The sequence below is a fragment of the Hyaena hyaena genome, unplaced genomic scaffold, assembly GCF_003009895.1.
Source record: "Hyaena hyaena isolate Hyena2069 unplaced genomic scaffold, ASM300989v1 scaffold_986, whole genome shotgun sequence".
Classification (NCBI taxonomy): Eukaryota; Metazoa; Chordata; class Mammalia; order Carnivora; family Hyaenidae; genus Hyaena; species Hyaena hyaena.
This window is the reverse complement of record NW_024081620.1, coordinates 128217-200305: the sequence shown is the minus strand read 5'-3', so window position 1 is coordinate 200305 and position 72089 is coordinate 128217. Positions and strand designations below refer to the sequence as shown.

The following is a 72089-nucleotide window of genomic DNA, read 5'->3' as shown; positions in this document are numbered from 1 at the left end:
CAAGAAGATGTGGTTTATCTATACCATGGAATACTACATGGCAATGAGAAACAATGAAATCTGGCCATGTGTAGCAACATGGATGGACCTTGAGGGTGTTATGCTGAGCGAACTAAGTCAGGCAGAGAAGGACAAATACCATATGTTTGTACGTATAGGAGGATTAGGAGGAACTTGACGGAGGAACAAGGGGGAGAAGAAGGGGGGAAATGGTGGGGGAAAGGGAGAGAGGCAAACCATGAGAGACTCTTGAATGCTGATAAAAACTGAGGATTGATGGATGTGGGGGGGAGGGGGGATGGGCACGGAGGAGGACACTTGTGGGGATGAGCACTGGGTGTTATGTGGAAACTAATTTGACAATAAACTATTTGTAAAAAAACAAAACAAAACAAAACATTAAAAAATGAGTTAAATAGTTGCCACGGGGCAACCATTATGCCTCTTTTCCAAATTATGGGATAAAATGATCAGTTAAGAGACCTCTCATTATACTTTTCATGGTTCTGTTGGGATGGTAATAGCCTGGTAAAATTCTGGTGGGCTGACAGATGTTTGGTATTTGCTGGCAGGGTGCTACCAATGCCAGTACACCTGCAAGTCTGGCTTTCCCAGTGGTCTAGCCCCTCCCCCCATGGGGTTTGCTCAGTTCTACATAAGTAAGTTATGGCACTAGAGTGCTGGGTAAAAGTGACATTACCTATGTCAAAGATTGTGTCTACATGTGCAAAAGAATTTGAGAAAAGGTTAGTTCTATACCTCCCCTAAAATGGCCAGGGGAGAACCCCTGATTGTTTGGTTGATGTTAAGCATTTTTTTTTTTTAAAGAGCGAGAGAGACAGAGCATGAGTAGGCTAGGGCAGAGAGAGAGGGAGACACAGAATGTGAAGCAGGCTCTGGGCTCCAAGCTGTCACTCACGAACTGCTAGATCATGACCTGAGCCGAAGTCGGCTGCTTAACCGACTGAGCCACCCAAGTGCCCCTGTTAAGCATTCTTTAGAAAGTTAGCTGGCATGTATAGACAGAGGCATTATTTCCAGAAGAGCCCTGATTAGGCCCATTTCAAGCTTAGGAATGATTGTTGAACAGAAACATAAGGTCCTTATTTTAGAAGGTACCTTTTGCCGAGAAACCTCTTATTTCCTTCTTGATTCCTGAATTCTTGTTTGTGTGTTCATTTTTTAAAAATGCATTTATTTTTGAGAGAAAGCATGAGCAGGGGAAGGGCAGGGGTTGGGGGGAACAGAGGATCTGAAGCGGGCTCCTCATTGATGGCACAGAGCCCAATGCTGGGCTGAACTCAGCAGCCAAGAGGTCGTGACCTGAGCCGAGGTCTGATGGTTAACTGGCTGAGTGACTAAGGCACCCCTGTGTGTTGTTTTTAACTGGAACATTCCAGCTTCAATTTCAAGTCCTAGTACAGTCATAGCTGGCATTTTGGAAGATCGTGTAACACTTTGTGATGCTCTCTAATGATACATCAAGCATCCTGGGGATTCCCGACTATCTTTCAGGATTAAGGACAAGTAGTAGGTAGAAGGGGCGGGACATTTCTAATAAATGGTAATAACAGCCCTGTGCTGTGCATCTCTGTGAAGCACCATTTCTCCAGCTAGGTTGTGTGAGGAGCTCTAGGAGATGGAAATGATGGTTCTGCTGACCGGGAGGGGGTGGGGGGAAGTGTCCTGTTGTTAAATAGGTTTCTGGTGCAGCATACTCTACAGCCCTTTCAGAGATTCATTATTCCTGTTAAGGCTCTGCTAAATCCTACCGTAAAGTCGTTTGTTTAAGTTTGTGTGATGTTTTCCCCCAGACCTATTTAGCCCCTTTCAGTTGATCAGCTTCTTCAAATGGAAACAAAATGTGCCAGATGCTCAACTAACCCAGACAGGTTTCTTGAGCTCAGTGTTGTTTCATTTCAGACATACAAATCAGGAGGTGGTGGCTGACCTGGGCAGCTCTCCTCTAGAAGGTTCATGAGCCCAGATGCTCATCTAGAATCTTCCTTAGCCATTGGAGGCAGCTTGAAGGAGATCACACTACCTTCACACATGGCCTTGATTTCCAAATCATCCTTGCAGTAAATGATACCTAACTTTTATAGAACTTTAAAAAAACTTCATTATTACATATAATCCTAACCAACAAGTATTTGAGGAAAGTATTATCATTCCATTTTTAGATGCCTAAAGAGGCTGAGTACCGGCCGACGGATGTAGATATAAGGGTTGGAAGTTAAAGTTTCCAGAACTATGCTTTTACCTTAACACGGTATTGCTTTCCTGACATGTAGCTATGTCTGTCTGGCTAGATATGTAGGAATCTTTCCATTTCATCATGCTCTTTTTTAAAAAAAATTTTTTGTTTTAATGTTTATTCATTTTTGAAAGACAGAGACAGAGCGTGAGTGGGGGAGAGTCAGAGAGAGAGGGAGACACAGAATCTGAAGCAGGTTCCAGGCTCTGAGCTGACAGCACAGAGCCCAACGCGAGGCTTGAACTCACAAACCGTGAGATCATGACCTGAGCCGAAGTCAGATGCTTAACCAGCTGAGCCATCCCCTAGGGGTTCTAAAAAGCTCCCTTTGGGGCCCCCTAAGAGGGCAGGATGAATGGGGAGCCAAGAGAAGCTAGAGGAGGACCCTCTATTTTAAGTCACAGAAACTTTGCCTTTATCTATTTAACATAGTAGGTTTGGGGATAAGAGTTCTTTTTTTTCTTTTTTTTCCTTTTTTTAATTTTACATAGGGTCCACTCCCAATGTGGGGCTTGAACTCACAACCCTATGATGAGGAGTTGCAATCTCTACCAACTGAGCCAGCCAGGTGCCCTGAGGGTAAGAGTTCTGTAGAGAAAAGTGTTCCTGAGAAAATTTGCAAACAAGCTGAGAGATTAATTTTCTGGTTTCTGGAGAGGGTAAAGCAGGGACTTTCTCCAGATGAATAGACGTTAACATAGGCACAGCCTCACAGAGTATGAATATAAATCTAAACAGACTTTAAGGCCGTTTTTGGTTCCTCAAGAGATGTAGTGCAGAAGAAACATTGGGAGGGGCTTCCTAGGCAAAGAGGCTCTTAAGGGCTATGCTTGTGCACCACTCCTCTCCGGAGAGAGGAGAAGGAGCTGGATCTTTCTTCTCTGGCTATAAGGAAGACAGCACGTCTTATGAGTAGGTCCTAGCAGGTTCAGCAGTGACAGTACTGGTCGGGTTTGTGGCTTATTGCCTTAGGTGGTCCTAGAGAAACCAGCTGTTGCCTGATATCCCTCAACTCTGATTATAGAGCCAGGTAGGCGTGGTATTGGAGTAGCCCAACAGCAACAGCCTGGAGGTCTGATCATCGGGAGGGGGTGACCATGTGTTTTAGAGATAGGGCTGCCCAGGCATTCGTGGGCTGGGTGTCCCATGCAAAATTAACTCAGTAGTCCTTTTTAAAAGATAGATAGTTAAAAGTTGATTAAACACTAGCATTTCACACATGGCATTGGTATCTATGATGATAAATTTAGGTGTCAATTTGGCTAGGCGGCTGGTATGTAGCTGTTAGGTCAAACAGCAGTCTACAAGTTGCCGTGGAGATATTTTGAAGATGTGATCAAGAGCTATAATCACGTGAATTTAAGTAAAGCACATTCCCTTCCTTAAGGAGGTGAGCCTCATCCAATCAATTGAAAGCCTTAAGAACAGAAACTAAGGTTTTCCAGAGAGGAAGGAATTCTGCCTCAGGACTGTGATATAGAAATTCTGCGTGAGTTTCCAGCCTGCTGGCTTACCCTATACATTTTGGACTTGCCAGCCTCCCCAGTCACATGAGCCAATTCCTTAAAATAAATCTCTTAATATACATATATCCTGTTGGTTCTGTTTCTTTGAAGAACCCTTACTGATACAGTATCTAAATTCAAGCTGCTGTCATAGGATCACTGTTTATCAGTCAGCTCTATGTCTGAGGCCTGGGGCTTTTAACCATTCCAAGGAACAGTCCAGTGATGAGAGAAAGTTTCCTTATGACATGAGTTTTGTTTGGAAAGGCCTAAATTCCGTTTAAAGGGGATTTTCTGGAGTGCCATCCTGGCTCAGTCGGTAGAGCAGGGCAACCCTAGATATTGGGGTTGTGAGTTTGAGCCCGATGTTGGGTGTAGCGATTACTTAAAATCTTTAGGGGTACTTGGGTGGCTCAGTCATTTAAGCATCTGACTTTAGCTCAGGTCATGATCTAATGGTTCATGAGTTCGAGCCCTGACTGAGAGTGCAGAACCCGCTTTCACTGCTCTGTCTCCCTCTCTCTCTACCCCTCCTCTGCTAGTGCTCTCCCTCTTTCTCTTCTGCAAAAATAAACATTTAAAAGTAAATAAAAAATAAAACCTTTAGGGGCACCTGGCTGGCTCAGTCAGTAGAGCATATGAATCTTGATCTCGGGGTTGTGAGTTTGAGCCCCATGTTAGGTGTAGAGGTTACTTAAAAATAAAATCTAAATAAATAAATAAAATCTTTTGAAAAAGGAAAAGAAAGGGGATTTTCTGAGGGATCGCTACCAAATACCACCTTCACATTTATATTGGAGAGACAAAGCAATGTTGGCTAGAGTTTTCCTTGCCCAGTTTAGGAGGAAATATCCCCAAATTCCCAGAGGGTTATGCAATTCTTTTCTGGGAACTGAAGGGGTAACGTGCCCTATCTGCATTATACATATCTTGCTTCTTACTCTTTTTCAAAGTCTTTTCACAGACCTTGACTTGACCCTTTGACATAAATATTGCAGAGGCTACTATTTACTTTCTAATACTAGTTTCCCCTTTGTTCCCTAGTAGAAACCCACAATCTTTTGCTGAGTTAGTTGCTTCCTAATAAAAGGACTATTAGTCCTGGGGCACCTGGATGACTCAGTCCGTTAAGTGTCTGACTTCTGCTCAGGTCATGATCTTGCAGTTCATGAGTTTGAGCCCTGCATTGGGCTCTTTGCTGTCAGCACAGAGCCTGCTTCAGATCCTCTGTCTCCCTCTCTCTCTGCCTCTCCCCTGCTCATGCTCTTGCACACTCTCTCTCTCTCTAAAAATAAATAAACCTTAAAAAAATATTATGTAAAAAAAAAAAAAGATTACTAGTCCTCCTTGGGACTAAGTGGGACCTGGCTTGTTTTAGCAACGTAGCACTGTGGTTAGGCATACAGATTCTGGAATCAGGCTATGTAGGGTTCAAATCTCTGCTTCATCTCTTACTTACTACTGATTTGCTTCTCTGTGTCTCAATTTCTACATCTATAAAATGGTATGCTAATAGTACCTACTGTGTCAAGTTTCTATGAGAATAAATGAGTTTATATTGGTAAAGCCTTTAAAACCGTGCTTAGCACATAGTAAACACTGTAGAACTACTAGCTATTTTTATTGTTATTTTGGCCAACAAGATGTAAGTGGGCATGTTGTGTGAGGTATCTAGGAGGCGCTAAAGGGAGGGGAAAGCCTTCTGCTCTTCCTTACTTCCTCATAGCTGAAATGCGGTTAGAGTTTGAATGCCCATCTTGGAAAAGGCAGCAACAAGCTAAGCATGGTGGGATAGCAAGATAGAGCCTAGGCCTCCGTGGCTGTGGACATGTCCCAATAGTCCAAGACTGCCTATCTGCAGACTTGTCTTCATGAGAGAGAAATCAACTTCCTTCTGGTTTAAGACACTATTGTTGTATCCAGTCAAGAATGTTGGATTGAGGGGAAAGCAGTGATTAAACGACTCTGATATATAACCCAGCTCAGGAACTGGTATGTGGGAAATTTGCCAGGCCTGCATTTGGAGAGAGCTGTCCCTCTTTCTCCCAGTAAAGTCCTCACTTCTTCCCACATCCCAGGCAGAGCTGCCTGATCATTAGCTGCCTTTTCCTTCTGTGTGGAAGTCCTAAGAGGACAGGGACCACATTCCTAATTGTGTTTAAGAGGCAGTTGGGGCCCTTTGTTTTCCAAGGCAGAGTTCTCTTCTGGACTCACTGAGATATCATTTGTATTTTCAACTTTCTTCCTGGAATCTTTCTTTCCCATTTCCCACTGCACATAGAATCAAATTGACTCTGTCACGTCCAACCCCAAACCCACCTCCTTCAGACAACCCTCTCTGATTATTCTAGCTCCTTTTAAACAGCTTGTGCTGTGGCTCTAGCCAGGAGGTCCAGCTTCTCACTGCTCCCCAATGGAAGAAACCTTAAGCTTTCATTACCTAGGAAGGTTTGAAAGCAATGTCCATGGAGCAGTGAAGAAGGGCGTCTCTCCTATGTAGCCAGATTAGGTGGAGAAAACCTGGTGATCAGTGCAATGACGTTGCAGATGACCACCTGTCTTTCTGCCCCTCTTTGAACACCCAAAATTCATATTTTATGTTCTTCAGATGTCAACTCAAGATTTAGGTTGATGATGGGGCGCCTGGGTGGCTCAGCCAGTTAAGCAGTGGACTTCGGCTCAGGTCATGATTTCATGGTTCATGAGTTTGAGCCCCACATTGGGCTCGTTGCTGTCAGTGAGGAGCCTGCTAGGGATCCTCTGTTTCCCTTTCTCTGCCCTTCCCTTGTTCATGCTCTCTCTCTCTCTCTCTCAAAAATAAATAAATTTAAAAAAAAGATTCAGGTTGATGAAGTTTTACATTGCCAGGTTAACATTTTGACTTTACAGCTCTAATTGCCTAGGGCCTCCCTTTCTATATGCAGGATACCTTTTATGTGTATCAGTCCATCTTTTCCAGAGTCCCTTACTTTAGCAGCACAAAAGAACTGGCAAGGGCTATGAAATACATTTTTCTTCTCTTTTCTTACCAGTCTCTGTGAGGCGAAGGGAATATATCCCTGCTGGTATGAAATATGGCTCCTCCCTTAGAATGCCGTAGTGGAAAAATTAGTTTGTGGCTTAAAAATATTCTTTTAATTGGTGGTACACTAATAATACTTGCTATTTCTTGTTTAGTATGGAAAACATTATGTGAAACATTTTAGGTACTTTATTGTATTTCATCATCACAACACAATGGGTAGGTATAATTACTGTACCTATTTTGCAGATAAGGAAAGAGGCTCAGGAAGGTTAAGTACTTTGTCCAAAGTCACATGGCTGGTTTTCGAAGTCGGGTCATTCTGACTCCAAATTTCATAAATTCGGCCATATGTTGTACAGACTTTCTTGTCAGTACAATTTAATTTGTAGGATTTAATTAATTACTTGACAGTGTGATATAGTAGAAATAATGACTCTGGCATCAGACCTGAGTTTGAATCTGAACTTGTTCTCTTGCTAATGGTTTGACCTTAGGCATATCTACACCATTTAAATGGGTAAATGAATGAATGAATAAACACATCTTGGAGGAATGTGGTGAGGATTAGATATGACTTTGCCCAACACATAGGAGAAACTAGATGAAAGTTTTCTCTACCTGTTCTTCCCTCTCTTACTTGGTTATCCTTTGTTTTTCTAATAAGACTATAAATACCTTAAGGACAGGGGCATGTCTTTGATTTCTTGTATAGCCTCAGAATCATACACAGTGCTAGGCACATTATAGGAAGATGATTAATACTTTCTGTATTAATACCTTTTGTATTTATGTATTATGCCTGTAAAGTATTTAAAGAAGTTTTTCTCCATTCTAGAAGCAAATGATTAACTGGGAAAATATTATCTTGGCCCTCTTCCTTTATAGTGTGTCACAATACTACAAGCTTGTTTCTTAATGTTTTAGCAAGTTTTTTCCTAATATATAACATAGGAAATGAGTAATTATTGTTGAAAGCATCTCCATTTAACATATCATCTTAGGTTCTCTTCCAAAATGAGAATTAGTTTTTGATTTGATGATAACTTCTGAATTCCTTGGCTTGTCCATTTTCTCTATGACCATCTTTAGGGCATTAAAAAAGTTAGCTTACTCTGATAACTAGTCAAGTTAAAAAAAAATTAGCCAGCCTATTTGTTTGACTGAACTGTCTCTTTGACTAGATTAATTGGTAGAGTTTTTAAGTCAGAGTTACTGAGGGCATATGACTTGATATTTTAGTGTCTGTGTTTAAATTGCTATTGGAGACCTTTAAAGAAAGGTTAAGAGACATAAAAGATAGATTTAAAAGGGCCAACATATGTCTAACATGAGCTCCAAAAAGAACTAGAGAGGATGGGGGGGAGAGGCAAGTTTTAAAGAGATAATTATTGGGGCACCTGGGAGATTCAGTTGGTTAAGTGTCCAACTTAAGCTTGGGTTGTGATCTCACAGCTCATGGGTTTGAGCCCCATGTCAGGCTCTGTGCTGACAGCTCAGAGCCTGGAGCCTGTCTTCAGATTCTGTGTCTCCCTCTTTCTCTGACCCTTCCCTGCTCATGCTGTCTGTCTCTCTCAAAAAAATAAATAAAGCATTCAAAAAAATTTATAAAAGAGATACTTGAGAATTTTCCAAAATTGATGAATGACAATAAGTCTTTCAGTTCAGGAGGCATGAATCCAGAGTAGAATGAACAAAAATAAATCTGCTTTCTAGCCACACCATGGGGAAATTGCACAACACCAAAGACAAAAAAAAAATAATAATAAAAAAATTTTTAAAACAGATACTTGAGAATTTTCCAGAATTGATGAATGACAATAAGTCTTTCAGTTCAGGAGGCATGAATTCAGAGTAGAATGAACAAAAGTAAATCTGCTTTCTAGCCACACCATGGGGAAATTGCAGAACCCAAAGACAAAAAAAAAAAAAAAAAAGCTCTTAAAGATGAACTTTCTCATGATCATAGAGCGAGTAAGTAGTGGAGACACAGTGTTTTATTTTTATTTTATTTTTTTAATATTTATATTTATTTCTAGGAGAGAGAGAGAGACAGCTTGAGCAGGGGAGGGTCAGAGAGAGAGGGAGATACAGACTCTGAAATAGGCTCCAGGCTCCGAGCTGGCAGTCAGCACAGAGCCCGACGCAGGGCTTGAACCCACGAACCGCGAGATCATGACCTAAGCGAAAGTCGGACACTTAACCGACTAAGCAACCCAGGCGCCCCTCAGACCCAGTGTTTTGAATCATGAGTACTACATCATCTAGTTACAGGCTCTTTTGTACAGATGAGGTAACTGAGGCCAAGAGGTGACAGATTTGTTTTAGGAGTTTAATGGTAGCAGGTCTTGAAGTTACACTGGCTCCTTTACCTTAGAAGTTGGAGAATCCTTGCTGTGAGTGGTAAGAGAAACAATGCTGTATCTTGGAAGCAATCAGTCATGGATTATGGACTGTTTCCGGGATAAACAGCAGGCACTGCAAAACATAGTTAACAAGAACATCCAATACTTACTATGCTTACCATGTGGCAGACATTGTTGTAAGTTTTTAACATACATTAACCCATGGAATTCTCTGAGCAACTCAGTGAGTTAGGTACGGGCATACCTCAGAGATCTTGCAGGTTCAGTTCCAGGCCACTGAAGTAAAGCAAATATCACAACAAAGTGAGTCAAAGAATTTTTTAAATTTCCCAGTGCATATAAAAGTTACATTTACACTATAGTGTGGTCATTTAAGTATACATTAGCATTATGTCTAAAAAAACAATGTACGTATCTTAATTTAAAAATACTTTATTGTGCTCAACAACAGCCAAAACATGGAAAGAGCCTAAGTGTCCATCAACGGACGAATGGATCAAGAAGATGTGGTTTATCTATATGATGGAATACTACATGGCAGTGAGAAAGAATGAAATCTGGCCATGTGTAGCAACATGGATGGACCTTGAGGGTGTTATGCTGAGTGAAATAAGTCAGTCAGAGAAGGACAATTACCATATGTTTGCACGTATAGGAGGATTAGGGGAACTTAATGGAGGACTATGGGGGAGAAGAAGGGGGGAAATGGTGGGGGAGAGGGAGAGAGGCAAACCATGAGAGACTCTTGAATGCTGAGAACAAGCTGAGGACTGATGGGGGGGGAGGGGGGAGATGGGCATGGAGGAGGGCACTTGTGGGGATGAGCACTGGGTGTTATATGGAAACCAACTTGACAATNAGTGGGGGAGAGGGAGAGAGGCAAACCATGAGAGACTCTTGAATGCTGAGAACAAGCTGAGGACTGATGGGTGTCGGGGGGGAGGGGGGAGATGGGCATGGAGGAGGGCACTTGTGGGGATGAGCACTGGGTGTTATATGGAAACCAACTTGACAATGAACTATTTGTAAAATAATAATAATAATAATAATAATAAAAATACTTTATTGTGGGGCACCTGGGTGGCTCAGTCAGTTAAGCATCCAACTCTTGATTTCAGTTCAGGTCATGATCTTGTGGTTTGTGAGATTGAGTCCCACGTGGGACCCTGCTATCAATACAGATTCTCTCTCTCTCTCTCTCTCTCTCTCTCTGCCCCTCCCCCTGCTCATGCTCTGTCTCTCAAAATAAATAAATAAACATTAAAAAAATAAAATAAAAATACTGCTAAAAATGTTAACCATCATCTGAGCATTTATAAAGAGAGTCATAATCTTTTTTGCTGGTGGAGGGTCTTGCCCTCCCAACAGCTGATGGCTGTTGACTGGTCAGGTGGTGGTTGCTGAAGGTTGGGGTGGCTGTGGCAATTTCTTAAAATGCTAACAGTGAAGTCTGCTGCATTGATGGACTCTTCCTTTTATGAAGGATTTCTCTGTAACATGCGATGCAGTTTGATAGCATTTTACCCACAGTAGAACTCCTTTCAAAATTGGAGTCAATCCTCTGAAAACCTGCAGCTGCTTTATCAACTAAGTTAATGTCATATTCTAAATCCTTTGTTGCCATTTCAACAGTCTCACAGCCTCTTCGTGAGTAGTTACCATCTCCAGGAACTTTCTTCGTTCAGGTTCAGTCGTTCAGCCATAAGAAGCAATTCTTACTCCATTCAAGTTTTATCATGAGATTGCAACAATTCAGTCCCATCTTCAGACTCTACTTCTCATTATAGTTCTGTTGCCGTTTCCACCCCACCTATAGTCACTTCTTCCACTGAAGTCTTAAACCCCTCAAAGTCATCCACGAGGGTTGGAATCAACTTCTTCCTTAATGGCATGTAGAATGGTAAAAACTTTCCAGAAGGTTTTCAATTGACTTTGTCCATATCCATGAGAGGAATTGCTATCTATGGCAGCTAGAGCTATATAAAATGTATTTCTTTTTTAAAAAATTTTTTTAATGTTTATTTTTGAGAGAAAGAAAAGAGCGTGCGAACGAGCACATGTGGAGGAGGGGCAGAGAGAGAGGGAGACAGATTCTGAAGCAGGCTCCAGGCTCTGAGCTGTCAGCACTGAGCCTGACATGGGGCTCGAACTCCTGAACTATGAGATCATGATCTGAGCTGAAGTCGGATGCTTAACCGACTGAGCCACCCAGGTACCCCAAAATGTATTTCTTGAATAAGAGACTTGAGAGTTGAAATTATTCCTTGATCCATGGGCTGCAGAGTGGATGTTGTGTTAGTAGGCATGAAAACAACATTAATCTCATTGTATATTTCCATTAAAGCTCTTGGGTGAACAGGTGCATTTTCAGTTGAGCAGTAATATTTTGAAAGGAATCTTTATTTTTTTCTTTCTGAGCAGTAGGTCTCAACAATGGGCTTAAAGTGTTCAGTAAACTGTATTTAAATAGATGTGCTGTCTTCCAGGCTTTGTTGTTCCATTTATAGAGCCCAGACAGAGTAGATAGAGCATAATTCTTAAGTACCCTAGGATATTTGGAATAGCCAATGGATATTGGCTTCAACGTAATGTTACCAGGTGCATTAGCTCCTAACAAGAGAGTCAGCCTGTCCTTTGAATCTTTGAAGCCAGGCACTGACATCTCCTCTCTGGTTGTGAAAGTCCTCAATGGCATCTTCTTCCAAAAGACTGTTTCAACCACACTGAAACCTGTTGTTAGTATAGCTGCCTTCATTACTGGTCTTAGCTAATTCTTCTGGATCCCTTGCTGCAGCTTCTGTATCAGCACCTGCTGCTTCACCTTGCACTTTGATGTGATGAAGATGGCTTCCTTCCTTAAACCTCATGAACCAATCTCTGTAAGCTTCCACTTTTTCTTCTACAGCTTCCTCACCTCTCCCAGCCTTCATAGAATTGAGGACTGTTAGGGCCTTGCTCTGGATTTGGTTTTGCCTTAAGGGAATGTTGTGGCTGGTTTGATCTTCTGTCCAGACCACTCAACTTACTATCAGCAATAAGGCTGTTTCACTTTCTTATCGCTCATGTGTTCACTGCAGTAGCACTTTTAGTTTCCTTCAAGAACGTTTCCTTTACGTTCACAACTTGGCTAACTGGTGTAAGAAGCCTAGCTTTCAAAGCCTGTCTTGGCTTTCAACATGCCTTCCTCACTAAGCTTAATCCTTTCTAGCTTTTGATTTAATGTGAGAGATGTGCGACTCTTCCTTTCCCCTGAACACTTAGAGGCCATTGTAGGGTTATTAACTGGACTAATTTCAATATCGTTGTGTCTCAGGGAATAAGGAGGCCCAAAAAGAGGGAGAGAGACAGGGGAACGGCAGGTCTGCAGAGCAGTCAGAACATACACATTTATCGATGAAGTTCACTGTCTTATATGGGAGTGATTCATGGCACTCCAAAATAATTAACAATAGTAACATCAAAGAACACTGATCACAGATAACTGTAAAAAAATATAATAAGGAAAAAGTTTGAAATATTGTGATAATTACCAAAATGTAACAGACACAAAGTGAACCAGTGCTATTGGAAAAATGGCACCCATAGACTTGCCTGATGCAGGGTTGCCACAAAACTTCAATTTGTAAAAAATGCAATATTTTTGTGCAGCACAAAAAAGCAAAGCACAATAAAATGATGTACGTTGGTATCACAGTTTTTATCACAAGTTTTAAAATCACGGATACCCTATGTTTTCATTCATATATGGATCAGGAGAAATTTAACAGAAGACTATGGGGGAGGGGAAGGGGAAAAAATAGTTACAGAGAGGGAGGGAAGCAGGCAAACCCTAAGAGACTCTTAAATACTGAGAACAGTCTGAGGGTTGATGGGGGTGGGGGAGAGGGAAAAATGGGTGATGGACCGGGAGGAGGGCATTTGTTGGAATGAGCACTGGGCGTTGTATGGAAACCAATTTGACGATAAACTATATTAAAAAATAAATCATGGATTTTGAGGAAATTATGGTACCTAGAGAGAGGAAGTGATTTCCCAAGGTCACAAAGCTAGTAAGTGGAAAAGCCAGGATTTACACCTCAGGTAGTCTGACTGCAGAGTCCTTAACCTCTACACTACACTGACCCTGCCTTAAAGTAAGTCTTGTGAAGCCAGGAAGTGTGTCTGTCTTGTTCTCTAGGACCCAGAACAATGCCTGGCACCTAATACTCAATAAACATTCTTTATATTAACAAGGGAATAAATAAATGAATAAACATGATTTGCAACACATATCCAGTGTGGCTACATGGACTGAACTGTCCCATTACCAGCTAGCTGCTTAGCAATACTGAAATTTCGTGAAAATAGGACCACTTGGTTTCTTGTGACACCCAGCACCTTGGCAGTTTGAGTTATGACTTAATGTCCTTTGCTCACAAGATCAGCTTTGCCCTGCAGCTTTCCTGATCTGGCTAAAGTGGATCTCCTGGTTCTGACTCCCAGCTCTGAATTGTAGCTGAGCCCTGTTTGCCACCTGCTGACTTGTGACTGTTGGGCCCAGAGGCAACAGGACACTGGGTGTAGAGAGTCCTGACTGTGATTAAAAAATATGGATCTGTAACACAAAGGCAACAAGAGGCAGCTGGAAACTGCCCATATCCTGCATATTCTCTGGGGGACTGCCTGATCATGTGATCACAGATTCATAGCAGAATGAAAGAAGCAACATGCTTATAACATAAAAGCGTTTGAGAGGCAGTGGGAAGCCATCTGTCTTTTAGCTCTGAGACCAAACTCAGGGCTAGTATTAGGCCTCTTGTGTGTTACAGCTCCATTTTATTCTTAATTCAAACCAGGTTCCTATTAAAACAGACTCCTAAAACAGCCTAACAGCCTAAGTGGGTAATCACTCTCCAAAAATGCAATCTCTTTGCCTTCACTCTGAGGCCCTTGTGTGACATTATGCAATTTTTAGAGTTTTAAGAGAATAAATTTTCACTTAAAAGATGGTAGAGACCTCTTTGTCTGTCTTATGCCTCAGAATACATAGCTATGTCCACAATTTAATCCTTGGAATTCTCAGGTTGACAATGCAGCTTGATAGAACTAATATATTGTTCACTGTTTAATATGATTATACCTACTCAGATTCCCTGGTCAGAGCACTTTGCCTGAAGTGATGGGTCTCTTCAGTAAAAAGTAATTAGCAAAAGACTAATTTGATATTGTGACTGGCTTTGTTAATTTCTTACTACACTGGACAAACCAATTTTTAAAAAAAAAAAATTGTTTGCTCCAACCAATTGTTTTGGCGTTCTGTATTGAGCTACATCTTCAATAAAACCTGTCTATGAGTTGGTCAAACCAGTACAAACAGTTGAATGACTACAGAGCAAGACCACAGACCTTGTGCAAACATTAGCATTCTGTTGTCCTCTCTTGATCAGAAATAGAAGGCTTTAGCTATTCAGTCATGATGGAAAAGATAATGAGAGTGTAAATTGTTAACCGGAATGTTGTCAACACACACCAGTTCCTTTACTAAGATGTGACTATTTATTAAGGGTATAGTTACCTAAGAAATCAACGATGTGGGAGGCAAATGGGTAATAATACACTTGGCCTTTTCTCTACTAGAAGGCTTCAGCTAGTTTTGGGCATGATCAGTAAATGCTCCTTTTGCTCTGAATAAACCCTCTAATTTGCATCCATCACCACATATTTCCTAAGACAAGAACTGGTAATCTTTTGATTTCATGAAATATTCTCATTCATAATTGTCATTAGCTGAATAGAGCTGGATCTATTCTCTTTTCTCTGGATTTCTTTTACCAGAACATGATTATTCTGCTCTCTTAGGTATATAACTAAAGAATGGATAAATCAAAGAGATAGAAGAAGAATTATCTTTGATTGAAGGAGGTGGAGGTGCTATAAATACATGTCTAGACACCCCTTTTTTAACTTCCAGCTCTGCATCATTAATATATTCATTAATGAGGTCCCTGTTCACATATCTCTTATCAACTCTAATCATTTGTGTGTTTGAATCAAGGCCTCCTGCCTTCATTAGTGTCATTGATGCCTGTCAGCAAATGATAATGTAGGAGAATCTCACAAATTTATATGCATTCCCAGAGAGGAGACCGAAACTCAGTCAGTATTCTTGTATGACAGAAGCTGTAACAAATGGCCATCCTTCCCAGGAGAAGTGTAAACAGGTCGCTAATTAATGCATTTACCATTAGCCTCTGTTTAGTCTTCAGTCATAGCATATTCATTCATTATGTTGGGACACTGAATACAATGTTATGGAAATGAGGTATTTGTACAGTCTCCTTAGATCCACATGACAGATTGAGTTATCTATCTATTTTTCTCTCAGCACTTTCCCAGATATCAGAGAGCTTATGAATGACCTTGGAGAAATCCTACTTTATTACTAGCTGCCTGATGTAAATTGCATAATGGGTTGGCAGTTTACCCAAACACATGCAATGAAAATCAGCCCTTGGTGTGTGTGTAGGGGTGGGGGATAAAATTGGGGCATATTGAGGAGGAAAGAGGAAAGTGAATTCTAACTTTTAGGAGATGTGATATAATGGCAAGGAATTTAAATCAAAATTAGGAGTAGAACGGTACAATGAGAGGTTTCTTGGTGCTGAAAGAATGACCTATACACATAGATGGTCAGTTTTCTTCCCTCATATCCACAAAATGATCAGCAGTCCTCAAAGAAAGAAATAGCCAGGACAGACTTTTCTTTCTTCTAATTGGAATTTCTAAATCCCCCAAATCCTTAGATAAAAGCTTCAAATTAGAAATGGGCACATCAAGGAAGCCTAATCCTGCCTTCTTTGTTGACTATATATGCTATATACTGGCCATGAACAACAGTTCTTAACATGGCTCATCTGTTCACTTAACAGTGTCTATTAAGTAACATTTGGGGCCCGGCACTGTGCTATATGTTTGAGATACAGCTTCAAGAAACTCAGGAGATAAATTGAAGATACAGTATGGTTATACAGGAGCATAAGCAATATGATGACTTTATGTTTAGGAGGCTATGGAAACATAAGGAATTTGTCATGGAAAGCTTAGGGAAGATTTCTCAGAAGAGGTAGCATTGGAGCTGAGTCTTAAAGGATTAGTTAGGAATTTTTAAAAGAGAAAGAAGGAGACATATATGTCAGGTGGAGGGAATTGAATGTACAAATGTAAAAAGACATTAACCAGTGTGCTATGGTTTTGGAATGGTAAGAAATTCAGTGACTGGAGCATTAGCTATGTACAGGATAGGCTATCAGGAAGAGTGATGGGAGATCACTAATATATAAGAAGTAGATAAGGGCCAGACAGTCTTATATGTCATACCAAAAGGTATGCAGGGAATAAAGAGCTAATGGAAGCATGACATATCTAAGTTGGTCTTTGGAGATTACCTTAGTAGCAGTGGGGAGAGATTGGGAGCAAGGAGAATGGTCAGGAGCTTGGGGAAGGAGTCTAAGCAAGTGATAAGGAGGGTCTGAATTATAGAATTTAAATAAAAAACTTGAAACAAACAAAGAGAAAAAGCTCAGAATGAGAGACAAAGTGCAAAAAAACCCAGGAGGGTCTGAATTAAAACAGGAATATTAAAAGAGGGAAAGGAGGTTTTGAATTTAAGGAATATTTGAGAAGTCCATTGAACAGGACTAGTGATAAGTAAATGTTGGGAAAGTGAGAATTAAGAGTCAAGATGTGCTCATGGTTACCTTAATTTCAAAGATATTTGGAAGCTATGTTCCTATGATATATACTTGTCAATGTGCAGATGGAGAAACTGAGGCATGGGGATTATGTAATTTGTCAAAGTCAGGTCAGGATGAAGAATTTTCAGGATTTTAATAGATTTCTTTCCTCTAAGAGCTTCCTTTTCCAGGGTTATGAAAGAAACTTCTTTTTCTTGAGGTTTTGGACCTAAACTTCAACTTGTAAGTGTGAATTGGGAAATACTTAGGTTATTTGCTCTTTCCTGTTATTCTTTTCCTTCAAGAATAAGGCCATTTTTTCACGTTTTCTTTTTAGCCATGTCTACATGATGACCAAACATGTAATTAAATAGTAATAAATTCAGTCAATGAAGTGGAAAGAAGACTGGAAGGGAGTCAGGGGGCATAAAGTCTCTCCTAGTTCTTTCACTACATAGCTGTTTGGAATTGAGGCAGGTTGTTTAACCAGTCTCTAATATGACAGTCAGGCCTTAATTTTTCCTTTAAGACAATTTTTCTCATGAACACTAAGGTCATTCAATCACCTTGAATGTTTCAGCTTTAGATTCCCCATTGCTCAAAGAGAAGGAAATTGCCCAATGGGAATATGAATAAAAATACAAGGCAGGATGATAGAATCCCATGGTGTTGTGATAGGGCTATAATGTGAGATGGTTGGACATGTTTTTACCTGTGGTATTCCCCTGTGGCTTCTAATGTTTATCTATAATACCTTGTAGTATAATGTTTAGATAGTTGCTAGACCCAGCTGTCTCCATGGAGACAAGGCTAGATTTGTGAGTATGCTTATTCCAAGTGACCAACTGCAGCACTTTGTCTAGCCTTTTCTTTTGCAGGAGTCTTGAAAAAGCCTACTGTACTACATGACTTGTACCGAATCCACTTTGTGAAATACCTTCCTTCCTGAACTTAGTTTATTTTGCCTTTGGGGGAGAGTACAGTTTGTTTATAGGAATGATTGCTTCTTGCCTGGAAATACTCTCTTGGTGACATGAAACAGTAGCATATAGGAGAATTTCCGAGCCTCACTGCCCAGCTCCTCCAAGAAGACATTCATTGGAACAAAGGCAAATGAGAAATGTGCTTGACTAAGAATTACCACCATATGCAAGACACTCCAGAGCTTGCAAAGTCTTTCCCTCATTAGAGTAAAGCAATGGACCCAAGCCACAGTCCCCCGTGGGTTCTCCATCTAGTTGAGCTTATTCTGGCCAGGAGAAAGTGGCCTACTTATGATGGTGGTTGATAGAACTGAAGGAGAGATCGGATATAGGACAATTTTTCTCTCCATAAAAATCCCTCTGAAAGTGGGCAGCTAACAGCAGGTGATGCCATCAAAACAGGCTTTGGCTTTCAGAGTTAGCCCTTCATCTCCTGGCTCGGCATCTTCTCTTTCCTTCTCTCAGGCTTCCCTTGATATTTTCACTAGAAGCAGAACAAGTTCTGTCTCTGTAGGATCCCAATTACCCTTGCCTCGTGTTGGAATATAGGTAGGCTGAGTTTGGGAGAGTCAAGTTCAAGGGTCTCAGAGCTTTGAAGAACATTTTTCATGGAGTTAAAGGTCTAATATTAATCTCAGTAATTTTAAATTTGCAATAACTTTAGAGGGCTGACTTGAAAGTTGCCTTTGTTCAGCAATGTATTAAAAAAGAACTTTATTATGGAAACTGTCAAACGTACACAAAAATAGAATAGTATAATGAACCTCTACATACCCTTCACCCGACTTGAACGTTGATTACCATTTTGCCACTATTAGCAAAGTTTTTATTTATGTAGAGTTTCATCTTGGTTTCCTTGCTTCCTTCCTCCCTTTCTCCCCCCTTCCTTCTTTCCTTTCTTAAATTTTATTTTTAACTTCTCTCTAGACCCAGTGTGGGGCTCAGGAAGAAGAGTCACAAGCTTCACCAACAGAGCCAGCTGGATGCCCCTCATCTTGATTTTCTGTAGGACTGTTTACTGCCCTTAAGACTTTAAACTATCTTAAGAAATCCTAAATACTTTAAAAGCTCCCCCTTTACGTAGCAATATTTGATCTATCAATTACAAATGATTCCTAAGTGTTCATTAAATAGATCTCTCAGGGTCATTTTGGGGCAATACTTCCTTAAGGCACTTTGAGTCAAGCTTTAGTTGTTTTTCTCTGAGATTAATAAAACTGTTTTTTAGAAATTATCCTATGATCTGGATTTTTCCCTGGTTCACACTAGCCTGATCCTTTGCCGTCTTCCCTAGGTGATATCACTTACCAAAGAGGGCTGACAAACTTAAGGAAGATGGTGTTTGCCGCCCTGAGTTTTGTGTAACAGCTGAGCTCTTCCTGTGGAGGCACAATCACTTAAGACCATTATTTCAGGCGGGATCACAGGAAGCCCTTGGCTTGTTTGTCCAAGCAGAAACAAAGAGGAGTGTGAATGGGGCCCAAATGAGATAGTGATTGTCCATTAGCCCTCCAGGAAAGGATGGAGTCATACTGTCCAAAGGGCATTAAATCAATCTGGGTTGCTGGAGTGGATGATTCACTTCCAAGTTGCTTGGATTAACAACATTATTATTTCTCTGCCATCGACCAGGCTTATTATGCCTTGTGTGAAGCAAGACTAATATGCTTGAAAGCACTTAAAAGTGCTTGAAGCTTTCCAAGCTTCTAAAAATTTATACACAACCTGGTGTAAGTGCTTGGTGTATCTGAGGCCTATCTCTGGGTGCTTCAGAGCTGTTAGCTTCTTGACTGTGGAGGAGAAAATGTGACCTCACATTTTTTGCTTCATCAGTGTCGCGGCATAAATAAATGAGGAAAACAAAGCATGTTATCAGCCGACTTGACTTTTCCAGAATTCCACTCGCTCTGGCTGTCATAGGCTACGGTATCACATTTCTAATAGAGTCAGCTTTCTTAAGCCCGCATAAAGCATGAGAGAACTGTGGTATTCCTCCATCTCTCCTTAAGAAAGAACTTTGAGTTAATCCTAATACTTGACTGTGAAACCCATCCACAAATCTCAGGGGGAAAATCTGCTTCCCGTGGGCCCTGGCTATGATGGGATATGTAATTAGAGTCTCTGGGGTCTGAGTTAGTGTGGCTGCAAATCAATTAAGCTCAGCACTTTCAAAACCATTTTGTCTCATGGAGGTGAAAAAGAATCCCAAGCTCAATGTAAGATTGAAGGAAAAAAGCATCTGTGTAAATTGGATCTTGGAGGGGCTTCTAAGACCTTTATTTTGGGAGATAAATTATTCTTGCATTACTCCCTACCCTCTCATCTTCTTCCTTGTTTGATAGTGGCTGAATTTGGAAGTAGGACAGGGGTATCAATAAGAGACATGTAATTGCCTTCTGTTTGAATGGGCAAGTCTTGAGAATAGAGCAGTACTCAGCTGGAATGCTTGCAAGATTTTTTGTTTTTGTTTGTTTGTTTTTTGAAAGAGTTTGACTAGTAATGACTATTGCTTCCAAAGCCATGTTTTACAGTATCTATCTGTTCATATTTCTCAATGGGCTCCATCATCTCCATGTGGCATTTGTTCCCTGTCTTCAAATATTTTTTGGTACCCAGGCCCAGACATCTCTTATTTCAGGGACTGGAAAGGGAGAGGAAAGAAATACTGGGATGTGATGGTCCTGTGCTTTAATATTGTAGGTCTGAGATTTTCTTCTGTTTTTTTTTTTTTTTTTTTGTCTCCATTTTCTGACAAACTCCAAAAGGCAGGTGGGGCCTCTTGGGAGGAGGATCAGGCCATGCCTTGTCCCTGTACTCTGTTTGTTGTCTGTTGCCCACAGGGTGCCGTCTAGTTCTCACCAACTGCTGTCCAGGAAATCACCATTTCCCCGTCCATCCTATGTGTGACACAGAACCTCTGAAGTAAGAAAAACTCTGGAAGTTGTACTTGCTCATTTATATTCCAGAAGGACTCCAGTGCATCAGTGTACACTGGTATGACCTATTGGCAGTTGTGGAGGAGTACCCTAAAGGAAGGGAGGCTTCTATTAACTTCAGGACCTCACTCCTTCCTTACATGTCCTGCTTTGCTAGAACTGAATCCAGTCACTCCCAAAGAAGACAATCCAATGCTGTTGTTTTGTTTTTCCTCCAAGCCAAAGGTATTGATGGCTGTTTATGTTGGGAGCGGGGGAATCTCAAAGTACCTTTAATGAAATCAAATGCATTTATTTTTCAGGGTTGTATCGGTGGGAGGATTTCCACGTGGGTGGAGCAGCTGGGTCTAAGAGTCCCCAATTTTCTTTCTCTTAGATCTCTTACCCTCTTAGGTGATCTGCTGTCCCTCCATTTGCTTAAATCTTATGTTTTCAAAAGTGGTGGAGAAGCCTGCTTTGAAGTTCTAATTCTCTCATGAACTACCTGTTGGGCCTTGGGCAGTTCCCTTTCCTTAGTCTCCTCATCTGTAAAATTAAAGGGTTGACAGAGATTATAGATCTCTAAGATTCCTTCAAGTTTTCTGGTTCTAAATGGGTGAGTCATTTATTTATTTATTTATTTATTAATCTCTACTCCAACATGGGGCTCAAAGTCATGATCCCGAGATCAAGAGTCACATGCTCCTCTGACTGAGCCAGCCAGGTGCCCCTAAATTAGTGACTCTTCTGATCATGTCTGGTGGAAGGCATCAGTGAATCCCACAGAGACTGGTCCAACAGGTATCTGTATCATTTACATAACCATGAGCCTTCTGAGTTTTCTTTTTCTACTTCTGGGCTATAACAAGCAGAACTAATGATTTTAGGCCTCTAACTGTAAACTTAGTTTCTTAAATGAAGAATGAAAAAAACATGTTTTGGAGGAGAAGGGAAAACACATTTGGGACCTAATGGTGCGGATCTGATTTCCTGAGGAATGACCTTTCAGGCGGAATGGCTAAGGCTGGCACCACTGGGACAAGCAAAAGTTCAGAAATCACTGTGGTTTCCTTCTGGGACTGAGTAGCTTTACCTCCAGGAAGCCCTAGGATGAGTAGGTCCTTATTCTGGGCACGTTGTGGGTAGTGCCACATGAAACTGCTTGCTCCGTTGTAGTTGTGGAGTTGGGTTAGGGGAGACAGGCTTGGGAACATCGAGTTAGTGGGGCCTTTCGTTGTGGCTCTCACAGCGTGTATTGTGTTCAGCACTTTTCCCACTGCTTTGGGGTTAATGGGTAGATTTGTATCCCTTGTGTTCCCCATGAGCTCCTTGAGTTTCCAGAACAGGAGCAAATACCTCAGTCACCTCTGTACATCTAGATCTATGTTAGATTAAACGCATTTATTTTTCAGGGTTGTATCGGTGGGAGGATTTCCATGTGGGTGGACCAGCTGGGTCTAAGAGTCCCCAGTTTTCTTTCTCTTAGATCTCTTACTCTCTTAGGTGATCTGCTGTCCCTCCATTTGCTTGAATCTTATGTTTTCAAAAGTGGTGGGGAAGCCTGCTTTGAAGTTCTAATTCCAGGCACGCAGTGGGTGCTTAGTGAAGCTCTTCTGAAAAGTCTCCTCTGATTCCTGACACTGGAGTCACACAGCTCCCATAGTACCTTCTTTGCATCTATCAGAATACCAATTACACTGTGTTGTAGGTGCCAACTAGTATCCACTACCTTGCAGGTCAGATTGTATAGGTCTTCTCTACCACAGTGACCGGCACAGAGGAGGTACTAAATAAATATTTGTTTGATGGATGTGTAGATGATTTTATTGTTGCAAATACCCAAATATTATGTGTCAATGTCTCCTTCCCACTCTGCTGGGCTCCTAGAAAAGTACATCTCCCAGCAGTTTGTTAAATATTTTATCCTTGTCATTCATTTAATACCTGTTATTTGAGAACCTATGATATATCTGTATTCTACCAGGAGCAGCCCCCATACAGGGATGAATCTGATGGATCTAGCCTTGTCAAGAAAGATTTTATAGGTGAGGAACCTTCATAATTAAACCAGTGTCACTAGGGGCACCTGGGTGGCTCAGTTGGTTAAGCTTTGGACTCTTGATTTCGGCTCAGGTCATGATCACATGGTTTGTGAGTTTGGGCTCAATGCTGACAGCGTGGAGCCTGCTTGGGATTCTCTCTCTCCCCCTCTCTCTGCCCCTCCCTTGTTCACACATACATGCTCTCTCTCAAAAGAAAGAAATAAATAAACTTTAAAAAAAAGTCCCTATAAAATGAGAAAAACATCTTAACACAAAACATGGGAACTTAATTATTTAAAAAAATTTTTTTAAATGTTTTATTTATTTCTGAGAGAGCGAGAGAGAGACAGTGTGAGCAGGGAAGGGTCAGAGAGAGAGGGAGATACAGAATCCGAAGCAGGCTCCAGGCTCTGAGCTAGCCGTCAGCACAGAGTGCAACTTGGGGCTTGAACCCACGAACCGTGAGATCATGACCTGAGCCAAAGTCGGACACTTAACCGACTGAGCCACCCAAACGCCCCAAAACATGAAAACTTTAATCGTAAATCAGATGGTCTAGGGTTAGACACACAAGATTTCCCTCTTCATTCTTTCCTCCCTATATCCCATTCCTGGCTGTGTTTCTATATCTGCCTATCTTGTGTGTGTTTCCAGGCTTCAGTTTAGAATCTGCAGTGTTGCAGCTTCTTGCTACTTTAGCTCTCATTGAGGACTATTCATTTACGACACTACCAACCTAAATTCATGCTTAACAGTGGTAGTGGAGACTGGCTAGTGATGTCTTATTCTTTCATTTTATGACTTGATTAGACACCATAGCTCATTAGATAAGTTTTTTTTTTTTCTTACAAGAATGATGTTTATTTAATTCCTAGAATCTTTTGGGAATTTTTTTCAATGGTTATTGCATAGCATTTGCTTTGGTAGATAGATCAATTATGCTTTGTTGTTGTTTTCCATCTTGTGAGACTAATAATTATCCTATATCCTAATGTTTAATGGGCAAAAATCAATCATGTGAATATAGGGGATACTGGTAAATACTGTCTACATATGGCCAGAAGGAAGGAAAACTTGTTTTCTTGAACACATAATGTTTATAAAATGTACCTCTAGGGAGACCACTAGAAAGCTAAACCATTCCTTCCATATTTGACTCCCTTCTACTGGTGCAGGAGAGCCACTGGGGAACAGATTCATTGTTTTTTCCAGATGTGCCCCAAGCTCTCAGGTGGAAGGAGCTAGACCCCAACCTGATAGATTTTAAAGCACTATTGATCCAGAGGTCCAGAATCATTCCCTGAATGCCATCTTAAAGAATGATAAATCTCTAAAGAACACTACATCATCTGTAGTTTTCTCTTTACCTTTTCCTCCCAAGTTTGTCTAGAGGTGAGGATACTTGGATTTCATTCTGGGTGAGTCCTGAAGTATCAGCAGGTCACGGCCAGTACCTGTGTGTGACATTATCAGAATGAGAGCTGCACAAATATTTACCAAGCAACCAACAGGTGCCAAGTACTTGGCTAGGAACCAGGGATTTAGAGATGAATAAGACAGTCAGAAACAGCAATGAGATACCCCTTTTTTTCTGCGGTAGTATTGGGAACGTTTAGAAGGCTCACAGCAGCAAGTGTTAGTAGGGATGCAGGGAAGTGACAACTTTTGAATAATGCTGATGGGCATAAAAATTGGGATAGCTCCATTGGAGAATGTGTTGTCAGTGTCCATGGAACCAATTCACATGCCCTATAATCCAGAAGTTTTACTTCTAGGTCTCTTTATTAAAGTAATACTTACACATATATACAAAGAGGTATTTGATAAAGCACATTTGTTGTGACTATTTTTTGATAATAGCAAAATCTTGGAAATAGTCTCAATGCCCATCAATAGGGGAATGGCTAAATAAAATGAGGTACATCTCTATAATGGGTTGTTATACAGCAATTAAACAGAATTAGTCAGATACTTTTATCAACATGGATATATTTCAAAAATGTTTTTGAGTGAAAGAAGTAAGTGGCAGAATGATGTACATAGCCATGTGACATTTGGAAAATGATGTGTAAATACTATATATTTTCTATGAATACAGACAAGTCTGTAAATATATTTAAAAAACTGGGAGGATACAGATTAAATTCATATTAGTGTTTGGTTACCTTTGGAAAGGCAGGGAAGAAATACAGCATAGGGGTGAAGGTCAAGGGGACATTTGGCTTTACCTATAATATTCTATTCTGAAACAATGAACAGTGTTTTCATAAATTATTGTTAAATTAAAAAAAGAAAAAAGACTAGAAGCAAAAGTGCCCAAATGTCAATAGTGGTTACTTGTTGATGTTAGAAACATGGGTGATTATTGTGTTATTCTTTGTGCTTTTCTGTATATTTTTACTTTTTTCAAAGAGAGAGAGAGAGAGCATATGAGTAGGGGAGAGGGGCAGAGGGACAGATAGAAAGAATCTTAAGCAGGCTCCCCGCTCAGCACAGAGTCCGATGCTGGGCTCAATTCCATGACCCTGGGATAATGACCTGAGCTGAAATCAAGAGTCAGACGTTCAACTTACTGAGCCACCCAGGCACCCCTCTATATATTTTTAAATTACCAACAGTTAGAGAAACAAACACAAAATCCCATTGTCCATAATTTCAAAGAGCTTGGTCTCAAACTAGGAAGGACAGATAGGCAAACAAACACATAAATAGGTAAGGAGTTCAAGGTGCTGAGAGAACAAAGAGGAGAGACTCCTAACTTAGACTCAGGGGTCCAGTAAAAACTTCCCAGAGAAGATGCCAATGATTTAGACCTTGGAGATCAAGTATGAACTTTCTAAGTCAAGGAACTGCATTCTATGGCATTCTAGGCCAAGGAAAGAGCATAAGCAATGCAGTAGAGATTTTTTTAAAATGGCATTGGTGTATTGGTACATAAAGAAACTCCAATTGGTTTTGTTTGTTTTGAGTATAAATTGTCTGGTGTGGTTGGGGGAGTGGCAGGAGATGAGGTAATATAGGTATTCATAAAGATGGGAAGGGCTTTGTTAAGGAGCTTGGACTTTTTCTTATTATATTTACTAAAATGTATTGAATGATTTATCATGTGCTAGGCATTGTATGAGGCTTTATACATATACATCTTTTAATTTTCTCCACAGTCTGTAAGAGGTAGGTACTATTGTTATCTTTGTTTAAAGAAAGGAAATAGAGGCTCATTGAGAGGATCAGGTCTGTATCTGGGCAGTGAAATACCTTTTTGATTATTGACTGATTGAGATCTACTTATGGAGATAAGTTTGCACTAAGGCAGTGATTCTCAAATGTTAGTGTCAAAATCACCCAGGGGAGGGGAATAACATGTAGGTTCCTTAACTCCAAACTATAGGTTTTAATTTAGCAAATCTAGATTGGAAACCAGGACTCTGTAGTTTTAATATTCATCTCTAGGTGATTCTGATGTTGGTGGGTGTGGGAATCACACTTTGAACAACCCTCACAGTACTGACTTTCTTCCTTGAGAATGTTGGGCCACTGATATCCATTTTAAGCATAGTTGCCCGGGGCAAGGCAAAGCTCTAACGAGTTAGTACAGTAATTTGCCCTATTACTCTGGATCTCTGGTTCACTTAGATAACCAGTCACTGACATACTTAACTGACTGAGCCACCCAGGTGCCCCTATTCAGTCACTGACATAAATAACAAAAGCCTATCTTCAAAAACCATAAAGTGAATTAGGGGGCCTTTAGTTTTTTACCTGAAGTCTTCCAGTTCTTGAAACTCATCAGACCCAAGGCTGAGTACTTGGTGTATGCTTTAAGTAAACACTGCTGGGTAGCCCGTTGATTAGGCTCAGCATGACCATAGGTAAGAGTGATAAATCATAGGAAGTCATCAATTTTGTATTTTACAAGCAAATATATCATGCATATAGATTACTTGGAAAAGAACTAGATCTGTAGACAAGAGATTTTTACAAATGGAATGCAGAGGACACAGTCTAACTTTACTATTTACACATCACAAAAAGCAGAGGCTCAAACACCGTCTTATAGCCTTGATTCAGGGAGATTCCATATTCATATTCCTGCCATAGTATAAACTTTCCTTTACCCACTTCTTTCCTCTGGGGACTGAGAGTTTCTTCTGGGTCTTCTGAGAGAGTGGTTTTTTTTTTTTTTGTTTTTGTTTGTTTGTTTTTTCCCTTCTGTCTCCCATGTCACTAAAAGCTATAGGTTGGGGCAGAGAATTCATGTTCAAAGCCCTTCATTTCCTCCTCCCTTAATTTAGATGGATTGGTAGGAGATTAATGAAGCACTTTGGAGTTGGAAATGAAAGTCTTACTGAATCACAGTATCCTGGTCTTTTGGTTCCCATAATGGTCCTATATTCTTGCCTCTTTCCTTTGAAGTGATAATAATTTGAGGAACTGGTAGAGGCTGTCCTATTTTACAGTGATATGCCTCAATCCCTTTGCTCTTTTAGGGCCACGCTCAAGATTATGTTAATAAAGTACAGTTTTGATGAAAGGAAATGGTCATAGCTTAAATGTTTTGGTTGAGAATGTGGGTAAGGGCTAACATATAACAAGGATGCATTATTATTTATGTGTTTATCTTTGTACTCGGTATCAACAACTCTGATTAAATAGTGTTTCCCCTCATGGTCCTTTTAATAGTTCTTTTGTCAACATAATATCTTCCTCCTGCTACCATGATTATATTTATATATACTTTCCAGTCTTTTGTAAGTTCTCTGTCTTTTTAGACCAAGTTGTATTCATACGCCGTGCAGATAAAATATTTGTGTGACTTGAAGTGAAAGATCCAGTCAAAGAACCTCATGTTGTTTTGTGTGTTTTTTCTCTTCAGTGGAGTGAACTTCTTTCCATTTTCTTTCTTCCTTGCCATAAAAGATCTGCTTTGTTGTAGACATACTTCGTGTATATTAGGGGGAAAAAACATTGGTATGGGCATTAAAAATGATGGTGTCAGTAATAATGTGACTGAATAGATAAAAAAAAAAAGAACACCCATCTATATGCTGCCTATAAGAGATTCATTTCAGACCAAAGACACATACACAAAACAAGTCTCAATTTAAGAAGATGGAAATCATATTAAGCTTCTTTTCTTACTACAATGGTATGAACTGGAAATCAAATACAAGACAAAAACTGAGAAAAACACAAACACACAGAGCCTAAACAACCTGCTACTAAATAACCAATGCGTCAACAAAATAATCAAAGAGGAAATAAGAACATACATGGAGACAAGTGAAAATGAAAACATAATGGCCCAAAGTTTTAGGGATGCAGCAAAAGCAGTTATAAGAGGGAAGTTTATAGCAATACAGGCCTACCTCAAGAAATGAAAAAAATCTCAAGGAAACATCCTAACATTACATTTCAGGGAGCTATAGAAAGAAGAACAAACAAAGCTCAAACGTTGTAGAAGAAAGGAAACCATAAAGATTAGGGTTGAAATAAATGAAATAGAGACTAATAAAACAACAGAAAAGGTCAATGAAACCAAGAGCTGGTTCTTTGTAAAGATAAACAAAATTGATAAACCTTTAAATAGACCTGTCAAGGGAAAAAGAGAGAGGACTCAAATAACATCAGAAATGAAGAAGCAGAAATTACAACTGATACCACAGAAATACAAATGTTTATGAGAGAATACTGTGGAAAATTATATACCAGAAAATTGGACAACATAGAAGAAATGGATATATTCCTAGAAACACATAATCTTCCAAACCTGAAACAGGAAGAAATAGAAAATTTGAACAGACCAATTAGTAGTAATGAAATTAAATCAGTATTCAAAAAACTCCCAACAAATGGAAGTCCAGAACTAGATGGCTTCACAGGTGAATTCTACCAAACATTTAAATAAGAGGTAATACCTTTCTTCTTCTTCTTTTTCTAAAGTTCATTTTTGAGGGAGAGAGCACGAGCAGGGGAGGGGCAGACAGAGGAGCCACAGTGGGTTCTGTGCTGACAGCAGGATGCCTGATGTGGGGCTCGAACTCATAAACTGCAAGATCATGACCTGAGCCAAAGTCAGACACTCAACTGACTGAGCCACACAGGCGCCCCTCAAACTATTCCAAGTAGAAGAGGAAGGGAAAACTTCCAAATTTATTCTACAGGGCCACTGTTACCTTGATACCAAAACAAGACAAATACACTATAAAAACAAAAACAAACTACAGGCCAGTCAATATCTCTGATGAATATAGATGTAAAAATCCTCAACAAAATATTAGCAAAACAAATCCAACGATACATTAAATTATTCACCATGATCAAGTAGGATTATTCCTGGGATGCAAGGGTGGTTCAATATTTGCAAATCAATCCATGTGCTACTTCATGTTAATAAGAAAGATAAGAAACATATGATCATCTCAATGAATGCAGAAAAAGCATTTGAGAAAATATAACATCCATTTACGAGAAAAACATGCAACAAAGTGGGTTTAGAGGGAACATACCTCAACCATATATGAAAAACCCACAGCTAACAATATAATGGTGGAAATCTGAAAACTTTTCCTCTAAGATCAAGGATATCCATTCTTATCACTTTTACTCTACATAGTACTAGAAGTCCTAGCTGTAGCAATCAAACAAGAAAAGCAAATAAAAGATAAAGAAGTAAAACTGTCACTATTCGCAGATGACATGACACTATATATAGAAAACTCTAAAGGCTCCACCCAAAAACTATTAGAAGTGATAAATGAATTCAGTAAAAATTTGTAGGATACGAAATTAATATACAGAAATCAGTCACATTTCTATATGCTAATAATGAAAGAGAAATTAACAGTCCCATTTACAATTGCACCAAAAATAGACAGTTACCTAGGAATAAATTTAACCAAGGCAGTGAAAGACCTATGCTGTGAAAACTATATGACATTGATGAAAGAAATTGAAGATGGTACAAGTGGAAAGATATACCGTGCTTATGGATTGGAAGACTTAATATCATCTAAATGTCCTACTTAGAGCAATCAACAGATTCAGTGCAATCCATATCAAAATATCAGTGACATTTTTCACAGAACTAGAGTAAATAATTCTAAAATTTGTATGAAACCCCAAAAGACCTTGCATAGCCAAAAAAAGTCTTGAGGATGAACAAAGCTGGAGGTACCACAATCCTGGATTTCAAGATATACTACAAAACTATAGTAATCATAACAGTATAGTACTAGTACAAAAATGGACACATAGATCAATAGAACAGGATAGAGAGCCCAGAGATAAACCTACACCTATATGGTCAATAAATTTCTGACAAAGGAGACAAAAATATACAATGGAGAAAAGTCTTTTCAGTAAATCGTGCTGGGATAATTGGACACTTACACGCAAAAGAATAAAACTGGACTGCCTTATTGCACTATACAGAAAAATAAAATGGATTAAAGACCTAACTGTGAGACCTGAAATCATAAAATTCCTAAAAAGAAAACAAGCAGTTTTGGACATTGGCTTTAACAACATACATATATACATACATACATACATATATATATATATATATATATATATTTAAGTTTATTTTGAGAGACAGAGATTGGGGGAGGGGCAGAGAGAGATTGAGAAAGAGAGAGAGAGAATCCCAAGCAGGCTCTCCCAAGTCAGTGCAGAGCCTGATGCAGGGCTAGAACTAACGAACCATGAAATCATGACCTGAGCCAAAATCAAGAGTCAGAGGCTTAACTGACTGAGCCACCCAGGTGCCCTGGCCTTAGCAACATATTTCTGTAAATGTCTTCTCAGGCAAGGGAAACAAAAGCAAAAATAAACTACTGAGACTACATCAAAATAAAGAGCTTTTACACAGTGAAGGAAACCATCAACAAAATGAAAAGGCAACCTACTGAATGAGAGAAGATATTGCAAATGATATATCCAGTAAGGGGTTAACATCCAAAATACATAAAAAACTCCTGCAACTCAACATTAAAAAACTCCCAAAATCTGATTCAAAAATGGGCAGAGGACCTGAATAGACTTTTTTTCTAAAGAAGACATACAGATGGCCAACAAGTAAATGAAAAGATGCTCAACAGCACTAATCATCAGAGAAATGTAAATCAAAACCACAATGAGATATCACCTTATACCTGTCAGAATGGCTAAAATAAAAAAACCCAAGACTAACAAGTGCTGGTGAGGATGTGGAGAAAAGGGAACCCTCATGCACTGTTGCTGGGAACGTAAATTGGTACAGCCACTGTAGAAAATAATATGGAGGTTACTCAAAAAATTAAAAATAGAAATACCATATGATACAGTAATTCCACTATTGAATATTTACCCAAAGAAAATGAAAACACTGATTTGAAATGATATATGCACCACTGTGTTGATTAAAGCATTATTTACAATAGCCAAGATATGGAAGCATTTCAAGTCTCCATTATTAGATGCATGGATAAAGAAGTGGCATATATATACGATGGAATATTACTTGTCTATTAAAAAGAATAAGATCTTCACTGGGTGTTACATGGAAACCAACTTGACAATAAACTATATTTAAAAAAATGAGATCTTGCCATTTGTGACAACATGGACAGGCCTAGTGGATATTACACTAAGTGAAATAAGTCAGACAGAGAAAGACAAATACCACATGATTTCACGTATGTATGGAATCTAAAAAAACAAAACAAATTAACAAAGAGACAAAAAGCAGACTTAAATACAGAGAACAAACTGCTGGTTGCCACAGGGGAGTTGGGTGGGGCAATGGGCAAAATAGGTGAAGGGGATTAAGAGGTACAGATTTCCAGTTATAAAATAAATAAGTCAGGAGATGAAAAGTACAGCATATGGAATATAGTCTATAATGTTGTAATAATAGTGTATGGTGACAGATGGTGACCACACTTATCATTGTGAGCATTGAGTAAGGTATAGAATTATCAGATCACTGTGTTGTACACCTGAAACTAATATAACGTTGTATGTACTTCAATAATTTAAAAAATGATGGAATCATTATAAACCTCCCATTCTACAGTAAATAGGTCATGGGAATGTAATGTATAGCATTGTGACTATAATTAATAATACCATATTGCATACTTGAAAGTTGCTAAGAAAGTATATCTTAAAAAGCCCTATCTGAAGAAAAAAATTTTTTGTGACTGTGGTGACAGATGCTAACTAGACTTATTGTGGTGATCATTTTGAAATATATCCAAATAGTGAATCATTATGTTGTACACCTTAAACTAATATAATGTTATATATCAATTGTACTATAATAAAAAAATGATGGAGTCATGAAGCTGATGGCACCTAAAGATATCCTTTGACACAGCCTCTGCATTCAGGCAACTAAGTATTTAGTCTACTCAAATAAGTAGTCCTCTTAGGTCTTCTTTCAAGACTATTTTGGTTATTTAGTCATGTTTCATCTCTACAGTCAAGATGTTCTTCTTCATGTTCAGCCATGAGTTTTCTTACAAGAAGAGTATTAATGGTGGCCTTTCCTTTTATCTTCATAGACAAAGGCATGTATATGTGTATTTTATGCCTTAACATTAAACTTTGAAACTGTTCGAAGATACCCATGCATTATGAGCTATAGACAACTCCACAGTCTCTCAGGTTTCTATTCTTTTGATTCCTGATCTTCATCTTTTACTCCTATTTCCATTCCTATTTTGGCCCTTTGAACTTTTGACGCATGTTTCAGATGTATGAAATCTTCAGACCAGAGAATGGGAGCCCTTGTTATGGCTTCTGGACTTGTATGTGTGAGATCATGAATATTATATTCAACATTTACTGAGCATTTGTGTGTCAAGCACTGTTCCAGGACCTTTATGTTTATGATTCCATTTACTCTTCAAAGAAACCATATCTTATAGGTTCTGATATTATGCCATTTTATAGAAGGGGAAGTGGAGACTTGCAGAGGCCAAGGAGCTTGCTCAATTTCACACAGCCAGTTAGGGCTAGAACCCGAATTTGAACTTAGGTTTGATGCTCGAATCTTTGCTTTTAGCCATTATCCTCTACTGTCTCCCTAGAGAGCGTTGGATAGAAGGTATACTTACTATATTTCAAAGGTAGAAACACACAGGAGACAGAATTAAACACGGGCAAAAGGTGAATCAGAAGGTTTTTGTGAAGTTACATACATTGTCAGATTTTCTTTTGATATTTCTTTGGAATCAATTTTCACTGGGCCTTGTTGACCAAGACTTTTGACCCAAAGCTCCACAAGACCCTGTGTAATTTGTAACCATATATGAAAACCAGAGTATGATGGTGCTTAGGCGTGGTAATATAAGCTAACAGTTTATGTGAAGTGTCCCAGTTGTCTCCTAAAGGGATTTTTGAGGTGTGTCTGATAGGTATTCCTAGATATGGCTCCAAAGACTTCATTTTTGTGTTAAGACAAGGGTTCGCTCATCTTTTGCAGTTTGTCTAAATTCTTAAACTTTTCCTCTTCCGACCCTATATTAGTGAGGATACTACTTTGCAGTACCCTGCAAGATTTTTGAATCCATAAACCGAAAAGCACTTTGAAATCAACATTCACAAAGATAAGCCATATTATGGGCCATAAAAACACAAAATAGATTAATTTATCAACAAATTAAAATAAATTATATGAAGTATACTATTTGACTATAATGAAATTAAACTACAAATCAATAAGAGAAAGATTGATAGGCAGGAAAATCTCCATTCACTGAGAAAGTAAGTAACATCTTCTTAAATAATTCATATGTCCAAGAGGAAGTATCAGGAAGATTTAGAAAATATTTTGAACTAAATGAAAATGAAAATACAACATATTAAAATTTGTGGCAAGTATCTAAAGCAGCACTTAGATGGACATTTAGAGCCCTAAATGAGTAAAATACAAAAGAGAAGATATCTCAAGTCAGTAATCTAAGCTTCTGCCTTAAGTAAGTTGAAAAAGAAGAGCAAATTAGGGATGCCTAGGTGGTTCAGTCAGTTAAGTGTCTGACTTTGGCTCAGGTCATGATCTTGCAGTTCGTGGGTTTGAGCCCTGCATCGGTTTCTGTGCTGACAGCCAGCTCAGAGCCTGGAGCCTGTTTCAGATTCTGTGTCTCTCTTGCTCTGTGACCCTCCCCTGCTTATGCTCTTTCTCTCTCTCTCTCTCTCTCTCAGAAATAAAAAAAAATAAAAATAAAAAAAAAGACTTTTTAAGAAAAATTTTAAAAAGAGCAAATTAAACCCAAAGAAAGCAGAGAAAAGAATAAGGTGCACAAACTGATAAATTAAAAACAGAAAATTTGTAGAAACAAATCAATAAAACCAACAGATGATTCTTTTAAGATTCATAAAATTGATTAACCTCTAGCATGACTGATACAGAAGAGAGAAGCACAAGTGACTAACAATATCAGGAATGAAAGAGGAGCTATCACTGCAGACTCCACAGACAAGAAAAGGACAAAAAGGGCATACTATGAATAATTCTATATTCATAAATTCAATGATTTATTGGGGCACCTGGGTGGCTCAGTCGGTTAAGCATCTGACTTGATGTCAGCTCAGGTCATGATTTCATGATCCGTGAGTTTGAGCCCCATGTAGGGCTTTGCACTGACAGCATGGAGCCTGCTTGGGATTTCTCTCTCCCTCTCTCTCTGCCTCTCCCTGGCTTTCTCTCTCTCTCTCTCAAAAAATAAACAAATATTTTTTAAAAATAAAAATAAATTTGGAAAAAATTGAACTATTTATTTATTTTTAAAGATTTTTAAGTAATCTCTACAACCAACTTGGGGTTTGAATTTACAACCCTGAGATTAAGAGTCACACGCTTGGGGTGCCTGGGTGGCTCAGAAGGTTAAGTGTCCAACTTCAGCTCAGGTCATGATCTTGTGGTTCATGGGTTTGAGCCCCGCATCGGGCTCTGTGCTGACAGCTCAGAGCCTGGAGCCTGCTTCAGCTTCTGTGTCTTCCTCTCTCTCTGCCCCTCCCCTGCTTGTGCTCTGTATCTCAAAAATAAATAAAACGTTAAAAAAAAAGTCACATGCTCTACCGACTGAGCCAGCCAGGCACCCCATAAATTCAGTAATTTAGATGGTATGAACTAATTCCTCAAAAATAAGTACCAAAGCCACCCAAGAAAAAATAGTTTGAATAGTTCTATAACTGTGAAATAAATTGAATCTGTAGTTAAAACTCTTTTGAAAACTAAAACTCAGGATTTGGATGGTTTCACTGGAGGATTCTACCAAACATTTAACTAAGAAATGATACCAATTCATTTAATCTCTTCCAGAAAATAGAAGACGGAACACTTCCCACCACATTTTCTAAGACCAATATTATCCTGATGTCCAAATCGGATATAAGTAGTACAAGAAAAGAATACTACTGACATAATAGTATTCCCCATGAACATAGATGCAAAAATCCTCAATAAAAATTAGCAAATTTAATCCAGCAGTATAAAAATAATAATGCAGCATGGGGCACCTGTGTGGCTCAGTCGGTTAAGCGTCTGAAGCTCAGGTCATGATCTCATGGTTCGTGGGTTTGATCCCCCAGTCAGGCTCTGTGCTGACAGCTCAGAGCCTGGAGCCTGCTCTGGATTCTGTGTGTCCCTCTCTCTCTCTCTGCTCCTTCCCCAATCGTGCTCCGTCTCTCTCTCAAAAATAACTAAATGTTAAAAAAAAATAATAATACAGCATGACCAAGGTGGGTTATTCCAGGAATGCAAGACTGGTTTAATATTAAAAAATCAAGTCAATTTAATTAACTCTATCAACAGTCTAAAGGAGTGATACCACACGAGCTGATCAATTCCTTTTTTACAACACCCAGTATCCATTCATGATAAAAAATTCTCGGTGCACTAGGAATAGAGGAAACTCAATCTGATGAAAGGTGTTTATAAAAAAACCTACAGCTAACATCATACTTAATAGTAAAAGATCAAATGCTTTCCTCCTGAAATTGGGAGCAAAGCATGGAGTTCCATGCTCACCAGTCCTATTCATCCACGTACTGCACTGGAAGTCCTAGCCAGCACAATAAAGAAAGAAAAAGATATAAAAGGCATTCAGATTAAAAAGGAGGCAAAATTGTCCCTATTTGCAAATATGATTTTCTATGTAGAAAATCCCAACAAATCTACAGTAAAACTCCTAGGACTAGTAAGAGACTTTAGTAAGGTCACAGGATACAAGACCCACAAAAATCAATTTTATCTGTAGATACTTGCGTCGATAATTAGAAACCAAAAATTTTAAAATATGCCATTTACAATAGCTCCAAAAATGAAATCATTATATACAAATCTAATAAAAGATGCATAGGATCTATATTCTGAAATTTATAAACTGCCACAAAAGAAATTAAAGACCTAAATAAATTGAGAGATAAACAATGATCATATATTGGAAGACTAAACATAGTAAAGTTGTCATTTTACCCAAACCACTGTATGGATTTAATGTGTTTCCAATCAGAATTCTAGGGCTATGTCTGTATATGTAGACAAGTTGATTCTAAAATTGATATAGAAAGCAAAGAAAATAGAATAGCCAAAAATTTTTGAAAATAAAGAATACAGTTGGATAAAGTACACGACTCAATTTTAAGACTTGCAGCAAGCATCCCTTGGAGAAATCGTGAGTTTGCTTCCAGACCACTGCAGTAAAGTGATACCACAATAAACTGAGTCAAATGAAATTTTTGGCTTTCCAGTGCATATAAAAGTTATGTTTACACTATACTACAGTCAGTTAAGTGTGCAAAAATATTATGTCTAAATAATGTACATACTTTAATTAAAAATATTTTATTGCTAAAAAGTTCTAATCATCGTCTGAGCTGTCAGTGAGTCTAATCACCGGTCACAGATCACCATAACAAATAGAATAATAACTATAAAGCTTGAAATCTTGTGAGAATTACCAAAATGTGACACAGAGATATGAAGTGAGCTAATGCTGTTGGAAACATGATGCTAGTAGACCTGCTTAGTGCAGGGTTGCCACAAATCTTCCAACTTGTAAAAAAAAAAAAAAAAATGAGCCATGAAGCTCAATGAAGCAAAACACAGTAAGACAAGGTGTGCCTGTATACAGCGGTTCTGAGGAGTTTTTGTTTGTTTTTTGTTTCTTTGTTTTGTTTTGTTTTTTTGAGAGAGAGAGAGTGAGGGGCAGAGAGAGAGAGAAAGAATCCCAGGAAGGGCAGGGCGAGACAGAGAAGGTGAGAGAAAAAAGCCAGAAGTGGGGCTCCAGCTCTTTCACCCAATGTAGGACTTGAACTCACAAACTGTGGGATCATGACCTGAGCTGAAGTGAGATGCTTAACAACTGAGCCACCCAGGTGCCCCTCAGGAGTTTAATTATGATGTGGGTGGGTATAGATTTCTTTGGGTTTATCTTCTTTGTTATTTACTGAGCTTCTTGAATCTGTAGGTTTATATCTTTTGGCAAATTTTGCAAGTTTTTATTCATTATTTCTTTAGATGTTTGTTCTGCATCATACTGTACTATTGAGTCCATCTGGTGAGTTTTAAAAACCTTTCTTGTGTACTTTTCAGTTCTCAAATTTCTGTTTTGTCTTTTTTTCATATTTTCTTTTTTCTGAGATGTTGTACAGTTCTCTATTCATTTCAAAATTTGCCTTTTTTCATGCAAGTTGAGATTTTCGGAGTTTTATTATATATCTATTATATATATATCTATTATATATATATTACTATGCTGAGTAATTTTGAATTCTATCTTCCAAATTTTAAATATTATGGGTCTGGGTCTTGTTTAAACCCATGGAGAACATTGGTATTTTTGTTCTAACAGACAGTCTACTCATTTGGGTTTGGGTTGTAAGTTTTGACCAGATTTCTGTGGATTTTGCTTTCAGGGTTAGTTCCATTTTCACAACCTTTGCAGTGTTATTTGTATCTATCCTGCCCAGTGGCCAGTATGAAACTTGGGCAGTGGTCTGCCCTGGCACTCAGTTCTGAAAATATTTCGGACGCATACTTGGGTCTGATCCACGTATACATAGCTTAGTAGTGAGCCCAGGAATTTATAAACAACAAGTTTTGGAACCAGGCTCCTTCTTCTCTCTCCTGTTCCCCGTACTTTCTGGTTCTTCGAGGCTTTGTTTTTGGTCCTTTGGCCAGAAAATTGGCCTTCATTAGATCATTCTGCTGTGCATTTCCTGCAGCTGTGCTCACATGTGGGGCCAAGTGATAGGTGCACAGAGGGAGGAAAAACAATGGTGCTTTCCCCACTCTCTTGGAACCACTGCTCCTCTGACCTTCCCTCAGTGTTTAGCTGCCATTGGGGATCCCCCACCCCACTACCACCACTGTTGCTGCTACAGCTTCCTTCTTTATGGAATTGCCTGGGGGCTTGGATATAACACCACAAAGGCAAGACAAACAAAAGGAAAACAGAAAAAGGGGATTTATTCCCCTCGCTCTGGGTGTTAGGGGTCTACTTTCCCATGCTTTGAACCTGAACTAGAGGCTTTTCTTAGATTGCTCTCTGTCCTAACCTGGTGCCTAGTTCTGGGCTTTTGGCTGTCTTGGACTTGGGCCAGAGGCTACTGGAGGAAAAATGAGAAGCTCAGTACTGGTTCAGTGGGACTTTTAATTCTGGTATTCTTCCCTGTTTTGCCTGCTACTTTCTACTTTTTCCTCAAATGGTTCTTCCATGCCTTCTGCCCAGGTTTTATAGCTGCATTTAGTGGGAAAGGCTAGTGGGAGTGTGCTTACTCCATCCTACCCACACTTAGAACATGTTCACTGCCTTTGAAGCTCTTAATGATCTGGTTCCCATATTCTTTTTCAGCCCTCAAAAACCTGAGTTTGAGGTGTTTCTACTTGTGGCTCTCATGACCTGGCCATTTTCCATAGGAAGTGAGCCAAGAGCCTCTAGTTGGGATCTTTTTTTTTTTTTTAATTAATTATTGTCACATTAGCTAACCTACAGTATATACAGTATAGTCTTGGCTTTGGGAGTCGATTCCTGTGATTCATCACATACATACAACACCCAGTGCTCATCCCAACAAGTGCCCTCTTCACTGCCCATCACCCATTTCCCCACCCCTATTAACCCTCAGTTTATTCTCTGTATTTAAGAGTCTCTTATGGTTTGCCTCCCTCTCTGTAACTTACTTTTCCTTCCCTTCCCCTCTAGTTTGGATCTTTGTGGAAAGCAGATTTTTTCTTTAAAAAGTTTATTTATTTATTTTGGGCAGAGAGGCAGAGGGAGAGAGAGAATGCCAAGCAGGCTTGACACTGTCAGACAGAGCCCGACACGGGGCTCCATCCCAGTAACTGTGAGATCATGACCTGAGTTGAAATCAAGAGTTGGACGTTAACCAACTGAACCACCCAGGTGCCCCTGAAAGTGGCTTTCTACATCTATGTTGAAATTAGAATTAAAGGGGTACAATATTCTCAACAGTGTGTATTGGATAGGGCTGGTAGCTGAGGTAGGAGAAATGGGAAAGTACTAGAGTAAAGCAGGTGTGCCCCCAGCACCCCCTCCAATTTAACTCTATACACATGCAGTTTCTCATTCTGACAAGTAATGGCTCCAACTGTGTGTCTGCTGCAGGGTTCAGGGGCCATAGGCTAATGGATATTGGTATGTGTTTATTGAAAGAGGTGGCTAATACTCATCAGAGTTGATGGTAAATTAACATTTATTTTTATTTTCTTCTTTGCCTGTGAAATATCAGGCATAATGAGATTCAGAAATATTAAGCTTATAAATATGAATAGGGTGAATGTCCCTTCTCTCTTAAAAGAAAATTTTCATTTTGTAATTATCAACCTTCATTGCAGAAACAGTGTCATTATTGGCTTTCCCTCTCTTCTATTTAAGGGAATACAGAGTATGGGGTAGAGGTAATTTAATTACTTCAAGGTTAATTAATTGCCTCTGGACTTGGGTCCCTTTCAACCTCCCTCCCCACAAGTCATCTCAGCAACCCTCTGTATGGGTCTTAGAGTGGCCAAAGGCACCAGAAGTCCCCATGCTGAGATGAACTTTGTAGCTGATTTGAAAGTTTGATATGGACACAGAAAGCCACAGTCATCTACACTTTCAGCCTGCCTGGTGATGTGTGAATACAGAATTCTAGAGTCATTTGTCCAAGCTGAAAGGGCTCATTGGAATCCTCAGATCCATGGAGAAGCTTAGACTGGGGCCCGATCTCTTATTATACACATGGAGGAATTGACTGTTGAAGATCACATGAAAGTCAGTGGCAGCTCTGAGCATAGAACATTTTCTTCTGACTTCCTGTCTGCCCTTTGCTCTTTCTGTTCTACTTTCCAAAGACTTTAAGGGGAAACCAAGTGCTATAAGAATGTGTGACCCCTGGAATGATGGGCGATAAGTTAGTAAGAACAGATAGTAGCCTAGACTGCTCAGAGTAGTAAACTTAGGACTTCACAACACTAAGGGGAGTCCCATCACTCTTCAGATGAGAAAGATAAGAGAGGGTATCAAGCTCTAATAGTCTCATGACCCCTGGGTAAGATAGGAAATTGTTGCTCCCATTTAACTAAGGAGGAAATTGAGGCTCAGTTGTATTGAAGTCCAAGTCACAGAGTAAATTTCAATGTATGAATTAGAACTTCTGTTTCTTGACTCTTGTATATTTTGTTCATGGATCCATTTCTTTTCTTTTTCTTTTTCTTTTTTTTTTTAAGATTTTACTTTTAAGTAGTCTCTATGCCTAACATGGGGTTCAAACTCCCAAACCTGAGATCAAGAGTCGCATTCTCTACTGACACCGTGCTCTGCAGGCACCCCCAAGGATCCATTTCTGATTCTTGTGGTAAAGTTGGGTTTTATTAAAAAGAACCAGATACCACAGCTAGTCATAAGCAGGGTGTAAAAATAGTTTTATGGAAACTTCTATATATAATTTATTCCTAATTTGTTTAATAAACACATGTCAAATGACCTCTATGAGCTTTTTTTTTTACTGATCTTTTAAATAAATTATTGGATCTATGTCTAGACAAAACTAAAAGATAGAGTGAGCCTGCCTAGTGTTGAAAGAGACTTGAAGGGTTGTGATCCTAAGTGAGACACTTAATCTCTCTGGGTCTTAGGCTCTCCTCTGCATGATTTGGGAGCAGATGATCTTTAGGGTTTAGCCTAGCTCTGAAATTTTGTGCTTTTGTGATTTGTGATGCCTTAATATTTCCTTCTAAGCTTTTAATTCTCCCTTGCTGCATCACCCAACCATTACATTAATGTGTGTGTGTGTGTGTGTGTGTGTGTGTGTAGGGAATGAAGGAATAACTTAATGAAATTACTGTTCTGAATTGCTTACCTATGTTTATCACAATTTAACAGAAAAGTCACTAAAAATTCCGAGTGACTCTTATTTTCTGGAGGACAAATATGATGGTAAGTAAACAAATACTAGGTAAGCAATAATTTGTAAACTATCTCCTCAAAACAAAGAAAAACCATACAGAACCTCCAATCCTGCTCACTTTTCGTAATTCTGGATGGATAAGTAGTAGTTATTTTGTATTAAGTTTTTCTTCTATTTTTCTTCTTCTACCAATGGAGAGAGGTCTCATAGCTTTTGCCTTGACATTCTCAGGATTTGAAAGTGCTTAATCTGAAAATAACAAGTATTTATAAAAACTAGCACCTATAAGACATCAGCTTAAAGAGAGAATTCTGATCTATTTACACATAGGGAGTAAAGTAATGGAGTGAGATCATGTATTGTAAGAGTGTGTGTGTGTGTAGCTTAAACATGTTCTTATTTTATTTGTAAATTTTTTATGTCTTTATTTTATTTTGAGAGACAGAGAGCAAGCAGGGGAGGGTCAGAGAGTGAGCGAGACACAGAATCTGAAGCAGACTGCAGGCTCCGAGCTGTCAGCACAGAGCCAGATGCGGGGCTCAAATCTACGGACTGTGAGATCATGACCTGAGCCGAAGTCGAATGCTTAACTGACTGAGCCACCCAGGCGCCCCAACATCTTTTTATTTTAGAATAGTTTTAGATTTACAGAAAAATTACAAAGATAGTATGAAAAGTTCCTAATATACATGATGCCTAGTTCCCCATTATTAACATCTTTCGTTAGCATGGCACATTGGTCACGATTTATTAACTGATACTGACATACTACTATCACCAAAGTCCACACTTTATTCAGATGTTCTTAGTTTTTACATGAATTCCTTTTTCTGTTCCAGGATCCCATCCAGGATACCACATTACACTTAGTCATCCTGTCTCCATAGGCTCCTTATGGTTGTGAGTTTCTCAGAGTTTCCTTGTTTGTGATGACTTTGCAGGGGAGGAAAAAATAATTTTCTCTTTATCCTTCTAGGTTCTTGGCTGAGAGCCCCCCATAATAATAGATTAATAGGAGAAATATAAACATAAGTTTAATAACATGTATCCCTCCTGCACTTGTGGGGAAACCAACTTGATAATAAACTATTTGTAAAAAAAATAAATAAAATAAAATAAATCAATGTGAAAAAAAAAAACAACACAACAAACATGTATCCCTCCTGTATATGTGGAGATACCCAGGAAAATGGGTATTTTTTTTTAAATGTTTTATTTATTTCTAGGGGAGAGAGAGAGAGACAGCGTGAGCAGGGGAGGGTCAGAGAGAGAGGGAGACACAGACTCTGAAATAGGCTCCAGGCTCTGAGCTGGCAGTCAGCACAGAGCCCGACGCGGGGCTCGAACCCACGAACCGTGAGATCATGACCTAAGCGAAAGTCAGACGCTTAACCGACTAAGCCACCCAGGCGCCCCTCAAGCCACCACCTTAAATACCATATCCAACTAAACACAAAAGATGTTGGGGGGGGGCAGGTGGAGTGGACAAGGCCAGTTATGGGTGGTTTTTAGACAAAGCACAGTAAACAAGGGTAAGGTGGTTATGCAGGTTTAAGTTGTAGCCTTCTCCACTGATAAGAGTTTGTAGAGGGATTCAGTCTTCCTCCTCTTCCTGGTACAGAGAGGGAGACAGCCTTACAGATGGAGATTTCCCTTATATATGTATGTGTTTTGTACAAAAGGGTAACTTCTGGTTTTCAGAGCTTCTCCCATGTCTGCTATTTCTTAAAAATAACCAGCTCAAGATAATCCTTATGCCAAAAAGGCCTATTTTGGGGTGGCAACTTGACAGTTTTAAGGATAAAGTCCAATATTTTGTAAAATCCCCCTCAATTTGTAGTTTTTTTAAAATGTTTATTTATTTTTGAGAGAGCAGGGGAGGAGCAGAGAGAGAGGGAGACACAGAATCTGAAGCAGGCTCCAGGCTCTGACCTGTCAGCACAGAGCTCAACGTGGGGCTCAAATTTACGAAATGTGAGATCATGACCTGAGCTGAAGCCAGAAGTTTAACTGACTGAGCCACCCAGAGGCCCCTAAATTTTTTTAAAGTAGTGCATCAAAATTATTTATCTTGACTACCAAGTTGTTAATGTCACTTTAAATTTTGAGGGGGAGGCATCTATAAAGCACCCCTGTAGTTTTTCTTTTTAATAGTTAGTGTAGGGGTGACTGGGTGCCTCAGTTGGTTAAGCATCTGACTCTTGATGTCAGCTCAGGTTATGATTTCACAGTTTGTGAGTTCGAGCCCTACATTGGGCTTTGTGCTGACAGCTCAGAGCCTGCTTGGGATTCTCTCTCTCTCTCTCTCTCTCTCTCAAAATAAATAAATAAATAAACTTTACAAAAATTAGTTAATGTAGTTTTGGGAGATGTGGAATGTAGATGAAGTGGGATATGGAATTAAGATACCATCCTCATGGCCTGGTTGATCTGCTTTTGTTCCGGGGACAAACTGTGCTTCACTGCAAATGCATATGGGTAGCCATGATGTGTGGTGTCTTCAGGAGGAGGGGAGTGTTGATCCTGTGCCAGATAATACAGTTACTTCAGAGTAGTCTCCCCTATTAGAAGAAGGCCAAGTCTAGTCTGTCTGATGGTGGCTCTGTAGTACCCTCTGCAGGTATGATTCCATTATATGGAAATGCCATTTTAGAGTCCTCAACAAAGAGTATTTGAAATAATATGCTTGCTGGAAAGTTGTTGGAAAATACTGTACAAGTAGAATCTAGGATATAACCTGGGAGCTATCCTTTACATTCTCCCCCCTTTATCACCTGCTATATCTAATCCATACTCAAGTCCTATCGATTTTACCAACCCAAATATCTTTCTAAGTTATTCCTTTCCACCACCTCTTCCATCACCCTCCCAGTCCAAGCTGTCATCACCTTTCATCTGGAATACTGTACTTGTCTCCTAACTAGTCTCCCTATATCCACTTTGGCCCCTTCCAATATATTCTCTACATTGTAGTCATTAATTAATTAATTTACTCATTCATTCAATTAAAATAGATTTATCAAGTATCCATTATATACCAGCCACCATTCTACATGCTGTATATAAGGCAGTGAGCAAAACAAAGCCCCTGCCCACATAGAGTTACATTCTATTGTGAGCGACTGGCGATAAACATCTAATAAAATGTCAGGCAGTGATAATGTCATGAAGAAACATTAAACAGGCAAGGGAATAGTGTCAGGGGGCACTGTTTTAGAAGGACTTGGCAGAGAAGGCTTCTCTAAGTAGATGTGGTTTGAGCAGAGACTTGAACAAGAGAGGGTGATACATGCAAATGTCTGGCAAGAAAACATTCCAAGTAAAATGAAGAGCAAGTCTAATGGCTCTTGGGTGGGAACAAGGTTGGCATTTTTAGGAAGAGCAAGGAAGCCAGTGTGGTTAGAGCAGAGGTAACAAAAGCAGAATAGGAGAAGTATCCAGGGGCCAGAGCTTTGCAGATCATGGTGTAAGGACTTGGATTTCTCCCAAGTGTAATGGAAAGCCTTTAGAAGACTTTAAGCAGAGGAGTGGCATGACTGAGTGATTTTCATAATTAATCATATGACATCCTCTTTCCTACTTAAAAGCTTTCAAAATCTTCCCATGAATCTTGGGATAAAGACCACATTACTTATGATCTACAAGGCTCAGTTTGGTTTTACTCCGTCTGAGTCTTTAGTCTTATATGGTTATTATGCCCTCAAGTCTTTGCACTTATCAATCTTTATCTTACCACAGGGCCTTTGAATGTGCTACTTCCATTGCTCAAAATGCTCTTCCTCTCCCTTTTTGTCTCATTAGGGCCTATTCATCCCTCAGATCTCATTTTCACTGAGTAGGTAGAAATCCTATTATGCTTTGAGAGCAATATCCATCTCTATCATAGCATTTGTCATAGTGCAATTTTTTTATTTGTATAATTACTTAAGTAACATAATTTTGCCTTGCAAAAGTTGGAAGCTCCATCATCATTATATCTATGGCATCTGGAGTACTTGGTATCCTTACAGAATCAGTATTGAATGAATGAATGAATGAATGAACGAATTTTCATGCTGTCTAACTTGTGTATTTTATATGGTGGGGCAGGGGGCTTGAAGAAAATTGATTATCTGCTCCGTGTTTGAGATATCCAAGAGATGTGTGTATCTTTTATTCTGTACCTCATGGCACTCTATTGATTCACTTGATCCAGTGGTTCTCTCTGGGCATTGTATTTTTCACAGATCTACTGGCTCACTGGATACTGTCACTCTGCTGGTAAGGTAGTGTCAGTTCATATCCTAGCCCTGTTTCATCAGGCTCCATAGCCTCTCCAGCACAGATGGCCATAGTGTGTCTTGCTATGAGTATAGAAGTTCTCTGTTGATAGGTGCCATTGCTCTGTTAGTTCACCTTACGTTCCCAGAGTTGCTTATGATAAAGTTGAAGATGTGTGTATGTAGGGGGGGCAGGCATTCTGAATCAAGTTATCCTCTGTCAGAGGAGCCCCAAATAGTGTTGCTAGGATCACTGATGTTTGAGTTTAGTGAAAAAACTCTTTCCATTTTACTAGGACATATTCATGCACATAAGACATGGTGCTGCTCTCAAATATCATGTCACTCTGATGACTTAGGATAGGCTTACTAACCCAGACTCTTCATTCCTGCATCCCTCTTCCCTTAGGATGAGGTTTTTCCCTCAATATTTCTTAAAAATAGGTTTCTGGGGGTGCCTAGGTGGCTCCATCAGTTAAGCGTCTGACTCGACTTCAGCTCGGGTCATGATCTCACAGTTTGTGAGTTTGAGCCCCGCATCGGGCTCTGTGCTGGCAGCACAGAGCCTTCTTGGGATTCTCTCTCTCCCTCTCTCTCTCCCTCTCTCTCTCCCTCTCTCTCCCCCTCTCTCTCTCCCTCTGACTCTCCCTTGTTCTCTCTCTCAAAATAAATAAACTTAAAAAAATAGGTAATAAATAGGTTTCTGTTGTGCCATCCTATCCTACACTGCAGTGAACACGATCTGACTTCTCACTTGGAGTTCCCCGGGTGCTATGCAGACATACTTTCTGCACACATCAGACTTACCAGTTCGCCTAACATGCCCTCACGTGCCTGAGCCTCGGGCATAGAGACGATGATGCCAGCTGAACTCCTTCCACATACAATTTGGAACAACAGGGCAGAGTAGGATGAGCACGTGTGAACTTTGGGGTGGGATAGATGCAGGTGGGCTCATCTCACAGCTCCACACATTACTGGCTGAATGACCTGGTGGGTTGCTAACTTCTCTGAGCTTCAGTTGCTTCTCATTCGTGAAAAGCGCAATGACAACTTCCTTACCGGACCCTTAGGATAAATAGCTAAATGCGCACAAAGCTTTGCCAAAGGGTCTGAACTAATAAGGATGGCTAGCCAAACAGTTTCTGATTTAGGAGCTCTTCTACATGCTATACTGAGTATTATCTCATTTAAACATGCTCACAACAACCCTGTGAGGTAGCTAGTACTCTCTCCATTTTATAAATGAAGAAGCAGGTACAACAAGGTTAGGTGATTTGTCCAAAGTCACATGGCAAGAAGTGACAGAGCTGACTGGGAAGGACTGGTCTAAATGAGCTCTAGAATCTCTCCTCCCCACCTCCCCCAAACTTCCAGGGCTCTAGACATCGAAGTAAAACAAGGTCACTATATTACACAAACAGATATATTCATTCACCACCCCACTCCCAGCAGCAGTCTTTCTAGAAAGCAGCATTAGGGCTAACACAGTGAAGAGATAAAAGAATAAGTAGCTGGGGCACCTGAGTGGCTTAGTCAGTTAAGCATTCGACTTCGGCTCACGTCACAGTCTCATGGTTCGTGGGTTCGAGCCCCATGTCGGGCTCTGTGCTGACAGCTCAGAGCCTGGAGCCTGCTTCAGATTCTGTGTCTCCCTCTCTCTCTGCCCCTCTTCTGCTTGTACTCTGTCTCTCTCTCAAAAATAAACATTAAAAAATTTTACAAAAGGAATAAGTAGCTGCCCAACTTCTGTTTATCTGGGAATAATTGAATATTTCTGGCAGCCAAAGTCTCTGAACAGAATCACTGATTTTTAAATCAGTGCTTCGTTGCAGCCCGTCCTATCCCAGAGGTTTCCCCTGATGTTTATATTCTCAAGGAGGAGCAGGGCACGGGAAAGAAAATCCAGATTGGTCTCCCTAGGTTATACTAGAACAGTTGTGGCTTGCAAATGTCTGTTTTTGGGCAGATTTGCTCACAGGTGATCTTTAGGTTTTCGTTGGGGGGAGGGAGAATAATTATTCACATTAGTAATGAAAATAAATGCAAAGGAATAGAAAACTAACATAAGGGTAATCATAACGCACAGAATGAAAAACTATATTCCTATCAAAAAAGCTTAAGTTGGGATGCCTGGGTGGCTCAGCTGTTTGAGCATCTGATTCTTGATATCGGTTCAGGTCATGATCTCAGGATCAGGGTCATTGGATCAAGCTCTGTGTTGTGCTCTGTACTGAGTGTGGAACCTCCTTAAGATTCTCCCTCTGCTCCTCCCCTGTGCATGCAAGCTCGCACTCTCAAGAAAAGAAAAAAAGCTGAAATTGCATGTGTGCAAACACACACCCTAACTTGCATATGACTACCCAAAACAAAACCGGGAACTTTCAGAAAATACACAGAAAAAACCCTGATAAGCTTGAGGATTTGCCTCAGTGGTTCTCAAATTGTGCTGCATATTAGAATCACTGGTAGGAGGAGACTTAGAAACTCCTGATACTCAGGCTGCACCCCATTGCAATTAAATCCGAATGTCTGGGAGTGGGAAACAGCCTTTTTTTTTTTTTTTTTTAAAGATTCCCCAGTTTAGTTCCCATGGGTGGCTCAGTCGGTTAAGCATCTCTTTTTTAATGTTTATTTACTTTTGAGAGAGAGAGAGAGTAAGCGAGCAGGGGAGGAGCAGAGAGAGAGGGAGACAGAATCAAAAGCAGGCTCCTAAGCTGTTAACACAGAGCATAATACAGGGCTTGAACTCATGAACCATGAGATTTGACCTGAGCCGAAGTCAGTCACTTAACTGACTGAAGTGACCTGTATCTGACTCTAGGTTTTGGCTCTGGTCATGATCTCATGGTTAGTGAGTTTGAGCCCCTTATGGGGCTCTGTGCTGACAGTGTGGGGCCTGTTTGGGATTCTCTCTCTCTCCCTCTTTCTCTCTGCCCCTCCTCCATTCATGCTGTCTCTGCCTCTCTCAAAATAAATAAATAAAGAACAAAAAGATCCCCAGGTGAATGCAATGTGCAGTGAAGTTTGGGAACACTGGTCTAGCCTATCTATCCAGAAGTCCTCATCTTCTCCCTGAGCCTCTATTGAAGAGTCAATGGCAGGGAAGCCTGGCGCATTATTTAGTAAATCAGTCTCCAAGGTGGGATTCATGAGTATTAGGAAAGGGTGGGTGTTCCTTGAGATCATGGGCATTGTTCTTATTTGGAAGGCATCTCTTCATTAGGTTTATTTAGCCTCAAATAAATGATGAAAGTTGCTGAGGAGAGAAAAAAGGAATGGCTCCAGAATTTTCTTATAAAAGGGGCTTGCGAGGGTGATTTGGTTATAATTTGTTGTGAACCATGTTTGCAAGGACTGTACAATGTCTAGATTATATATATATTTTTAGAGTTGCCTGTCAGACATTTTGAGGGAAGATAAAGCCATCAATTGTTGCCACCATGGAGGAGAAGAGGATATATTTCACACTGTTTTTGCTCAGGTGATTTTCAGCAAGATAGTGAGGAAGGTGAGGTTCTTAGCAAAATCTACAGCCACTTAGCACCACCCTTCTTTCCTGTTCCTATTAGTTAGTGTCTCTAGCCTCAGTAAAAAGATACTAATAAATGATTACTAGCATTTACATAGTTTTATCATGTGCAGATGCTGATTTGAATTGCTTGTTACATCAACACACAGTGTTGTCAGCCCAAAGAAATAGCCCATTGAGGGGAATGTCAAGATCCAATGAATGGCTGGTGGGGGGACATACTCTGAATGAATGCTTGGGGTTCCCTTAAGTGAAGTTTCAAAGATTTTCTTGATATGCTATGATGCTATGATTAAAAAAAAGTCTTGAGCTTGAAAAAGGCTTCCCAAATGGTGAAAAGATAGCATTCCTAGAAGATAGGGTGATATAAAACTGCTTTAGCAGGCTAAATGTACTTTATGATAAAATATAAAATGAAGACAAGATTTTATTAACACCCCAGTGGTTAATCACCTGACCGTGACTAAGTTTCTTTTAACAGTCAGTACCAAAATCCTCAAACAAACTAATAGTCATCAAATATGTTCTGACTAGAACTCTTAACCACACACGGTAAGGTTAAAAGGGCATCATTCACTAGTTGTGACAAGAGACTACATTTCCACCATGTGAGAGGAAGGCACAAGTATGCAAGCTGGCTTGAAAACTGCTTGCGTTGGTTTCTCAGCAAGGTTTTTAAAACCACTTTTGGTCCCTAAGTATTCTGATATTTACAGCGGTAGTCTTACAGCTATGACAAAAGTACTTCCCAAGAACCAAACACTGTGGATGTTCAAGGATGCAGTGAATTCTATATCTGGTGCAAAAGTGAGGACCATTGAAATTCTGAGAATAAAGCACTGGATTACAAACCCCTAAAAGCTTCTATGTAGCTTTCCAGAAATGTAAAAAGATGAGGCTGTAGGCAACTCATAGTCACATTTCGGCTTTTGGCCAGTGATACACACACACCCAGTTGACTGTAGCTTGCACTCTGCAAAGGGGTGCTGGCTTTAAGATGCTCCTTCCTGGTCTGCATCATGTCTGCGTAATCGTATCGTATCGTTGTCATTGTCCTCCTCACCCACATCGTCTTCTACACACTGGAGAATGTTGAGTCACTGTGAGTCATCAAATGCTTCTCCAGTGAAGCGTAATACCGATTTTAGGATTTTAGGATCACGGAAAAGGTGCCCTGACTGAAAGTGTTCATCAGTTTTAGCTGTCTAGCATCTGCAACTCTGGCATTTCGGAAATACAAAGGTAATTGAAAAAGAGTACCTGGAGGTTATTTGTAGAGTCTTCATGGAGTTCCATTTCTCTTGTTTTTCTGAAGCTTAATGGTTGGCTGGGTGACGTTCCTGCCTTCTTCCAATGTATTCAGCATCTTACAGAGCCTCTCAAGTCCCAAAGAGAGAAGGACCAGAATCATTTGGGCCTAAACTAAACATATATGTTTTAGTCAACACCCCGTTTGAGAAATAGTCTTTGGGTTCAAAGAGAAATTCTGTGAAACTCATCCTCACCATCCTTGGGGAACTTAAGTCTGTTACCTTTTAGGTGCTTTAGAATGGCCCACCATGTTTCTGAACTGTTTCTGAGTTCTTAAACATTAACCCAAACTGAGGAATTCCTTTAGGAGAGCTTGTGTCTTCAGGCTTTGATGCTTCCTTGAACTCTCTTCATTTCTTCACAGACTCCCTCCTCAGAACCTATCTTCCATTAGCGTTTACTTTCTGTAGCCTCATAATTTGCATTGAGGATTTTGCAACTTTTATCAAGTAGAGGTTGATAGATACAAGCACTTTTTAAAAATATCATGACAACTTTATGAAATTTGGCTTTTTTTGTGAGCAATTTCAACCTCACCATTTCGGACGGCTTTAACTGCTGGATGCACTGGATGAATTCTAGGTGGGCTTGAGAACATTTATGAGAGATTTGCGTTTCCTGAAGTTTTTTCTTCATGCAGTCTTCAACAACAAAGTGGCCACCCACGTTTGTTGCCCCTTGTGATGCCAGTGCCACCACCTCCCTGGCAGAAAAGAGCCTCCTGAGCGTAGCTTGAGGGTGTTTTGCTTCCCCATATCAATCCCTTTATCTTCCTCATCTTTGTCTGTGAGGCCCAGTGTCCTCCATCTCCTAGTTAAAACGGGAGGCTCAGGAGGGTGTCCGTGGGGAAAGAGGATGGGCAGTCCCTCAGCACCGTATTCTATCTTTCTGGTGTCATGTGGCCGGCTCCCTCTTCTTGAGCTTCATGAAATGTCTCCACAGCATGAGGGTTAACGTCTTCAGCATTCCCAGGGCAACACCATTTTCCTCTCCTCCCCCTCCATCCCTCAGAGCAGCTCTCCTGGCTGGGCAGATGGAGCTGGTTTTGTGTCACTTTTGTCAGACATGTTGGGAGCACCCAGGTACCTCCTCACTAGCTATGTCTGGGAAGCAAGGACACAGGTGAGAGCAAAGGAGGATGTGGCGGCGGCAGTGCTGCTGGGGTGAGGACGATAGGCTGTGGTTGGCATGCCGGCCACCACTGGTGGAGAGCCTTGCCTGGTGGATTCCCTGTCAGCCTTGAGCCGGTATTTAAATCTGGCCAAGGTCAGTGCAAGTTGGGGAAGAGCTCAGGAAAGCTTAAACTGCTATTAGGGCTCTAGATCTAAGCTCATTTGGGGTGAAGGGGTGAATGACAGGCGTTCTCTTCATCACCCTGCCTACCACATTGCCTCCAGTTTGCTTCTGTGAGGAGGGGCTCATTGCTTTCCTCTCCATGCAGACCTCAGGAAGAAAGACCTAGTTTATGATTACCAATATGTCATATGCAAATGATTTAAGATAGGTAGCTCTTTTAAAATGCAGTTTTATTTTAAAATGAACTCTTTTCCTGGGATTCCTGAGTGGCTCTGTCGGTTAAGCTAAGGACTCTTGATTTGGGCTCAGGTCTCTATCTCACCTTCCCAGGGATCAAGCCTGTCTTTAGGCTCTGTGCTGAGAGCACAGAACCTGCTTGGGATTCTGTCTCTCCCTCTCTCTCTGCCCCTCCTCTGCTCTCTCTCTCTCCAAATAATAAATAAACATTAAGAAAATTACTCTTTTCCCAACATGGGTCTCAAACTCATGACCCTGAGATCAAGAGTCACATGGGCAACCAAGCCAGTCAGGCACCCCAAAGAAGATAGGTAGCTTTAACAAACACGGTGGGTATAGATTCCACCGGGGGAAGGAGTATTTCCTCCCACTAACACAAACTCCAAGGACCCTTATTTTTTTTTAACCTTTTGGTTCCAGATCAAGAAGACAGCATGGCTTTGTACAAGATGTCCTGCAGGTTAATGCTCAGATATTAATGGACAAGTTTCAGGTTGCAAGAGACCTTAGAAATCATGCAGACCAGCGGTTCTCCAAACTTGAGTGTGCATGAGAATCACCTAAAGGGCTTATTGCACCACAGATGGCTGGGCCCCACTGCCAGGGTCAGGTTTCCAGGGTCTGGGGTGACCTGAGAATTTGCATTTCCAGCAAGTTCCCATGGGAGGCTGCTGCCTCTGGTCCAAACATGCACTTTGAGAACCAGGGTTCTAATCCAACTTCCTCATTCCACAAATGGGTCAACTGAGGCAGAAGCCCAGCTGGGTTCCAAAGTCGGTTTTGAAACTTAGCAGGTGTTATGACTTGGCAATCTCATTTAGCCTCTCTGTGCCTGTTTTCTCATCTACAAAATTAGGGTAACAACCCCTGTCCTGCCTACCCCATGGCGTTGTCTAATTTACAGGGTGGCTGCTGTTGGGTAGTTACTCAGGCACGTAGTAACAGCCCTCTAATTACTTAAACATTTTCCTCCTGGCTACTGCCTCAGAGTTTACCCCCTGCCTTCCCTTTTGTCAAGGACTGAGAGAGAGAGAGATGCTATCAAATTGAGGGTAGGATAGACCATTTATTCTTTTTGTTGTAATTTTTTCCATTTGTGCTTGCCCCTTACCTTTGTTAATATTTCTTTAAAAATTTTTTATTGTTTATTTTTGACAGAGAGAGAGAGAGAGAGAGAGAGACAACATGAGCGCGAGAGAGGCAGAGAGAGAGGGAGATACAGAATTCAAAGCAGGCTCCAGGCTCTGAGCACAGAGTCTGACACAGGACTAGAACTCACGAAGTGTGAGATTATGAACTGAGCTGAAGTCAGATGCTTAACTGACTGAGCCACCCAGGTACCCCATACCTTTGTTAACATTTCTAAGTATATTAATTTTCTTTTTCATGTAGAAAGTTTCCCAATGTTTTCCTTTTCTTTTTCTTCCGTATTCTTTAAATTTTCAAAATTCTTTACCGTCTGATAAGACCAGTCAGGTTTCTATAGATCTTCCTGGACTTACAATGGTGTTACATGCCCATAAACCCATCATAAGTTGAAAATAGCATCAGCCCCAAATACTTGTAATACATGTAACCTACCAAACATCATAGGTTAGCCTAGCCTACCTTAAATCATAAGTCAAACCATGGTAAGTTGGGAGTCATCTGTATTTTCTTTTCATTTTTCAATATGAACTTTTTGGTTTTTTTTTTTCTACACAGTTAATCTCTGGCATCATTTGTTGAGTAATCCCCTTCCTCTCCCTTTAAATGGAAGAGAGATTGGAGTCCAAGCCCATTCTTTTTCAAATGGGGACACTGAGGCCCAGAGTTGCTAACTGGTTTTCCTAAAGTCATGTTAATCAATGGAGAAGCCATGACTAAAACCAAGATTTCTAATCTGAATCTGAGATAAATATGCTTCTTGTCTGTTCCAGCTCCAGGGACATTTGACAACAGAAGGGTCATTAACCAGCCCCAAAGTAAATGAGTATGATCTAGGGTCTCTGAAAGGTACAGAGCAGCCTGCCTTACCCATCCTGGATAAATTAATAAATATTTACTTGCACATGCATATTCAGTGACTTGTATGGGACATTGCTGGGGACAGAGAAGCAGGTCACTATCTCCAGTGACAAGGTCTCAAGGGAGAAGGATTGCATGTGAAATAGTTCCATCTTTACGGTCTCATATATTGATTGACTCGCTCAACTGTGCAGCAGAGTCAGTCAGGAAGACCTACAATGTGTTGGCTTTTCTCAGGAAAAGTTTCCTAGAGGAAGGGGAACTTAAACTCAAAATATGGCAGCATCCCCTACCTTGGTAGGGCAGTAAAAGCAATGAATTGTATCCACAAGGCCTGTGTTAAAATTTACATAAGGCTTAAGAGGGTCCTTGGCTTTAAGTAAGGCTGACCCAATTGGGGAGGGGGAAAGGAAAGGGATATTGCCTTTAGCCAGAGAACAGACCTAGGTGATGTGATGGAAGTCCTTTGGTGAGGAAGGTTCTTCCTAGGACACCCCCATTTCCTATTGCATGCTATGACTAGGGCTGTCTCTACCTTTCTTTAGCAGAGACAACTACTCCTAGGTATGTGTGTATGTAGGGTGCACCTGGCTGGTTCAGTCTGTAGAGCATATGACCCTTGATCTTGGGGTTGTAAGTTTGAGACTCAGGTTGGGTGTAGAGATTATTTAAAAAATAAAATCTTTAAAAAAATGTTAAAATCTTTAAAAAATGTGGAAGAGAGGGAAAGGAAAAATAGAATAAACTCATGGATTTATACATTGGCATATGGGAGTCCATGGATTTTTTTTAATAGATTTTATTTTTTAGAGCAGTTTTAGGTCCCGAGCAAAACTAAGCAGAAGATACAGAGAGTTCTCATATAACCCCCACTCCCACACATGCACAGCCTCCTTAACCATTAGCATCCCACACCAGACTGGTATATTTGTTAAAATCAATTAACCTACATTGACAGGTCATTATCACATAAAGTTCATAGGTTATAGTAAGCTTCCCTCTTGGTGTTGTAAATTGTATAGATTTTCAGAAATGTATAATGACAAGTATCTACCATTACATATCATACAGAATAGGGTCAGTGCCCTAAAAATCCCCTGTGCTTCACATACTCATCTCTTTCTCTCCTCAACCCCTGGCAACCACTGATCTTTTTAGTCTCCATAGGTTTGCATTTTTTAGAGTATTATATAGTATATCTAGACTTTGGAAATTGGCTTCTTTCACTTAATAATGTGACTTAAGGCCCTTCCATATCTTTTCTTGACTTGATAGCTCATTAATATTTCCCCCATCTTTATTGAGGCATAATCGATATATAACATTGTGCAAGTTAAAGGTGCACAACGTGATGCTTTGATGTGTATATATATATTGTGAAATGATTACCATGATAAAGTTAGTTAATATATCCACAGTTACCATTTGTTGTTTTGACAACATTTAAGATTTATTCTTTTAGCAAGGAAGGATATGGTATAGTGTTGTTAACTATAGTCACCATGCTCTTCAGTAGATCCCCAGAATCTGTTCAACTTATAAATGGAAATTTGTACCCTCTGACCAATGTCTCTTCATTCGCCCTACAACCCCTGGCAACCACAATTCTACTCTCTATTTCTATGAGTTTGGCTTTTTTAGATTCCACATATATAAGTGATATTGTACAGTCTTTGACCTATTTCAGTTAGCATAGTGGCCTCATGATCCATTCATGCTGTCACAGAAGTTAGGATTTCCTCCTCTTTTGTGGCTGATTAATATCTATTGTACATACATACATCCTCTTCATCCATCCACAGACATTTAGATTGTGTCTGTGTCTTGAGTACTGTGAATAATGCTGCAGTGAACATAGGGGTCCAGATATCTCCCTGAGATCCTGATTTAATTTCCTTTGGCTATATACCCAGAAGTGGGATTTCTCAATCATGTGGTAGTTCTATTTTTAATTTTGCAAGGAATCTTTTTTGTTTTCAATAGTAGCTATGCCAATTTACAGTCTCCCCAATAGTGCACAAGTGTTCTCTTTTCTTCACATCCTTGCCAACACTTGTTATCTCTTGACTTTTTTTTTTTTTTTACATCTCATGAATTTTTGATAATAGCCACCTGAACAGGTATGAGGAGATATCTCAAGGCGGTTTTGTGTTGCCTTTCCCTCATAATTAAAGATGTTGAGCATCTTTCTCTGTACCTATTGGCCATTTGTATGTCTTTTTCTGAAAAATGTCTTTTCAGGTCCTTTGCCCATTTTTAATTGGATTATTTGTATTTGGGGCATTGAGTTTTATGAGTTCCATATATATTTTAAAGTTTATTTTGAGAGAGAGTGCAAGCAGGGGAGGAGCAGAGACAGAGGGAAAGAATCCCTAGCAGGCTGCACACTGTCAGCACAGACAGTTTGCTCTTACGAACTGTGAGATCATGACCTGAGCTGAAATCAAGAGTGGGATGTATAACTGACTGAGCCACCCGGGCGCTCCTATATTTTGGATATTAACCCCTTATCAGATATATGATCTGCAAATATATCCCATTTTTTCCCATTCCATAGGTTGCATTTTCATTTTGTTAATTATTTCCTTGGCTGTGCAGAAGCTTATTTATTTGATGTAGTCCCACTTGTTTATTTTTGCTTTTGTTGCCTATGCTTTGGTGTCAAACTCAAAAAATCTTTGTCAAGACCCAAGGTCAAGGAGCTCATTGTAGGGAAACTTTTCTTTTAGGAGTTTCATGGTTTCAGATTTTACATTTAAGGCTTTAATTCCTTTCAGTTAATTTCTGTGAGTGGTGTAAGATAGGGTCCAATTTCATTCTTCTGCATTCTTCCCCAACACCATTTATTGAACAGATCATTGTTTCCCCTTTGAGTATTCTTGGCTCCCTTATCTCATACTAGCCGATCATATATACATGGGCTTATTTATGGGTTCTCCATTCTGTTCTATTGGTCTATGTGTCTGTTTTTATGCCTTCCTTCTGCTAACTTTGGGCTTAGTTTGTGATCTTTTTTCCTAGTTCCTTGAGGTGTAATGTAAAGTTGTTTAGGATCTTTCTTTTTTATTAACGTAGGCATTTGTCACTATAATCTTACCTCTTAAAACTGCTTGCGATGCATTGTATAAGTTACAGTATGCTGTGTTTCCATTTTATTTGCTCAACATATTATTTCATTTCCCTTTGATTTCTTCTTTGATCCATTAAGTGTTCAAGAGGGCATTGTTTAATTTCCATGTATCTGTGAATTTTCCAACTTTCCTCCTGTTACTCATTTGTAGTTTTATACCATTTTGGTCAGAAAAAAATACTTGATATAACTACAATCTTCTTGAGTTTGTTAAGACTTGTTTGGTCTATTTGGAATAACTATCACCATTAATAGTTTTTTTAAACCTGCTTCGGTCTTGACTGTCTGCATATGGCCTTCACACCTTATTTTTATTGGAATCATCACCATGGCCTATGAGGTTTCTGCTCTCAGGGAAGAGGCCTGATGCTGGATGCACTGCGTAGACTTACAAAATCTTGATCTTTGGACAGTGTGCTTAGAAGAGGGGAGGGAAAAATGTTGCCCTGATGTTACTAAGAGATTGTCATTTTCCTTGACTAAGTAAAGTATTTCTGATGGAAAAGTCCAGAGGCTTTGATCTAGGGATTGTCTTTTAGACTTTATGAGCTTAGTTAAACATTTTGCTTTTTGGTTGCTACTCCAAGCTTTATAAGACCAGTTCCCCAGTCAGCCCGCTTGGCCATGGAAACACCTTACTCATATCCCTGGGGGCCCCAGTGCTTGCAGTCTGGGTAACAGTAATACACAGAGCACTTACACAGAGCTCTCTGAACTTGCCCCATGTTAACCTGTTCCAGGTCTGGCTGCCATGAGCACCTTCCCATGAGGCAGAATGTTTCTTGGGCATTATTATACTCTTATGACTAGTCCATTAGTGTTTGGCTTCTTGCTCCCATGCCACGTGGTCCTCTCCAGTTGCCCAGAAATGTATTGCATGTCATAAATATCCTATTGTTGAAGCACTTAAGACCCTGATGAAGTTCAGTGTTTTAAAGATGCTAAAAACTGTGCTTTCAATCAGGCAGACAGCAAGCTTACCACATTGAAGGACGTTGGGCCACTGAAGATGTTTTAGGCCCTGGCTCCAACCTTAAGGTGGAGAACTCCATGTAGCCAAGCTTCTAGTCCTTTCCCCTCAGCAGCCTCTGCTTCCCATGGCTGTGGGTAAAAGCAAAATTGCAGTCACAAAGCCATAGAACAATTAACTTGAGCCTTTAAGTAATTAAGTCAGTGTCTTTCTGCCCTCAGTTTTAGAGGCACAGACCTCAAAAGTTAGTAGGCTGAAATGATGGAAAGAACCCCTGTGTCTGTCAACTGATGAATGGATAAGGATGTAATGTGTGTGTGTGTGTGTGTGTGTGTGTGACACACACTTACATACACGCATTGGAATATAACTTGCCCATCAGAAAGAATGAAATCTTGCCATTTACAATGATGTGGGTGGAGCTAGAGAGTATTATGTTGAGCAAACTAAGTCAGTCAGAGAAAGACACATATCATATGATTTCACTCATATGTGGAATTTAGGAAACAAAACAAACAAGCAAAGGGGGAAAAGAGAGGCAAACCAAAAAAGGGGGAAAAGAGAGGCAAACCAAGGAACAAACTCTGACCTATGGAGAACAAACTCATGGTTACCAGAGGGGAGGCGGGTGGGGGGTTAGGGGAAATAGGTGATGGGGATTAAGGAGGGCATTTGTTGGGATGAGCACTGTTGTACGGAAGTGTTAAATCACTATATTGTACACCTGTAATATTACACTGTATGTTAACTAACTGGAATTTGAATAAAAACTTTGAAAAAACACGTTACTAGATTGGACAGCTCCCATCACCTGGCAAGCCACTCACCCCTAGCCACAGAGAGGAGGGAAGAACAGAAGTGGGAATGGGAGAGGAAGGGTCAGGGTGAGGGGAACAGTCAGTGAGCTGTGAGGGAACGGATCATATCTCCCAACGATTTTTGACTCCTCCCTTCCCATCCTGCCACATAGTCTATTTCTTTTGTAGCACTGCAGCCATTAAGAACTTCCAGGCAGGGGAGTAAAGATGTAGACGTCTTTACCTAAGAGTCAGTTGGCTAATAGGCTGGCTCTCTGAGGCAGAAGCCACCCTAGGTTTTTATCTAGGTTCACTGGAAGTTAGTTAAATTTTCCTCTCCAAGTCGTTTCCTTTATTTTATACCGCAAACACCAACAAACACTGAGAGCTCCCTTTGGAGGCCTGGGCAATGCCTAACTCATTTTCTTAGGAGACCCAGAAGTGTCTTCACATTTTCAGCATCTGCCTCTGTCACCTTGGGGCTCCTTTGCTTAAACAGAAATGTAGGCCTACACATAGTAGCTATGCCTTTAAGTTCTAAATGGATTGGCTGAGAAAAATCAATGGGTCCTGGATTGTGCCGGTGATAGTATACTGTGACACTATACAACCATATGCTGGGCTTTGTGTTTTCTCTATAAAACACCTATTGTTCTGACACTGCATCTTTTGCTGTTTTGATAATGCTGGGGTTTGGATTGCTTGGAATTGATTGCCTTTTATTGTGATAGTGAACAGTTTATTTAGGTAGATTCCCTTTACCCTGGTGATCCTGGTAGATTGGCTGTTACACCTCTCTTCTCTCTTTTCTCAGTGTGGACCTCTCTTCTGTTATTCTTATTCTGAAAGCTCTCCATTAATAATTTTTTCACATAGCTAACAACTCTGTTTTTAAATGAAGAGGTTATTTTTTAATTCTCAGAGGCACATTCTTACAAGTATTCAGCTCCTTTGATCTTTGCTGTATGAAAAACAAATACAACAGAACCTATTGTGTAGTCTGTCTTATCTGTCACATAGGGAGGGAAATCAAATAGGATATTGACAACTAAGACCTGGGGGTTGTTAGAGAAGCAAAATGATCTTAAGAGATTGTGCAGGGCAGAGGCGCCTAGCTGACTCAGTCAGAAGAGCATATGAAGTTTGATCTCAGGGTTGTGAGTTCGAGCCCCATGTTCGGTATAGAGATTACTAAAAAGAAAAAAAAAAAAAAAAGAGACTGTGCAGGGCATACAGGACCTCCACACAAGTGTGCCTGACTTAGCTGATGGCTTCCAGATGTGTATTTGTATGGAGGAGAAAGTGGTATTGAAGAGGAGGCTTTTATGTGTACAAACACTTGGAGAACAAACAGATGAGTGGGACAGAGAATGCAGATGGCGGTAAGTAGAGGGGGCATGATGGTGGATGTACTCCAGCCTGGCTCAGGGACTAGATCCAAGTCCCATAACAAGACAGGATATTGGAACACACCATTATCAAAAGGAAAGGGCCCCATTGTGCTCAGGTAACAAAGTGTAACATGGAGTGAAGAAGGGAAAGGAGTGATAGATCAGATATTTAATTTGACTTTCCTTGGGGCGCCTGGGTGGCTCAGTCAGTTAAGCGTCCGCCTTTGGCTCAGGTCATGATCTCACGGTTCGTGGGTTCGAGCTCTGTGTCAGGCTCTGTGCTGACAGCTAGCTCAGAGCCTGGAACCTGCTTTAGATTCTGTGTCTCCTTCTCTCTCTGCCCCTCCCCTGTTCATGCTCTGTCTCACTCTGTCAATAATAAATGTAAAAAAAAAATTTTTTTTTTTAAAAGGTTTAACTTGGCTTTCCTGTAACATTTGTAAAATTTTCAGGGGTCAGAAAGAGAGTTTGGTTGGGCATCCTCATACCCTATGTCTGAATATTTGAAATATATAAATCACCAAATGTAGCATGTTTTATTGAATGGTTTCTCTCCTTCCATGACAAATGTACCTTCATAATGACCTGAAAGGGCTAGTTGGGACTTAGAATTCTCATACCCCTCTAAGTCCTGCTCCAGTGGTGTAGGAAGAGCTGACCTACCCCCACCCCCGCCCTGCCATCTGGTAGAGCAAGCCCCATCCTGTTCCAGGCACACGACTCTGTCCCCTTGGGCCTGTGAGCACACATCCCCCCCAGCTATGGAATCATCCCCCCACCCCCAAAGGACAGCTCCAAGAGGAGCACACAGGCCCTGACAGCAGGCTTGGACTGTTCCGGGTGCCCAGTAACTGGAGCATCTGCAGCAGGGCATCCCCCTCGTCCCCGTGGACTAGGATCCTGGTCCCATAGGGAAGAGCAAGGTTGGAAGAGGACCAAAGTGGGGCCTCTACAGCATGGAGCTCAGGACACAGGTCCCTCTTGCTTGGGTAAAAGCAGTAGTATGTTACAAGTAACACAGCATAAATACTAACAAATCAGGACCAGTTTGAGGACCCTCAAATCACACTACCTTGGCCTGCCCTTTCAGTGACAAAGAGCCCTCTGCCTTCTTATTTTGCCATGTGGTTCTAGACATAAAGAGCACTACGTGATAATACGTTTTATTTTATTTTTTATTTATGTTTTTAATGTTTATTTTTGAGACACACACGGAGCATGAGCTGGGGAGGAACAGAGAGAGAGGGCAACACAGAATCTGAGCAGGCTCCAGACTCTGAGCTGTCAGCACAGAGCCCGATGTAGGGCTTGAACTCAGGAACAGAGAGATCATGACCTGAACCAAAATCGGACACTTAACCAACTGAGCCACACAGGATCCCCTGTTTTAATGTTTATTTTTGAGAGAGAAAGAGTGCGCATAAGCTGGGGAGGAGCAAAGAAAGAGAGGGAGACACAGAATCTGAAGCAGGCTCCAGGCTCTGAGCTGTCAGCACAGAGCCCGACACGGGGCTTGAACTCAGGAACTGAGAGATCATGACCTGACCCAAAATTGGTCGCTTAACCGACTGAGTCACCCAGGCACCCTTGATAATACATTTTAAAATGTCAACACTGGTGACCAGAAAACAGAGTTGTGGCAGTGTTAAGTTCACTTCATTTTAGCAGACATTAGTTAAGCACCTAATTAGGGCTTTGGGCAAGAAAGACTAAAACTCTTTAAGGTCCCAACCATTCAGAGGTTCAGTCCAGGGATTGGTGTTGGTGCAATAGGGAGATATATGTATGTGTTAGATTTTTTGTATGTTAGAACACAAGATGTGCTAGCACAGAACATGAGAGAAGGTATCTCATGCTACCAAGGGGGCACCTAGGAAGCCTTAACTAAATGCAGAGATGAAGCCCTCTTGTCTGAAACCCATGGCCTTTCCCCTTCTCTGATCCTCTGTTTGAGTCAACTATGACTTTATCTTTCTTTTTTCTTAAACATATTCTAGAAATTAAGTCAGTTCTCTCCCTTTCTTCTTTTTTATCATTATTATGATATATTTCAAATCTATGCAAAATTATAATACTCTATCAACATCTCTGTATCCACTGCGCAGTCTAAGAAATTTAACATTGCAGATACAGTTGAAGCCTCTGTGGAGCCTTCCCCAGTAGGATCCCTCTGTTTCCCCAGGAGGTCATCACCACCCTAAGTGATTTAGGTACCTTTCCCCCCATGCCGTTACACATGCTACATTTGTATGCATCTCTCCTATGCTTGCTTTTTACTCCAGATGTTTGTATCCACAAGCAGTACATGGTGATCATTTTGCATGTGCTTTTAGACTTGAGATACATGGTATCCTGTTTGTATCCTTCTGGAATCGGCTTCTTCCCTTCTGCAGTTTCCTGCCTTCACCCAGTGTGAGCCCCTCTGTGTCTCGGCCCCTGTGAGCTCTGGCCTTGTCCCCAGTCCAGCCCTAGCTGTCCTGTTCAGTTTACCAGCAAGTCCCAAGCCAGTGAATTAAGGCTGCTTCTACCATAGGTGAGTCTCCTCTTCCCCTGTGGCTCTTAACCAAACTTGGAGAACTGCCCTGTGAATCAGTGTCTGGGTCGCTCAGCGGCACCATGTGGCCTCCAGGCCAGCTGGGCCACCCGCGAGGTGTCCTTCCGAACCACACGCTAGAGCAGTGCCATCTGATATACGTGACCATGTGACTCATGTGTGGCACTTTAAGTTTTCTCATAGCCACACTAAAAAAGTAACAAGAAATGGGCAAAATTAATTTCAATAGCACATTTTCACTTAATAAAGTATCACTTTGCTGTGTAATCAGTGTAAAATCAGTGAGTTATGTCAGTTTTCTGCTTACGGCGTGCCTCAAATAAGAGCAGGCGTGTTTCGGCAGCCACGCGCAGTGGGTTACTCACGTCTTGGGCAGCGTGGCTCTGAAGACCTGACCTCCGTCTCCGTCTCTCCAACAATTGTTTTAAACTTGACATTTTAACTTATTTGGGGCTATAATAAAATAATTTAAAACAGGCTCACCAAATGGTAGGAAGTGATAGCTTTTAATGAAGGTAGAGTGTGCCAAAACAAAGAGGTAAAAGAGAGATTTCAGATAATTTATCTAAATAAAATCTGCCTTCATTCCAGTTTATAAATTTAAAACAAGCTTATTTTTGATGAGAACAAATGTTGTCAAACATAACTGTCAAGTGTAACAGAAAAGGCAGATTTCATTGGATATCACTCTTGGGGCGATGCGGTTCAGAATGACATTGGTGTTAATGAAATTCCCACGCGCTTCTAAAAAATGAAAAACCAAAAACAATGAGCCACAGATTCTTCTTTCTTCATCTTTTCTCGTTCCTCCCAGCTGCAGGATGAAACGAGAGAAAATTAACGATCATAGAGCATTAAGCAGCAACAGCGACTTTCCAAACCTATGAAAACAGCCCTGTGTGTATCTGCCACGTCTGCGGGCTGTTTGTCAACAAGGAGAGAACAACCCAGTTTCACCTGTAACCTGTACCTTGTGCTCCGGGTGTTCGTGGGGCCCATGGCTTCGATCACCTGCTCAGACCAACCTGGTCTCCCTCTGGCCTAACAACCATCAGTGCTTTCCTCTTTCCCTTGAGAGGCCGTTCTGGGATTTAAGGAAATCTCTTCACCTTAAAAGCCTATGCTCATTCCACAAATGATACTCCCTTACCCTCCCAGACCCTCGATTTCCCTATCTACCGGAGGAGAAACAGGCTGGTATTGTGACATACATAGCTGTGAAAATGCAAAAAAAAAAAAAAAAATCAAATGTGAATCATTTAAATATATTCAAAGACAAGATATACCTCAAGACTTAATTAGCAATTCAGTGAGAAGTAATGGCCATGCTGTAAGTTTCTCTGGACTGTCACCGAAAATACAAAAATCCACACGTGAATCCTTAGGCGTTCATCGGTAACTGCGGTCCTACTTGAAACTCGGACCTTTTCGCCATTCGCATGTAATCGCCTTCGAAAAGGCATGGGTTCCAGGGAGCGCGAGGGGCTGCATGTCGTGGGCCGGGTGATGAAGACCCCGCCGGCGCACAGCCCGACCACTTCAGCCGCTGCTTCGGTCACCGTTTTCTACACCAGGACCGGTCTCAGTTACCGATACGTGTACCATTAGTTAGTCGTCTTAGGGGTAGACGACAAAAGACCTCACAAGAACGAATGAGGAGCCGTGAAATAGATTTCAAAATATACTGTGGTTTCTGTTACTAGTACCTGAGTGTCCTATTAACATCGTAAGTAGGTAAAACTGAATTTTGGAATGAATTTTAAACCAACTCCTTAATTTACTGGGTGCATTAAAAAAACCCAAAACCCTGTCAATAACAGGTAAATGCCGGGAATGGCTGGGTGACAGGCACAGCTGTCGGGTACCTGCCTTTTCTGGGTCTGGTGTGTGGCGCGTCGGAATGCTTCTCAGTGAGATCCTTCTTGGTTTTTGTTACACGTCGCTTCTTCCTCGCTCTCCGCGACTTGCGCATCCTTATCGGAGTTTTCATGCTGATGGTTTGTTGTTCCTTTCGTGAAGAATAAACAGACTTTGGAGCAGACGTTCACGAAGAAATATCGCGACGCGCGAGGAATAGCGACGTGGACCCGCGGGAGAAGCGGGAGGGCGGAAGGAACTCGGAGCAGCAGAGCTGGGACCCTGGTGGACGCAGCCCTGCCGTGGCCCTCCCCCTTCTGCTGCACGGCCGCTTCCACAGTGACTTTCTTTCTTTCCAGTCAACCTGCCACCCTGTGCTGCTGTTGCTGGCCCTTCGGAGAAGGAGGGCCCAGAATCATCGGGGGCTGCTGCCTTGTGTATGTTCTCTCAGAGATTTCTGGCAACAATGTTTTGCCTCCACTACAAATTCTCTGATGAAGCTCATTAGTCCCTCAACCCTGAATATTTCACATTTACAAGTGTTCCCACATCAGTTCATAATGATTGGGGATGAACTTTTTAAAACTTGTCGTTTTTAGGGGCGCCTGGGTGGCTCAGTCGGTTAAGTGTCCGACTTCGGCTCGGGTCATGATCTCATGGTTCGTGGGTTCGAGCCCCGCGTCGGGCTCTGTGCTGACAGCCAGCTCAGAGCCTGGAGCCTGTTTCAGGTTCTGTGTCTCCCTCTCTCTCTGACCCTCCCCTGCTCAGGGGAGGGTCTCCCAGAAATAAATAAACCTCCCAGAGGTTTCTCCCAGAAATAAAACATTAAAAAAATTAAAACGTCATTTTGAAAAGCTATGGACAAAACGGGTGAGCCACTGGCTGGCTCTGTTCCTTCAGGCTCCGCCCCCTCCCCGCCCTCCTGCACACCCCTCCCGCCCCCTGCACAGCGTCCCGCCCTCCTGCACACCCCTCCTGCGGACCTGCACCTGCCCCGCGGCTTGGGGCTCTGTTAGCCGCCGCTGCCAAAGGGCAGCATGTTTCCTTCTCAAAGCCATGGGTCGCTACGGCACGGGGCTCCCACCCGGGCCCTCGGCCTTCAGTCTGGGGGTGCCCCCACCCTCGGCCTCGGCCGCCTGGGCCACCTCTCACCCTCGGTGGCCGCCGGCTCCTCGTAGGACTCCTCCACGGTCTCCCAGGCGGCGGCGGCCTCCTCCTCCTCCTCCTTCTCCTCCTCCTTCTCCTCCTCCTCCTCCTTCTCCTCCTCCTCGGATGAGCCCTGAGACTCGTCGGCCGCGGGCCCCGCTGGGGACGCAGGGGGAGCGCTGGGCTGCAGAGGCCGGTACCGCACGAGGACGTGGTTGTTGTAGTAGGCGCGGTGCAGCAGCGCGTACACCAGCTCCAAGAACATAAAGCGGAAGCCCACCACTGGGAAATCGTGGGCATCCACCAGCACACCCACAGCGGCCTCCAGCTCTTCCACGCCGTCTTCGTCCGCCGGCCTGAAGTCCGAGTCCGAGTCCGAGTCCTCGCCCGCCTCGAGGGCTCTCCCGCCGTCGGGACCCACCGCCTCCTGCCCGAGGCCTTCTGCGGGCTCAGCTGCAGCTGCACCGGCAGCCTCGGCAGGGAGGGGCCCGGGGTCACCGGCCACCCCGTCTCCGCCTCCGGCCACTCCTTCTACGCCGCCGACCGCTCTGTCTCCACCTCCGGCCACTTCGTCTCCGGCCACCCAGTCTCCGCCGGCCATTCCATCTCCTCCTCCGGCCACCCATTCTCCATCGGCCACTCCACCAACACCTCCGGCCATCCAGTCTCCGCCAGCGACTCCGTCTCCACCTCCGGCCAACCAGTCTCCGCCGGCAACTCCGCCTCCACCCACCCAGTCACCACCGGCCACTATGTCTCCATCGCCGACTACCCAGTCTCCATCTCTAGCCACTCCATCACCATCTACTCCATCTCTGCCCCCCGCCACCCATTCTCCGTCTCTGGCCACTATGTCCCCATCTCGGGCTACCTCGTCTCCATCTCTGGCTATTCCACCTCCGTCTCGGGCGATCTCCTCTCCACCAGCCACACCATCACCAACGGCCACCTCATCACCACCAGCCACTCCGTCTCTGGCCATCTCGTCTCCACCCGCCGGCACCCCATCTCCAGAGGCCACCATGTTGCCGCCGGCCACATCGTTGCCGCTTCCAGCCGCCGGGGCCCATGCCCCTGCCTCATCCAGGGGGCTATCCTGGTCACCTGGGGCCTGGCCTGGATCTCCGGAGGCAGACATGGCACCAGGGGGTACCTCACCGGGGAGGCGACAGGGCTGCGGTGACACCGGGGGCGAAGATGGTGGTGGCCTACCCCGCTGCCACCGACGGGAGGCCGAGGGCAACGGGCCCGACGTGAGATGGATCGGGGCGTCCCAACGTCTGGCCGCTGAGGGGACAGCAGTCTGCGGCAGAGCCTGAGGAAGCCCTGGATGGGCAGGGCAGGGGGCGGTTGTGGGGAGCAGCCCGCCCAGGCCTCCCCTGAGGCGACACTGGACACGGCCAGAATGATTCTGCTCGCCTGTGGATGGGAGGCGGGGCCAGAGGCGTCAACAATGGGCCGCGCGCCCTCCTCTTGAGCTCCACCCTCATTTGTCCAGACACAGTGATTGACGTGCTCAGTGTCCAATGAATGACTGAGGTCCTCAGGCGTTGCTCCCAGTCATCTCCCAGGTTTTTTTTAAATAGTTTAATGCCAAGTTGGTTTCCATATAACACCCAGTGCTCATCCCAACAAGTGCCCTCCTCCATGCCCATCACACATTTTCCCCTCTCCCCCAAGCCCCCCGTCAACCTTAGGTTTGTTCTAAGTATTTAAGAGTCTCTAATGGTTTGCCTCCCTCCCTCTCCTTAGCTATTCCTCCTCCTTCCCTCCCCTATGGTCCTCTGTTAAGTTTCTCCTGTTCCACATATGAGCGAAAACATACGGTATCTGTCTTTCTCTGCCTGACTTATTTTACTTAGCATAACACCCTTGAGTTCCATCCGTGTTGCTACACATGGCCAGATTTCATTTTTTCTCATTGCCACATAGTATTCCATTGTATAGATAAACCACATCTTCTTGATCCATTTGTGGGTCGATGGACACTTAGGCTCTTTCCATGATTTGGCTATTGTTGAAAGTGCTGCTATGAACATCAGGATACATGTGCCCCTATGCATCAGCACTCCTGTATCCCTTGGGTAAATTCCCAACAGTGCTATTGCCGGATCATAGGGGAGTTCTGTTGTTAATTTTTTGAGGAACCTCCACACTGTTTCCCAGAGTGGCTGTACAAGTTTACATTCCCACCAACAATGCAAGAGGATGCCCATTTCTCCACATCCTTGCCAGCATCTAGAGTCTCCTGATTTGTTCATTTTAGCCACTCTGACTGGTGTGAAGTGGTATCTCAGTGTGGTTTTGATTTGTATTTCCCTGATGATGAGTGACGTTGAGCATTGTTTAATGTGTCGGCCACCTGGATGTCTTCTTTGGACCTCCCAGTTTGTTCTTTGAAGCCTTAGGGTCTTACACTACCAGGTCCACACAACTTCTGTCCTTTAAATTTTACGATTGGCTGAAAAACTATAGTGGTCCAAACTGAGATACCTTGGGCCATGTGAACTACAAGGTGTTTCTTGATTTCCACCTGTTAATGACTCATGAAACTAGGGATAGGATCATAAAAATGGTATAGAGCTCAGTCCCTAGCCGTAGGAAAAATCTCCCAAGAAGAAAGAGAAAAGAATTTGGACAACTTAACATGGTTAAAGCTACTTGGAAAGTAGACAAAATTGACATGGATGCAGTCAGTGTTGAAGGGGCATCTGGGTGGCTCAGTTAACCTGGCTTAGGTCATGATCTCAGATTGGTGAGTTGGTGTGTTCCAGACCTGCATTGGGCTCTTCAGTGGCAGTGTGGAGCCTGCTTGAGATTCTCTCTCTCTCTCTCTCTCTCTGCCTTTCCCCCACTTGTGTTCTCTTTCTCAAAAATAAATAAATAAACTTAAAAAGACCTGAGTTTTGAATAATTGGTTAATGAGAGGAATTAGGAGGTATATAATGAACCCTGAAAAATTTATTGCAACACTCAAAAGAGTAAACAAAAGGGAGATACTTCTTTTACAGGACCAAGTCATCTCCTAAGAGCTAATAAGCATGACAAACTTTAAAAGGGTAGGCTTCCAGGGTGCCTAGGTGGCTCAGTTGGTTAAGTAGCCATCGCAAGTCATGATCCCTTCTAGGTCTGTGGGTTTGAGCCCCCACATTGGGCTCTGTGCTGAAAACTCAGAGCTTGGAGCCTGCTATGGATTCTGTGTCTCCCTCCCTCTCTATCCCTACCCTGTTTATTTTTTTTTCTTTAATATTTGTTCATTTTTGAGAGAGACAGAGAGAGAGAGATTGAGAGAGAGACAGAGTGCAAGTAGGGAAGGGGCAGAGAGAGAGGGAGACACAGAATCTCAAGCAGTCTCCAGCTCTGAGCTGTCAGCACAGAGCCCAATGTGTGGCTCAAACTCGTGAGCTGGGAGATCATGACCTGAGCCAAAGTCAGATGCTTAACTGACTGAGCCACTCAGGCGCCCTAAAATTTTTTTTAAATAAATAAAAGGGTAGGCTTCCTAGGATGTTTTTGAGGCAACATTCCAAGACTTTTGATTTCAGAATCCACTTAATCAAGACCTCCAGCATAAGTAGTGCTAAAAATCATGGAGAACTTTACTGCTATTTTGTACTCTGTTAAAAAAAAGTTTTGTAATACTAAAATGTTTTGAAAAAAACATAGCAAGTAATATTTTGGTATTCAAAACCAATAAATTCTATCAAGATTAGGGGGGATGTTTTCCTTTCATCAACACAGCAAAATTTCAGTGTTTTTATTTTTCCACTGGTCCCCACCTCAATAATAGAGCATGGTGCTATCATAAATCATTGGTTTAAATCTGGAAGGCAATGTAGACAATTTCTAATTTGTAATCCTCACTATAAAGAGAGCAAAACTGAGGCAGAATCCCAATCTGAGGTCCAGATTTTGTTTTAACATTTAGCCCCTGATGTGATTTTAGGAAGGTTACTTATCTTTTCTGTGCCTTAGTTTATCATTTGTGAAGTTAGAGTCATCATTACTTAGCTATCTTACAATGTTGCTTTAAGACTAAAATAAGATAATGGAGTAAATGCCCTTTTTTATACTATGACATTTTATATATACACAAGGTATTATTATATCAATAATAACCTTTCCATTCTGGAACTACTGGAGAGAAGTTATTGAGTAGTCTCTCAGGCCTTCAGAGAGAATCATCTAATCCAAAACCAAAATATAGTTGTTTCCAGATATATAGAGTTACACACTTCCTCCTTGGTTGAGTTCAGTCAAGATTTGAGTGAAACAGGTAGATGGAACGAGATGGGATTATATTTAGGATATTAACCATTTATTGAAAATATGTCCCTAGTTTGATCTTTTTTTCTAAGTTGGCTAATATTTCTAAGTATGTAATTGTTCATTTTTATGTTACAGAATCTAGTAATATTTTTTGTTTGTTTTCTTAGAGAGAGAGCATGTCTGAGTGTGGGAGAAGGGCGGGGAGTGGGGGAGAGCCCAGAGAGAGAATCTTAAACAGGCTCCACCTTCAGCATAGATGCAAGGCTCAATCCCACAACCCTGGGATCATGACCTGAGCCAAAATCAAGCATCAGATGCTCAAGCAAATGAGCCACCCAGGCGCCCCCATGGTTTTAACACCTTTCTAAGTTTTGCAAATATTTTCTTATCTAAGATAAATTTTATATTTTCTTCTTTTTGAAGATCTTCTGAATGTTTAAATTTAACTCATTAATCCACTTGGAATTAATATTGACACATAGTAAAAGATTAAAATATTGGTTATTTTCTTACTTTAAACAGCTCACCTATAACACTATTTGTTGAGTAATTAACTCCCTTCTGTAATGATGTGTGGCCATTCACCCCTTTAGCACCTTCCATAAAGGTAGAAGAGATGCAAGAGAAAATGCATATTCTTCCAAAACTGCATAGCTGGAAAGGTGTTTAGATATTGAAGCTAAGCTGATTCTTTTTTAGGTGGGGAAATTAAGACCTAGAGCAGCTAACCAGCTTCCCTAAGGCCATGCAACTTGATGGAGGAGCCACAACTAGATCCAGTCTCATGACCTTTAATCTTAAGTTGAAACAGGACTACTTCTTATACATGCAGCTTCAATAGAAACTTGACAGCAGAAGGTTAATTAACCATGCACAAAGTAAATGGCCATGAGTTAAGGCTCTTGTAAAGTTTCAGACCAGCCCTTCTGATCCCCAACCAGCAAGGTTTTTTTTTTTCTTTCTTTCTTTCTTCCCTTTTTTTTTTTTTTTACAAACAGTTTATTGTCAAGTTGGTTTCCATATAACAATCAGTGCTCATCCCCACAAGTGCCCTCCTCCATGCACATCTCCCCCCTCCCTCCCCACACCCATCAGTCCTCAGTTTGTTCTCAGTATTCAAGAGTCTCTTATGGTTTGCCTCTCTCCCTCTCCCCCACTATTTCCCCCCTTCTTCTCCCCCTTGGTCCTCCATTAAGTTCCTCCTAATCCTCCTATACGTGCAAACATATAATATTTGTCCTTCTCTGCCTGACTTATTTCGCTCAGCATAACACCCTCAAGGTCCATCCATTTTGCTACACATGGCCAGATTTCATTTTTTCTCATTGCCATGTAGTATTCCATCGTATAGATAAAACACATCTTCTTGATCCATTTGTCCGTTGATGGAAACTTAGGCTCTTTCCATGTTTTAGCTATTGTGGAGAGTGCTGCTATGAACATTGGGGTACATGTGCTCCTATGCATCAGCATTTCTGTATCCCTTGGGTAAATTCCTAGCAGTGCTATTGCTGGGTCATAGGGGAGTTCTATTGTTAGTTTCCTGAGGAACCTCCACACTGTTTTCCAGAGGGGCTGTACCAGTTTACATTCCCACCAACAGTGTAGGAGGGTGCCCGTTTCTCCACATCCTCGCCAGCATCTAGAGTTCTCTGATTTGCTCATTTTAGCCACTCTGACTGGCGTGAGGTGGTATCTCAGTGTGGTTTTGATTTGTATTTCCCTGATGAGGAGGGATGCTGAGCATCGTTTCATGTGTCTGTTGGCCATCTGGATGTCCTCTTTGGAGAAGTGTCTGTTCATGTCTTCTGCCCATTTCTTCACTGGGTTGTTTGTTTTTCGGGCGTGTAGTTTGGTGAGTTCCTTATAGATTCTGGATATTAACCCTTTATCTGATATGTCATTTGCAACTATCTTTTCCCATTCCGTTGGTTGCCTATTAATTTTCTGGGTTGTTTCCTTGGCTGTGCAGAAGCTTTTAATCTTGATGAGGTCCCAACAGTTTATTTTTGCTCTTGATTCCCTTGCTTTTGGGGATGTGTCAAGTAAGAAGTTGCTGCGGTGGAGGTCAAGGAGGTTGTTTCCTGCTTTCTCCTCTAGGGTGTTGATAGTTTCCTGTCTCACGTTCAGGT

The 72089-nt window shown here is 41.2% G+C and overlaps 1 protein-coding gene across 1 annotated transcript; it reads right to left on the bottom strand.

Moving 5' to 3' along the window:
• Window positions 1-63194: 63194 nt before the first annotated feature.
• Window positions 63195-66886, bottom strand: LOC120223384 (cancer/testis antigen 47A-like). The gene is made up of 3 exons (XM_039221463.1): window positions 65695-66886; window positions 64555-64693; window positions 63195-63499 (listed from the first exon to the last, which is right to left on the bottom strand). The coding sequence occupies exons 1-2, from the start codon at window positions 66824-66826 to the stop codon at window positions 64593-64595; spliced, it is 1233 nt and encodes a 410-aa protein (XP_039077394.1). The 5' UTR covers window positions 66827-66886; the 3' UTR covers window positions 63195-63499; window positions 64555-64592.
• Window positions 66887-72089: the final 5203 nt, after the last annotated feature.

What these genes read in the sequence shown, in the direction of transcription:
- LOC120223384 (XM_039221463.1), bottom strand. Translation starts at nt 66,826, where the DNA reads ATGTCTGCCTCCGGAGATCCAGGCCAGGCCCCAGGTGACCAGGATAGC. An exon ending in GGAGCCGGCGGCCACCGAGG is followed by an intron (nt 64,694 to 65,694) that starts GTGAGAGGTGGC and finishes TCTTCACGAAAG; the next exon opens with GAACAACAAACCATCAGCAT.